The following is a 72,089-nucleotide window of genomic DNA, read 5'->3' as shown; positions in this document are numbered from 1 at the left end:
TATCTCTGGCTGAGAAAAAAGCCATCTATATCTCTCTATAATTATATTAACTTTATTATTTGTTTACTGAACCTCTTTCCGAGTTTACTGGGCCCAGAGTAGATGGGACCTCTCTCTTTTTCGTGCTTTATGGTACGGGTGGCCAACCACTTTCAGATGAGGAATAGATTTGATAGAATAATTTACAAAAGAAACTAATTTTTGATGCATTTCATGTTGCTGGGAACAGACAACCAAATAAACAATGAATGCGTTTATGAATAATGAAGGGGGAATGCGATTCCTAGAGTGAAAAGTTTAGCGACTGTATTGCCATTTTACTTATGCACCGTTATGTTGACCATCCTGAATATCAAAACTGCTTTTTTCTCCAGCATTATCAAACTCCTAAGCAAGGGCTAAGCCAGCGGTAGAGATGGGCGATCCGCTCATGAACCGTGTGGAAGAGCGGATCTTTTCAAAGAGGGATTGAGCGACGGTTCTTGAAAAAATGACGGTGGTTCTTACACTTCGATTGCACACAAGAAACTCCCAACAGCAGGCTTTTGCAAACGTAGTGAAAGAACCGTGAAGGCTCATGGGCGGAATACGTATCTTTCTCCCTCATAATGGCTGCTCCTATTGGGTATTCAGCATGTCACGTCAGGGCCGTAACGACGGGGGTGCAGGCTGGTCTGATGCCCCGGGCGCCGAACCAGACCAGAGGGGGCGTAGATTTCACCAATCAACCGCTCCTTTCAGCATTACATGGGGGCGCCAAAATGCGCTCTTCCCCGACTGACCAAACATCTAGTTGCGGCCCTGGGTCAGGTGACCGATCGAAAGAGCGGAATACGCTCTTTCGCCATATTTGTTCCTTCTATTGGCTGTTCGGCGTGTCACGTGAACCATCGGAAGTTCACATGAGCCGTTTCCAGTTAAAAGGCCTGTAGTTGGTCGGAATGAACCCCGGGATGAGCCGTGAGCGGCATACTTTCTCAGGTGCAGAGGAGGAGTGAAATAGAGAAATGAAATGAAAATGAGATGTTGAAATTTTTTTTCCAAGAGTAGGTAAGAGTTTAAATTGGTAGGCAGGAATATTTTACAGATAGGGCCGCAACTGGAGGTGGGGGGAGAAGTAAGCTGGTCAGGTGCCCGGGTGCTGGACTGGCAGGGGAGCCGAATTCCCCCTTTAACTGCTCCTTCTACATTACACGGGGACACCGAAACGCGCGTTTTTGCTTACCGGCAGAAAAAGTATCTAGTTGTGGCCCTGGATTTTTTTTGGGGGGGGGGGAAGAAGGATTCTCTTGAGACGTCCTGATTTTTACCTCGGCTTTGTTGCCCTTCCTAGAGAGCTGATAGAAATTATTTTCCTTAATTTTTCTATTTTTGTTATGTATAATTTTTTTTCACTCTTTCACCTCGGATTTGGTGCCTTCTCTTGAGAGAAAAGAAACCCTTTTCCCTAATTTATTTTTCCTTTTTATCTCGGATTTGACGTCCTCTAAGACAGGCACCCCATGTTGCCGTACTGCCCATAATTTTCAATTGAAATTTATTTTTTTTGTTTCGATTGTGATTTTCTAATTTAAATTTCATGTGTAATTCAATTTGAATAATGATCCACATACATTTTTAGTCACTATTTCGCATATAACTTTTATTGAAATTTCTGTCATAATGTTAAAATTTCAATTTTACGCACGATTCCCTTTAAATTTCTCTCATAATTTTTGAATTGCAGTTTTTCACATAGTTTCAACATCCTACGTAATTTTATTTGTTGTTATTGACACTCTTCTCGCATAATTTGGATTCAGTTTCAAAGCAATTTCATCGGTGACTCCCCAAATACCTCGCTGTGATCAATCCAAAACCAAATAAAATAGTGGCCTAATTGATAATCCTATCAAATATTATTTTGTTAACATCTCTATAAATTCTAAATTAGTACTCTATATATTCTAGAAACCTTGCTCTATATTTATTTTTGGGATGTGTGTAGAATATTTTTTTTCATTCATATAATAATAAGAAACCGTTAAGAGTTAAGACCCCTAATCATGTCTACGGAAGTTCCATAAATTTCCCCACATTCATTACTCTTCAAGGTGATTACACATAATGCCACGAGGATTGTTTTCGACTTATGTAAGAGAAACTTCAATCAGTTCCTCTTAGAAAATTGAATTATAGGTATAAATTCACCGGAGTCATACGCACTGAAATACGTTAATTATATATAAAATTTTACTTTTAAAAATCATCAACCGTTTATTAAGCACTGCATAAATCAAAGTATTATTCCTTAATTTATTTTTCGTACGAAGTTCTGTTTCTTTAAGCAAAAAAAATCTCAAATGTGAGCATCTAGATACCGCAAACAGAGAAATGTGTTTAAATCAGTTTAGTCAATTTTTGTCAACAGATGGCAATAGCAACATTTGAATTCAAATAATGACTACGTTGAGCGCCATCTGTTTGCCAGATCTATTACACAAACACATGAAGGTTCACTTCGTTCTCAATTGGAACTCCAAACTGTCTTAGAATTGTTTATTTACGGGTAGTATCCGCAATCGTTGACAAACGAGTAGGCACTGCCAAAAATTGGGCTACATGTTCTCATGTTCCCTAGTTCTCAGTTCAGTTCAGTTCAATCGTTGACTAGTGATTATAAAATTGAAAAAAGTACCAGAGACGAAGATATTAAAGATGCCCTGGAGGATCTGGGGTTTGAAGTGCTAAAGCTGTTCCAAATGCATAGCAGAAGATGAAGGGAAGGTATAATTACCACTTTGGCTCGTGGACCTAGGACCCATGAATTTCGTTAGTACCTTAAACTACCACTACTACGACTATTGTATAATACGGATTAGTACTATATTTAGAAGGAACAAGCCGTATTAAATATGAAATAATTATTGTATACAGCCAGGATAGAATTGCTAATTATTGCCCAAGAAAAATATATAAGGTATACAAAATGTGTTCGCAAAAATTAGGAAAAAATGAAATTTAAAAAAAAACTCAGATTTTATCTTATCTTACTCGCATCATAATCAAGCACTATGGCATTAGAAAATAATGATTACCAGGATTGAAAAAAAAAACAGACCCCCAATGTACAGAATATAGATTTTCAATATTTAATCCCTATTTGGCCAAGATTATCCTCTTTGTTCCCCCCCCCCCATGTCCTCACCCCTTTTTGAATCTATGCCCATTTAATAAATTATCAATGGGTATACAGCCATGTTGATTGCTTTAAAAACTCCTTTGAGTTCCAAAGATGGAAAAGATGCGGCGAAAGCCGGCGCTTCGAAACACAGTTCACGGTAACGGTACCTAGGACCCCTAAGAGTAAAGAGATCCTAGAGTTAGAATTTCACTCTAGAATTAGAATGGTTAAATTATTTGAGAGTGAGGGTTGAACCGTAAGAGAAAGGGGGAGGATCCCTCAGTGTTATAGGTGCTAGTCATGGTTCCATGCGTCCGAATTTAGTTTTAGGGACCCTAGATGTGTCAAACGTGCGGGCCCACACAGAGGGGCCCGTGAAAACGCTGGTTTAAAGGTCCACCAAGTATTCCCAGCACAGGGGTCCTGCGGGAATATGTGGGAGCCATGCCTGTCGGTCCATGCACATGACTTGGTCCCGATTGGTCAAATGGTTGACTTGACCCAAAATAGTAACCGATTTTTATAACAGAAAAAGATTTTCGTAACACAAACACGTAACCGACTTCCGTAACATAAAATCTCGTCAGTAATTTCCGTTGCATAGAAACGGGTCCCGTTATAGATTGTGATTTTATATTATAGAGTAGATACATTGTGTATTTAGAACCATTCTCAAATCTCTCCCCCACTTCAACATGCCAACTTCTTCTTGTTGCCGCAAAAGTCTTTTTCACACACTTCATTTGAAATCCCAGGCTGGGGTCTCGGACACTTAAGTGCCACTGGGCGCACGTGCAATTTTTTTCCTTAAGGCCGGTTTACACGCACCGTTTTATCGTACGTTCTGGGGGGGGGGGGGGACCAAACCGGTCTGAAAATCGTGTCATTTTTGGGGGGTGTCTACACGCAACGGTTTTTCAACCGTTTTATCTTGCGATCCAGCTTGTGACTGTTGATGGATGTCCACAATGGAAGACGCGCTCTTCCTATTTACTCTTTACCAATTATATCAGTTGCAGAAGAGCAGGAAGAAAAATAAAAGAAATCGCAGGTCAGAGACATAATTTACTATATTAAAGAATCGATGGACGGAACATAATATAAAATCAAAATACAAAAAAAAAAAAGAAACGAACTATTCACAAAAAACGAAAGTTACGTATATATGAATTGACATTATCATCATGCCCCTTCCCCCCCAGACTTCCAAGTCTATCTCCGTCTATGCGCAGGGCAAGAAAAATACGTACAACTGAGGTCGGTAAAAGGCAAAAAGTGCCCTGAAATATGTCTTCTGATACGTGGATTTTATAGACTCCTTTGAATGGACGCAGACCATTTCAACTTTTGGGAGTCGCCGAGAGATGTGCAAAAAGTTTGACCGTTTTCTTCGTAATTGTTTACTTAATCCGAGGTGGCCTCGGTCCGATCCTCCTCGAATTATCGAGAGACTGCCGTAACTCTCTACTTGAGTTAAAATACCACTTTCAGAAGGTCTCGATAAGCAAAATGGATTATGGCGTGCAAAACATTTCGTACTACCCTCAGCCCGAAATTCCGTATCTACATAAAAAAAAGTTTAAGGTGCCAATACTGATCAAAAAATGTTTTTGACCAGTTCAGCAATTGCAGATCACGAAGTTATAATTAAAAAAAGTACTTTATTTATACAGCCAAACACGGTTAAAATGATATCGAAGATTCTGCGAAATTGTTTTGGTACAAACGATTCGTCCTTAGTAGAGCCCGGAAGTTCAGGCAAAATGCCACATAAATGTTTTTTTTTTACTTATTTTTAAACTTTTCCGGTAAAAATGCATTTTTTGAAATGATCGTGCCATAAATGCCTATTTTATCAGTTTTAAGTTTATCAGTGAATTTCAGAGGCATAATCTGTAAAACTTGAATATTACGGGCATTGAAAACTTCAAAAAAAAATCGCTCTTTTTAAAATTTCACAAATCTCAGTATTACTTATCGTCAGAAAGCCGCCTTCCCCAGCCCCATTTAGACGCAACTAAGTGATCTGAGAGATTGGTGTTGGCATGTATTAATTTTGCTTTGACCGGATGATATTAGCCGTTATTTTGTTTCAGGTGAACGCAGTCCGTGTTAGAAAAGCGGAGGAAAGTTAGAAATTTGTTTCTCCTCACAGGCTTCATATAATATGTCTCGCTCAGGCATTCGACTGCGTTGTATGCGTATAGTGGACCGATGAATGTCCGAAGAGGTCTTGAATTTGACAACATGGCTTATGGAAGGCGGAATAGGAGCAAACAGGGCTCTGGGGCCCATGTTGTTTAGCTTTATTTTTTGCACCATAAATGCACTGCAAACAACCATGGTTATTTATTATACATGCACATTTAAAATCGATTAAATTGACTAGAGTTCCCCCTCATGGGTGTGTGTCAGATGCGGTCATGCAGGGCCCCACGCTTGAAGTAGTCTTGTATACGTAGTAATACAAAAAAATGTATATTTTTTTCTTTTTACAAAAATAGAAAACGATAGCCATGTTTCAACTATAGAAATGACAATGATTATTCAAAATGATACGACAAATAAACGAGAATCATTCGCAACTCGAGATAGCTCCACAGATCATTATCCCTACCGACCCCGCGTCTGGTAATCGTGGCCCTGGAATTGTCCTAATCCTGACGGTCTAGTAACATTTTATTTTTGACTTGAAATCCATTTAACTTAAATAATAATGCAGTTATTATACATTGTAATTAAAATAATAGACGGATTAAGTACAATCAATTTTTCAGCTATTTTTTGGGCCCTTAATACCTTAATTTTTAGTTATTTGTAGTTTTTTTTTTCATTAAAATTATGTCTTTTTCTTTTGTGCCTATTTTATTCATTTTTAGTGCCTTTTTGCCTGCCTATTTCGACCATCTTTAGTGCCTAAACTTCCGGGCTCTAGTCATTACAAGCGAGGCTGACGTACTTATTTTTTGGATCAAAAATGTAATCAGATGAAATCAAGTATAATGTAAATAAAGTGTTCATTGACCATAATTGATCTAGAACAGTACGGGGAATTGGGATCATAAATACGAGGCATCACCAATTTTTGCTAAAAATATAACCGATTGTAGGTAGAATTATCGAAAATTGGGAAAAATGGAGAATTTTCTTAAAAAGACATGCCATAAAAACAAAAGAAAGAGTGACAAAAAAATGAATCATTGTAACCGAGGGCGTTGAATTTCTTCGACGTTGTAAGCAACGTTCATGAAAATTCTTCTGTATGGGAATTAGTCATTCCGCCAAGAGTTGTTGTTATAGAAAAATTGTCATTAAAACCGCGTTCGTTATAAATAGGTCTGACTGGGAAAAATAAATTCATGAAATTAAAATAAAATACAGTGGATCCCGCTTATAACGTTTTTCAAAAAACCGCCATGAGGAAACGTTGTAAGCAGGAAATCTCAATTAGAATTACCTAGACCCCCAAAATTAGTTGCATCAAGCGGGAAAACGCTATAAATGGGAACGTTATAACCGGGATCGACTGTACACAAAAATTCATTCCATAAAAAAAGGTGCGAGCAGGGAAAAAACTGACGACAAAACGGAAACTCGTTTATACGCACCCTTTTATCGTAGGATTTCACGGAAAACTATTGCTCGGCCACTAGATTTTTTCCGTCTACACGACACCATCTATATCGCAGACACTCCCCCTTTTCCCCAAAACGGTGCGTGTAAACCCGCCTCAAGTTTGATAAATTTCCCCCCATTCATCAAAGAACTGAAGCAGGAACTCCCGCTTAATGATTCTTTACAACTTACGAAGGAACTTCATGTAGTTCCTTTTCTTAAATTGCAATTTTGGGTACATCCAACGTCGATTATTAAAATTTAATATTACGATAAATATATATAAAACTTTACTTTAAGAAATCATCAACCGTTTATTGAGCATTGGATAAATCAAAGTATAATTCTTCAATATATTTTTTGTACAAAATTCTGTTTTTTTAAGTGAAAAAATTTTCAAATGTAAGCATCTAGATACCAAAAACTGATAGGAATGTGTTAAAAATCAGTTTAGTTAACTTTTGTCAACAGATGACAACAGCAACATTTAAACTCAAATAATAAGTTAGCGCCATCTGTTTGTGAGATTTATCACACAAACATGAAGGTTTATTTACGGGTATTCCGCAATCGTTGACTTTATTAATCGTTGACTGTATCTATCCACTTTTGACATTTATTCGCATCTATTCGATTTGCATCTTCTCATTATTGAATTTTGTATATACACATATATTTCCCAATTGAACTTGCATATTGAACTTTGACTGCATATGATGTACATATGAAAAAGGTGTAAAAAAAAAGAGCCAGAAGACTCTTTTTGAACTTTGGATTGTTTTGCTTACATAAAATTCGTTTCTGCTCCAAATGCATAGCAGAAGGGCTAGTGAGGAGGGGAAGGTAAAGACATTAATACCACTTTGGCTCGTGGAGTTACCTAGTATCCCTAAGAGTAAAGACATCCTAGAGTTAGAATTTCACTCTGAAATTGGAATAGTTAAATTATTTGAGAGTGAGGGTGTTGAACCGTAGAGAAAGCGGGAGGATCCATCAGTGCTATAGGGTCCAGCTATGGTTCCATGTGTCCCAATTTTGTTGTAGGGACCCTAGATGTGTCAAACGTGCGGGCCCATACAGTTCTATGGAATGTGGGACCCAAAAGGGTATAGACCGGCTTAAACCTGCAAATTGTGGTGGCCCCACACAGCTAATTTTGAAGAATGTCCTAGTGCCTCGAGCAGGCCCAGCATTTCAGGGAATCGGGGACCGTTGTGCAACTCCCCACCCCCGCGCTTTTGAAAACACACTAAAAATGGTATATATATATACAAATATATATACATACATTGAGAACATGTTCTTTGCACCCCCCCCCCCCCTGTGGAAAAGTGTTGAAATGACGGCCCTGGCCGTCACTTCTGTAAAGAGTTTTAGGGGGCGCCAATTAGGTAACGGGGAAGTAGCGAGAATGCCCGCTGAGGGGTCCGTGGTTTGAAACAAATGAATTTGTTACGAATGACAACATTGATAATATAGTATTTGAAATATTCAAAACTTTAATTTGACAACTGTATTTTACTCTGATATTGTTTCAGAAAGAGGTATAAATGGTGAGGTGCGAAATACGGGATGGTCGACAGACGAGGAACCTCCCTGTAAGGATAAAGTGAGAAATTGATAGGGAGGTCTCGGAAAAGATTGCCGAGTTAAATGATGATGAGATATCGGCACCAATAAAAGAGGTGTTCCTGTTATGATAGACAGCCTCATTGATATGCAAAAAGTTAAAACAAATGCTGAGAAGATAAAGATTTGAAAAAGATACGGAGAAATTTTTAATGACAGCCCAGGGGATTTTTATAAAGTCCCTGAAGGCTGGATAAATTTAATTTTTTCTTTGAATCAATTTCAATTTTTAATTTAATTCTTTTAATTCCCTTTTTAACTGTTTAATTGCTAAATTATTTTTTCTATACTGAACAAAGGCTTTTTGCCATTTTTATTGTTGGTTCTGGTGAGAGCTTTTGTGAGGAGGGATCGAATTTTTGGAGATTGCAGAGTAAGAGAAAAAACAGTTTTCAAGTGGATGATTTCTTGTCTTGATGTTAGGTTTTATAATTTAAGTTTTTTAATTAAGAAAGCTCATTGCGATATCCTAGCGCTGATGCTGGGTGCAGATGAGACTTATGATTCGATGAAAGGCATGTGCTATCATGCGTAAGGACGGAGTTGGCCTATTGTATTATACTATGAGAATATTGTCCCTTGTGATTGAGATTTTCCGTTGTACGTGTATTGAGTTTTTCTCTTTCCAAATTTGTCAATTTTTTCTTCTTTCTTCTACACGCACATGCACTACATAGACTACACATCCAGGCATAGCCTTGAATTTTTTTTTTCTTCATAGGCCAATAAGGGCGCATGTTTTAAATTTTAAATGCATGTTTTTTAAGTTTTAAATGCAATATTCGTTAAGATATTTTAATTCAAAAATCGAAGAAATGTTATGGAAGAACACCAAAAACTAATGGACAACGTTCCTTCCCCTCATTTATGCAATACTTTCTCAACTCTGCTCCGATTTTGAATTCGAATATCTCAGCGAATGTTGAAATAAGAAACGTGGAATTCCTTTGCTGGCCTCAGGAGAGACAGTGCAATGACGTTTTAACTGGAAGTTAGAAGACAAGGGAACCGTATGAAAATTTAGAGTTTTTATTTTGCTACATACTTTATTTTCACTCTGAATACCGGTACAGGGTAATTTTTGTCTATTTTAAATTGAAACTATACCCCTGCGATGAACGGTTCATGCGATAATGGTTGAATTAGTACTTGCAGGACACTACCCTATATATATGTATAATCATTTTATGAGGAATTTCTAACGAGTTTGTGCATTCTGGAAAGTAAAGTATTGTGTGAGCTATGCGTGGCTTTTGACGTATCAATGATGTCAAGTTTTGCGTGTTGGAAAAGTGTAGTTATATGTGTGCTATATTGGCCGCTATCGATGGATTTGGTATATAAGATGGGAATGTGGTGTCGCGTTTCTTATTCTGGAAATCCGCGTCGTTTCTGATTGGTTAAAATCCCGAATTTAAACTTCTTTATTTTTCAAATTTCAAACAATTAATGGAAAACATTTCTTGGTGTTTCCTATTCCGTCCATCACTGGCGATCGGACCAGTCCGAATGGAGAAACACTCCGTTCATTTGCATAAGCGTGTCGCCGATTTGCGAGAGCCGGCTGACCGAGGAAGAAGATTTCACCGCAATCCCATGCGTGTAGAATTAGTATTTGAACTATAGTGTGAGCGATAAACAGCCCCCCCCCATCATGACAAGGGCAGTGCCATAAAATACAACTCGAAACTGTGAACATTACGATTAATTCTGATAAAAGCACACAGATACTAATTTTCGTGACACAGAAAAGTAACCGACTTCCGTAACAAAATCGTCACTAATTTCCGTTTCATAGAAACGTGTCCCGTTATAGTTTGTGATTTTATATTATAGAGTAAATGCATTGTGTATTTAGACCATTCTCAAATCTCTCCCCCACTTCAACATGCCAGCTTTTGCTTGTTGCCCCAAAAGTCTTTTCCACACACTTTTGAAATTCCAGACTGGGGTCTCCGGCGCCCTATGTGCCACTGAGCGCACGTGCAATTTCTCTCCCAAGTCATTGGGTTGAGCTATCCATGGCCGTAGAGAGGGGGGGCTGATCTCCTCGAAATGTGAGAAAATAACCGAAAAAAGATGGCCAAATCTATTGTTCTATCACTTTGTTTCCCCCACCCCCCTCCTTTCGAAATGAAAGTGATCCACCTCCGAACGAAATTTCTTGCTACGGCATTATATCTGGTGGAAAGCCATCAAATAAACAATGATCGATTATGAACTGAATTCGATGCCCATCGTAAAGCTGGTGAAAGAGTAAGCGTTCCCACAATGCATTGAAAGTGAGCGCAAAGAAAACTGTAGCGCCATCTGTAGTGTGAGTGGCGAAACAAGCGCGAGGTCCTCGGCTTTGCCACGCCCATGTCTATTTTGATTGACACCCCACTTTCAAGGCTAGCTCCTCCACACACACACACACACACACACACTATGGTATATATCATGTCTTAAAAGCAGCTTTGGTCTTGACTTTTTACCAGCCGAAATTCAGACCCTCCAAGATTCCTAGGTCCCCCCCCCCCCGCCGCTACGGCTTTGTATCAAATTGCAACATTTATTTGATAAATATGATGAAACGCTTTAAAAGTACGTCAGAAATGTATGCCTGTTTAATATGATTCGAACCTAAGCAGGTGGACCACGCTAATTATTATTAATCATTTATAAATTTTGCCAAATTAATTGAAATGCAATTTCATTTCAACGGGTTGTGTTTGATTACTAGAGCCCGGATGTTCAAAAATGCCTTAAATACGTTTTTTGCTTATTTTCAAGCTTTCCTATAAAAATGCCTTTTTGGGTTTTTTTTCAGCCAACGAGGTGCGGGAGTCGAACAAATATGTTTGCTTTCACCTCGATCTGCTTATTTTTGCTATCTGCTGATTGGTCCGTTCTTCTTTTTTTCCCCTTCCCTCCTCTGCTTAGGAGTCATCATCATCACACCATTACATTTCGTAACCCCCTCCGGCCATTTTCTATATCCTCTTCTTCTACTATGAGCGCACGTCTCCTTCCTCCACCCCTGTGCATTTTTTCTTCCTAGTCGCAACTCTCGTACGACTTAACCTATTCGTTCCACTATAACGGCAGCCAAAGTGATCTGGGTGATAGGGAACTTGGGGTTGCATGAGTTAACTTTACTTTGACCGGATGGTGTTACAAATGGCCCCACATCCTGCAGCAGGGTCCCCAGGCTGGGATATGCAGGCCCCAAAGTAGTAAATTTATTGCGTGAAAAAACAAAAAAAGTGGTAAGAAAATCGTCTCGGGTTCCCGGCTGGAGCCCTGTCAGTCCCACTCTTGTAGGTGCAATGGGTGTTAGACGTGGTGTTTCAAATGAACGCAGCCCTATGCTACAAACGCAGAGGGAAATTAGAAATGTTTGCTTCTCCGCATGCTTCACATTATATGTTCCACTCAGGCATTGGACTTCATTGAGCTATCCAAGAGGTCATCAGTTGACGTCATGACTCACCCAAGGCGAAGTAAGAGAAGACAGAGCTCTGGGGCCCATGTTGTTTTGATTTTGTTTTTGCACCATACATGCACTGCAAACAACCATGGCTATTTATTTTACATATTTTTTGATATTCGATTAAATTGACAAGAGTCGCCCTCAGAGGAGTGCGATAGATGTGTCACATAGGGCTCCCCGTACTTGGAGGAGTCCCTCATATGAGGGAATATAAAAAGAAATTTAAATTTTTTACAACAATAGAACAAGAAACCTACGTTTCTACTGTAGAAACGATAGTAATTATTCCAAATAATACAACAAGCAAACGAGAATTATTCGCAACTCGGAGAAGCCCCACAAATCATTTTCTCTTCGGGCTCCGCGTCTGTTAATGCTGACCCTGGAATTGACGTGAGAGACATCAAATACTTTATTATGCAAGGCCATACCTAGGATTTTTGCCGCTCCCACAGCTTAAAAAATTTATTATTTTATAACGGTGTTCTTTGTTCTACCTAAAATTGCCACCCCGTTAAATTTTTCCGCCAGGGGCAGTTTCCCCTCCTGCCCCCCCCCCCCCAGTTACGACCCTGTATTATGGGCCTGCAATCAATTTTACTCGGATAATAATACAGTTATTATAAACTCTAATTAAAACAATAGACGGATTGGGTACAACCAATTTTTAAGCTAGTTTTTGGACCCTTAATACCCAAGTTGTTTTCCCTTCTTTCCATAAATAGTAAATGCCTTTTTTAGTGCCGCGTTGATCTCAACTATCAACGCGTTCCTGAAATAATGAAAAAATAAGTGTAATTAATTTTTTCAAAACAACTCTTTCCCCTATAAGATTTTATGTTCGTAACTCGAAAAGTTGAGGAGCGACTTGGAGGGGGGCCGCGAAATTCCTAAGCCCGGCCCTGGATGCTCCACCACACACTCGCCATTTCAAGTAACGAGATTGAAAAAACACACACAACAAATAGAACTTTTCAATACTTATAATCTCCTCTCCTAATAACTTCAAGGAAGATATTTCGCCCTCTAGAAACTGATAGAAGAGCGACCGCTTATGTAAGCAGCTCACCCCCGACTTCGAAAACATCGTCAATTATAAGATTAATTAATTACTAAAATTTAAAAACTATATAAAATTTTATTTAAAAAAAATATCAACATTTTTTTGACATTCAAAAAATCATATTTTAATTTTTTTAATAAATTTTCCAGTAATTTTTTTGTAATTTGGGTGAAAAACTTTAAATGCAAGCATTTAAAAAAGCGAAAGCGTGGGGAAAAAAATAAGTTGAGAAAAGACTTTTGTTAAATTTTGTCAATAGATGGCAGTAACACCTAAACTGAACAGATGGATACAATGAGTGCTGTCTGTTTGTGCAATTTTATTAAGCAAACATAAAGGTTGACTTCGTTTTGAATTAGAACATAAATTCTGTCCAAAATTGTTAATTTACGGGTATTCCCACAATCGTTGACTTCAGGAATATATGCATATTGGAATGACTGACGTTCAGTAATTCCCGTGAATTACCAAACATTGTCACAAGAAATCCAATCACCCTACACATTTTTCAAAAAAAGTCATCAATTTTAGAAATTGCTCGAAAATGTTTTTTACTTTTTTTTGGGATAGAGAAACAACTTCAGTGCAGTATATGATAGTCACACCCCATACCCTTTTGGTATGTTTTGACGTCTCGCGCTACAATGAACATATAATATGTGATCTTACATCAACTGAAATACTCAAATAATTAAAATAAGTTTTTCAAAAAATATTTTACTTACTGTGATAAAAACCGGAGATTCATGTCTACGTTCTTTCAATTAAATTTTATTAAAATTTTATTTTATTAGATTTCACAAATAATCAATTCTTCAATTATAAGCGGTATAACAAATGGGGTTTTCTTCGTTTTAAATGGATTCTGTAGGAGCGGCTTGTCATACAGGTGCAAAAGCACGCTCCCTCGTAGAGGATTTCTAAAGCCGGGTTTTCCTAGGAGCAGGTTTTCTGCGCCTCCTGCAACGTGAATCGCCTAGCGCGACACGCCGTCGACTCACCAATAAGAAAAGCAGTATGACTGTTCTCCTACAGAACGGCTCACGACAGCGTTTTACGTAGGGCGTGATTGGTCGACAGCTTCTGGTTGAGTCAAATGCGTCGTACGCCACGCGTTTGCCGATGTTCTCTTCATTTCTGTGTGTTTTCTTTCCCTTCAAACCAGAGCATGCAGACTGCAGAGTAGCAGATGCCAAGACCATGTACAGTCGAATCCCGTTTCAACGAATACCGTTATGGCGAACATCTCGTTTTAACAAACACTTCTCCCAATCCCCAGATAAGTTTACAGAGGAACAACGCAAAAACTTGCAATTCCTCTATAACGAAATTTCATTATAACGAAGTGATTTCTCCGGTCTCTTGGAGTTCATTATAACGGGATTCGACTGTACTATAATATATAGCCGCCATGATCTGATGCGCCACGCTTGGAAAACACAAACGCGTAGCGTGATTATGTAACACGTTTCTACCGGCGCGAAATTGTCTGATTCAGTTCACGCGACGCAAAAAACCTATTCCTACGAAAACCCGGCTTAAGTATGAATTTGATATTCTAAGTTGTCTGAATGCTAATTACTTAATAACTTAAAACTAATATATATTCCGTGTATTTTATAACTGTTTGATTGGGAAAATATTCTGAAGCGAAATATGGTTTCCATTTCAAAGGAGAATTATTTAGAACTTCTCGCAAGAGATCCACCTAAACGACGAACTATGGCGGAATTGCAAATCTTCTAACCTCACTCACTCTGCCTCACTCTTTGATAATGGTTATGAAATTAATATAAAAATACTTATAAAATTATAATTCCGACATCTATTTTTCTGATAACGTAATCTTTACGTATTCCCAAGTGATTGAAAATTAAGAGTAAAAAATATATTACGTTCAGAAAATTTTTGATTGGTAGGTTATCATGCTCTGGAGAATGTTTCGGTACTAGCTGATCATTGATGGGCTAGTTTTGTGGCGATATGTTTCGAAATTAGGTATAACGTTCATAATTTTGATTCTTATAATTAATTCATTCGTTATTGAAAATTTGATATACCGATCTATCGTACAAATTATGTCTTGTTATGACAGCAATGAATTTTAAAGTTCGAATAGTAATGCGTTTTTAGTTGGACATCATATTCATGTGATATTGGATGGTTTTTGTTTTAATGTTAAATCGTGAAGTTTTAAATGAAATCGCGATAATCTTATAATACGAAACATCCCCTTTACTTTGTATTTTGAACATCCCTTGACCTTGGACATCTTTTGTGATATTATCATGGAAAAGTACAGCACATTGTCCTCTGAGCACCTGCTGTGAGTTGAATACTTCGTGAAGTTATGAATACAGAGTTTACTGAATCCAATGAATAGGGTGCTTCTTTTTAAACAGCATCACTGTTACCCTTCATACATTCAGATAATTTTTCAGATAATAAGTTTTTTCCACAAACCCTCAATCCCTTTTTAAAGTTTTTTCTAGTGTGTCGAAGTCAAATTTATGCAATCAAATTAAAATCAGATGTTCTTAACCTTTTTAGCCGTGACTTAAGAAACATCAATATCAACTTTGTATTTTAGATCTATTTCCAATTCTAAAAATATATTTATTGAATAAATTTCTAAATAATCAAATGTTTTGGTTTCGAAATTTCTGTAGCCAGTGGTAGGCGTCTTAACGGGTGAGTGAACGGGAATTGAACCATTGCCCCAAATCAAAAAGGGGCCCCAAATTATTGGAAGGCTTTCATTTATTCTAAAATTATTTATTACTTCAATTCTGGATTTTTATTAATTTTGGAATAACTTCTTTCATCAATTCTCGAATCAATTATGGATTTATGTTCTATTGTGAATTTCAAATTTTGAAACTAATCTTTCTTAAAATATTTATTTTCTATTAAAAAAGCAATTATTTTCTTTAAAAGGGGAGAAAAACTTATAGGTTAAGAGCCTATATTAACTATAGCCCATTAAACTATTTTAAATTTTTCCAAACCCTGAGAATAAATGAAAGCTTGTAAAATTATCAAAACAATGTTAACAATCTGACACGAATGTCAGTAGATAAAGGAACCAAATCGAAGTTCGAAAATTATTACAATAACATAATAAATACTTGATTATGTAACTTATCATTGCTTCAAGAAAAAAACAATTCGTTGGAAAAAGGAAGAGAAATCGTCAGACTCTGAAAAAAAATTTCAAGTAATATTACCGATGGAAAAATTATTTATTTTCGAACATTAAGGAAGACAACAAATTTCCAGTACGCACACTTGAAGGCGGCGCACTAATCCATACGCTAAAAGAATACTTTACTATACTATGTTAGAGACCAGACCAGACCAGAATTGAACGTTTCCGTCGCTGCCCAGCCTTTGCAGGCTGTCTGGCGACTTACAGATCACCAGGGGTGGTATGAGAAGGAAAAAGACAAATTTGTGCATGTGTGTAAGGTATGTAGTGTATGTGTGTGTGTAGAGAATGAATGAGCCAGGAGAGTATTGTTTACAAATCTTCGCGAAATGAATGCTCATCGAGATAAAACACAACACAATCGAAGAACAAGGGGGAAATGTCCCAAGGGAAGCAGCTGATGATATGCTACCCAAAAACCCCAACATTATAAATATTTACATAATCGAGAGACACTAACCAGAGATGTCTGAGGTACTGTTGAACCGTCATCAGTCATATAACCATAATCAAGAACGTCAAAGAAAAAGTTATAACGAAGACATGACACATACCATCTCTGTATTGTAATAACATCAGTTTCAACACGACACGAACCCAATGCACCATTTTATGCAAGCGCAAATTATGAATAAATGAGAAAAATTATTAATTGCGAAAAAAACAACAACATATAAATGCCTCTGAATTGCGATCACAGCATCCGCAATATCAAACAAAACTGATATTAGATTGATAAATTGTTTTGAAAAAAAAAAAAAATCAAAATCATGAAAATGTTCTGAAAATTACATCAATTCGTCACCCAATCCACGCTCAGCAACAAGTCCATTGGCCTAGAGTGTACTGTGGGTATTCTAGGGTCATAATAGACAATTTCTCTAAGATGCGGGTGTTCAGAAGATCGTAGCCTGTCAAAATGAGCATTGGCAAGCTCCTTGATATAGTCCAAGATTAGTGGTAAGTCAAGATCTTTACGGATGTTTTTTCCTCTCACATATCAGGGGGCTCTGGTAAACTGACGAAGAATGATGTTCTGCTGTGTCTGTAAACGTTTCATATTTGCAAGACTGGCATGAGCCCACACTGGGGCAGCATATGTCAGAATAGGACGAATAATAGTTTTAAAAAGAATTACTTTATTCCTCAACGTTAGCCTGGCCTGTGGGAATGTGATTCTGGATAGCATCCCAACTGCTTGTGAGGCCTTATTTCTTACGTACATCACCTGAGGAGAAAATGAGAGCGACTTATCTAGTATACAACCTAGATACTTGACTTGGAGTTTTCTTGTCAACACCGTATTGCCGATGTATATGGGAGTTCTTGGAAACTTGTACCGTCTTGTGAAGAGAATATATTGACATTTTTGATGATTCAACTTTATATCGTTGTCTTGGCACCAGTCCTCAACGTCTTCAGTTGATTCTTGTAAATTTTCAATACATTTTTTCCCTTTTTTGTGATTGGTCAACAGGATGGCATCGTCAGCAAATAGACCAAGCATTCCGCGCTGAGGAGCTAGGAAGTCATTGATGTATAGCGCAAAGAGCAGTGGTCCCAAACAAGAACCCTGCGGGACAGACGTTCTTATTGGTCTAACAGTTGCCATTTTTGACTTGGAATCTTCGATTGGAAAGGTAACTGTTTAAAAATATGATGAAATAGTCAGGCAAACCCACTTTACTATACTATGTTAGAGATGATAAAAAACATTATATATATTTAATTTTACTTCAAAAACAATTAACTATTTATTGAACATTCGATAAATGAAAGTAAATTCTTCAATAAGTTATTTCTGTACAACATTTAGTTTGAGTAAAGAGAACAACTTCCAATGCAAGTATCTAAACATCAAAAACAGAGAAATCAGTCTTGTTAATTTTAGTCAACAGATGACGACAGCATCTAAATTTGAAAGGTAAATATGATTAGGGTCATCTATTGGTGAGGTTTTCTCATATAAATTAGAGGGTCGGCATAGTTTTGAATCGGAACATAAAGTTGTACTGAATTGTTTATTCAGGGGTATTTCCGCAATCGTTGACTTTAGGAACATATACATATTGGAATGATTGACGTTGGTTCACGCTGCGTAAAAAACCTATTCCTAGGAAAACTCGGCTTAAGCATGAATTTGATATTCTAAGTTGTCAGAATACTAATTTAATAACTTAAATCTGATATATATTCCGTGGATTATATAACTGTTTGATTGAGAAAATATTCTGAACCGAAATATGGTTTTCATTTCAGGAGAATTATTTGGAACTTCTCGCAAGAGATCCACCTAAACGATAAACTATGGCGAAATTGCAAATCTTCTAACCCAGTGGTTCTCAACCTTTTTTTGTCCATGGCCCCCTTTCAACCATTTCTCATTCCTATGGCTCCCTCTTGCGAACATTAATAATTTTCTACCCCCCCCCCTCCCGCCGGCCGTTTTTCCACATTAGAAGATAGTTATTCAATAATTGTCTGAAGTATATAAATATGTTTGAATTTAATTTGATTAATTTTTAATTTATGAAAATAACGAAAGAGCAAAATGAACGTAATAAAATACAGTAAAAAAATATATATATATATAATAAATTATTTTCAAATATTTTACCATTATTATCAAATTATTAATGTTATTATTAAATTATCAATTATTATTTATCAATAAAATCAAATTATCAAAAAAAAAAAAAAAAAAAAAATTATTATCAAATCAGTACAATGTCATCAAGTTAATGTACTGGATGAAATTTGTATTATTTCAAATTAGTTTATTTTTGTGTAAATCATTATGGTTTCGTTGAGAAAATGTCAGTTGTAGCTTCCAAAATACGCATTCTTGTAGTGATAAAAATCGCCAAATGTGGTAGCAAGAAATTTTATTAATTTTATTCTCTTCATGCGGATAAAAGTAGTATATAATGAGGGAGTAGCCACACAGAAAAGAATCACAATTGAAAAGTTCAACCTTTCATATCGTTTTCAATAATGTATCAAGGATATAGGTCCATGTTGTTGCCATACTATGAACTTAAAAAAATGAACTAAAATACGTGTGAAAAATTTTAAAATATTTGTTTGAAACATTCATTCCAGAGAAAGTCACAGGGCCGGATTAACCATTAAGCAAAATAAGCACGTGCTTAGGGTATCAGTACTAAAGGGGCACCACCAAAAAGATATCATACGGTATTTTATTTTTAATGCACGGATTTTTTTTCAACATCCATCATCCGATAGAAGATCCTAAAATTGTAAGAACACTTGATTGTATAGTTGAAGATCATTATCGCAAGAATGGCACGAAAGATGAGAATCTAATAATATTGCGAACTAGACTTCACATTGTTGCCAAGTTTTTCGATTAGCTTTTCACAATTTTCATAAAGCCCGCCCGGGACTGTCTTAACATTATCATACGCCCGCATACAAAGCGACTTTTCTGAGAGAGGAACTACTACCTTGCTAAAAATTCCTACCTACCTATTTGCATATTTACTCTTGAAAACCGGAACCAGATCTAATTGTCACTTCGTTGCCAGAAGTGACCAGATGGGCCCCATGCAGAAAACCAAGTTCTACAGAATAAGGACATGATTTTTGTGGGTCATTAGTGGATGAACTGTGTAGTTTGATCCATAGAAGTAAAAGAAATGCTACCAGGTGTAAATTACAAACTTGAGAATGTATCTAAAAGAAAAAGTACCCAATATAACGATGATTCGTCAGAAATAAGATACCTATTGGCAGGGCCGCAACTGCGTAACTGGATACTTGGTTAGCGAGGGCAACTACTCATTTAGGCACCCCCCCCGTAATGCTGAAGGATAGGTTGAATGGTTGAATTTGCGCCCCCTTTTGTAATGCGCCCGGGGCACCAGACTCGCCTGCTTCCCCCCCCCCCCTAGTTGCAGCCCTGCTTATTGGTAATATTATGGCCATTATAAGATTCAATGGTTTCTCCTTGGAGTGTTGGTACAGCCTTTATCCATCAACCGTTCGTCGTAGCGGTATGGTTATAATTTTAAAAATTCTCAAAATATGACCAAAAATCATCCTGTACGAGTTTTGAGGATGAAAATACAGTGTACGCAAAATAAAAAATGTAAATTTTTGTACGATCCCCCCCCCTCTAATTTCCAATGAGACAGTTGTTGCTCTTTCTCTTCCGAGTCCAACAAACAAATCACATGTTTTTAACTGCATTATTCCCTGAGATATTTAAATTCAAAATCGGACACAGGTCCGGGCTCAGGAGAATTTCGCGGCCCAATGCAAAAAAAAAAAAAATTTCCGGTCCCTCTAAAAACATTTTATGTTGTTGTTCCCGACTTACAAACTTTTCGAGTTGCGAACATAAATCTTGGAGGGGAATTTTTTTTCAGAGAGAACGCATTTTATTACTCTAATTTTGTTTCATTATTTCAGGAAGGCGTTGATAGTCTGGATCGTAATCAAACACGACCCATTGAGAGAGAATGACATTTAAATTAATTTTACAAAATTCATAGATTATTAATAATAATTAGCGCGTGGTCCACCTGCTGACATAGTGGCTCCAATCATATCGAACAGTCATAATATTTTGTCATACTTTTAAAGCGCTTCATCATCATCTCTTTATCAAATATACGTTGCAATTCGATAACTTTGATCATTTTTCGAATATTTATTGCTGTTTTTGTTTAATTAATGTAAATTAATAGAAGTAAAGGAATCAATTACTGGAATTCCATGACTTCCACAAGAGTAGGGCTGACAGGCAGGATCGTCGTAATAGCATCATAGCCCCCCCCCCCCGAGCCAAGGGATTTTTTGGAGGCCCTACCTGGAAAATTCTCGAAAAATTCAACTACGTTTCGTTTTTCTGAGGCATCTCTTCTCTTGAGGCACTTCCTTCGGGCACGGTCCGGGGGGGGGGGGGAATCATGCGTTAAGACGCCACTGCCTAAGGTTCGCACCAGGCGTCCCCCTTTTTCAGTTTTGAACCTGGTAACCCTATCCGAACAGCACATAATCCGTGTTTTCACTTATTTGTTCGATCATCCATATTTTCCGAATGTTTTTGTACAAAGGAATAATTATTTTTTCTACATAAAATCGATTGTTGCAAATGCACGAATTTTGTTACCGAAATTTCCGTCTCATAAAAAAATTTCATGCCAAAAAATGACGAAGAATCTCTCTTTCATCATCTCATGAGTTGCCTGAAATTAAATGGCAGCATCAACAGTATATAAATCGAGCCTTTGGAGAGAGTAGGTGGTCTCCGCCTTGGCAGTGCTGAGAACTGTGTCCCCCAATATCTTCCGTCGGAACATCACGTGACTCGGTGAAAACAAACACGACCCCCCCCCTGTTATTTTCTTATGGCATAAATAGGAGTTTAAAACAATAAATGAAAAAATAATTTCACAGCATGGACGAGATAATTCCAAAATTAATGAAAGTTATAATTTCAGCATTAAAGAAAGATAATTTCAGCATTAATGGAAGAAAATATTCTAGAATTAATGTAAGAGAGAATTACAGCATTGATAAAAGTGATAATTCCAAAATTAGTGAAAGAATTAATGAAAGAGATAATAATAAAATTAATGAAAGAGATAATAATAAAATTAATGAAAAGGTAATAATAAAATTAATGAAAGAGATAATAATAAAATTAATGAAAAGGTAATAATAAAATTAATGAAAGAGATAATAATAAAATTAATGAAAAGGTAATAATAAAATTAATGAAAGAGATAATAATAAAATTAATGAAAGAATATTAAAAAAATAATGAAGGAAAATTGAAGAAATTATGAAAGAAATGATTTCGGTATTAAATGAAAATAATTTTTCACCTCTCTTTAGATGAGTTGTTCTCTCTATCCTTTTTTTAAATCTTTAAAACCCAATATTTAGAGACCGAACTGTACATTTCTATGGAAAAGTTGCCAGGCGAGAAGTTTGTTTTGACTGAGTCACGCGATTTCCTTGCATTTGATGTCGCTGCAGTCGCGGTGGCTGGATTCTCCCTCCAGTAATAAGTCCCACCAGTAATGTCGTCTGCTTCTCCCCAGGTTATTTGTTTTGGACTTCTCCTTGTGTCCTTAAAAAATAACCGAACTGGAAGTTTAAACTTCCAGTTCTGTTTGTGAGCTTAGCTTGTAGGGAACCGAACAAACCGTCTGTCGTCTGCTCATTAAGAGGTTCTTCGTTTTGGACGTCTCCTTATGCTCAAGTAAAATAACCGAACTTTCAGTTTGAATTCCCAGTTCAGTTCACGAGTTTTGTTTACAAGGAACTGAGCGGAATAAAGAATATAGTTTTTTCACTTTGAACTTCATTATCACCATATGAGTCACTTTTAAATTTGACATTAGATGGCAGCACATTACTATAACGTGGAGAGTGGAAAAATTCACTTTTTACGACCTTACCTTTGTTTTGGATGTCTATTTGGGTCTTGAAAAAATTACCGAACTGGAATTTTGATCTTTCAGGTCAGTTTATAAGCTTTGTTTATAAGGAGCAAAGCTGAATGAAGAATTTAGTTTTTTATACCTGAGCTTCGTCATCACCTCATAAGGCACTTCTAATTTTGAAAGTAGGTAGCAGCACCAACAATATTTTTGAAAATGAATTTCTTAAAGCATTCTAGAGCATTAAATTATTTTTAATTCCCTTTTAAAATTGTTAGTGCCATTGTGAATTCGCGGCAAATGCTGCTAAAAGGCAAGGAAAAAAAAACTGCTTTAGCGGACGGCGTAACATTTCGAGTCACCCGGTATATACGGATTTTGTCATTGCGTAACGCAGTGACAAAACTGTTCATGTGAACATAATAATGATTCATTATCAGGATTTCAAGCCCGTCGGAAAATATAAATAAGGGGCCATTCAAGTATTACATAAGCAGATTTTCAGCCATTTTTGAACCCCCCGCCCCCCCGCGCGTTGCTAGCAAAAGTCAGCAAAACACTGACCCCCACCTTCCCCGTCAGCAAAATTTCGTTAGCAGCTTAGAATATTTCATGTCTTCAAAAAGGGGTCGTTGATGACGTAAACAACCTTCAAACCCCCCCCCCCCATCATCAAAAGTCAGCAAATCCGAAACCCCCTCCCTCCCCTCGATGCTGACGTAATACCTGAATGACCCCTTATCAGATTTTCAAATAAGAAAATTATCAGTTTGTTGACTTCAATATCGATACGGTGAAAATCTGATATATTTCGTTGGATGTGACAAGCTACCTTCAAGTGGCTTTTTGGTTCATAATGTGGCCGCTCTCTCGCAGGCGAACGAAGCAACGTGCGAGTTGGCTTAAACACAACACAATATTTCACATAATAGTCCGTACTATATTTAATATACAAGGCGCATAGGTAACGGGACATACGGCATTTTAATGGCGAACCGTTGGTCCTAGAGGCATACTTCCAGTTGGAAAAAGTACCCGAATAATGTGTAGTACTCAGATATTTGATTCATGTTGCCAGGGGTTACATAGTTATTAAAATAAAAATGTTAACTTTTTATGTGGACACCCTGTGCCCCAAAACCCAATTGGAAAGTTGTTTCCCGGTCTCCAACAAAAACATTCATCGTTTCTAAGTGCAATATTCACTGAGATATTCGGAGAAAGTTGGAAAAAAAAAATCATTAAATGCGAGGAAACCATTTCACCCGCATTTAATGCTGTTTTTTCCCCCCAAATTTCCTCAATTTTTCGAATTCGCATATCTCGGTGAATATTGCAGTTAGAAACGTGAAATTATTTTAGTTGTCATCGGAAAAGACAGAGCAACAACTTCTTAATTGGGTTCTTTGGCACACGGGGATGGTATAAAAAGTTGTTGTTTTTTTATTTTATAACTATACAACCCCCTTACAACATGAATGACATATCTGAGTTGGGCACGTGATTTGGATACTTTTTCTAGTTGGGTATGTCTTTAAGACTAACGGCTCGCAAGTTGTGCCATACGCCCTGTTACCCATGCAGTCTGTATATACACGTAAAAAAATAGTTTGAGACGAAATACAGTCGACTCCCGTTTTAACGAATACCGTTATAACGGAAAAAATATCGTTTTAACGAAAACTTTTCTAATCCCCCCGGATAAGTTTACATAGGAACAATATAAAAATCTGATAATGGGGTTGACTGTATTCCCACCAAAAAAATCTGATATTTTTGCAATTTTTGATGTGAAAGCAGTCCTTTTTATAATGATTATGTCATTTTACTTTTATAAAATTTAAGAAGGAAACAAAAGAAAGAAAGGGTGGGGAGAAAAAAAGAAAAATGGCCAAGAGGGGCTCGGTTGTGCGTAAATGCCTTGAAATTCCACTTGTGCGCAAGGGGGATTCGGGCCTCACTCTCAGTTTTATGACAAAATTTCACATTTATGAGACGTTTGACTACGGTTACGATTAACCTCTATATATATATAGCTTTCAATATTAAAATATTTCATTTATACGAAGCACAATTTCAATTATTTGGCATTTTCATTTTGATTCGAACTCTCCAAATCTTTGGCATTTAGACATCATTTTCAACTATCAAATCCACGAGGTTTTGCAGATTGTGAAAAATGCGTCGCTGAATTGGTTTTGCATGCGTATTATCAACACTAAAAACCACAAATTTTAGGTTGACAGATACAAAGATACGCATTGAGCCGGTTGTGGACATTTCAAAATGAAGACTTGCGTGAGAATTTATTGCACTTTTCTGAGAAATCAGCAGATGCAGTGAGTCTCAAATAAACGGATTTAAATTGCTTTAAATGTGGTCATACGCCATTTTAGAATTTTTTTTTTCTAATGCCCACAACATTGTTCTTGCAGGATAGGAAAATTGCATTGAAATTATTTGGGATGTTGCTGGCCAGCAGCAGGCTTACGTAGTAGGGCAATTAATAGGAAGCATTACAGTATAGATTAAAAAAACTTTAAAGATGTGGGTGTCAATCTTAGTCCTACCAAGTCCCAATACATTATCTGCTTGGATTGCATATAGACACCAATCAGCAAACCAAATGACGTTAAGATCTTCTTAAATATGTTTAAAATCACGTTTTTCCTGTTAAATTGAAATGAATGGCATATGAACACTTGCGAGAGAGAGATTTTGAAACAACAGCAAATTTATGCAATTGCTGTTTCTTAAGTTATACAGCAATGTAGTTTTAAAACATTTAATTTCGCGGGTATTTTTCCTCGTGTATGATTTGGTCTCTTGGAGTTCGTTATAACTGAATTCGACTTCATTTCTTTTCAGTGGAGGCAATGGGTGTTGGCACACCCCTCCCCAAAAATTCATTAAAAAATACACCAGAGCAATCGTTCTTTATTCGATTTTTATAAATATATTCCCCATCGGACCACTCAGGTTTAGAGGTGTCGCGAGTTCGTTACCCGGTTCGTCCTTGTCAGAAAACTTTCCTGACACAGGGGTACAACAAAAAACGGCGACTGGACTGCAGCAAAAAATTGCTACCGCACGGAGTTCCCCATCGAGGGGTTAGCGCACCAACCTCTCGATGAGTATAAGAAACAAGCCTGCCGTTCGGAATCGGCAATAAATTGTAGGTCCCGGGGTCTAATTAGCCCTCGCGTGCAGAAAATGACCGTGGTGCGACAAAAATGATCAATGATCAGACCACTCAGTGCCGGTTGAAGATAGCTTTGAGCTAAACTAGATGGCTATCCGTCTGTAATTGCATGAAAACGATGGGGTTTTTTTTACACACAAGCTTTCATTTCTCACCCATCTACTTCTTGGATTGCATTTACTACCAGCACTCAAAAAAATGTCAATGAATGGCCAACAAATCTTTGTCTGCTTTCTTTATGGCAGCCCTCTTTGAATGAAAAGTCTTCGAACACACACAACTTTGTCTTTACAGTTACTCCATTTTGCTTTAAACCTCTTCTATAGTTTGTGTTAGGCCCTACTGTAACCCCCAAGACGTAAACCCACCGAGATTACATGAAACGCTTTTTTTATTTCCTTCCTCATGTTAATGTTACTTGAATAGCGGAAAAATTGCCAAAAATATTTTCTATGCATTTTTTGTTTGAAATTAAACTTTTTTAGTCAGAGTGACTAAAAAAATTTAATTCCACAAACTTCTTCGCCCCCGTATCAGTAGCCGTGGCTCCCCTTTTGCCAGATTTGCATCTGTGACCCCCGTGGAATATCCTAGGGCCCCCCTGAGGTCATATGGCCCCCGGTTGAGAACCACTGTTCTAACCTCACTCACTCTGCCTCACACTTTGATAATGGTTATGAAATTATTCACAATGTTAACATAGACGTTCATAATGGCCATCATGTAACGTAAGTCGGGGAAAAAATGGCGGTCATATTATCAACCGATCGTGGAGAAGGACCCGCCTTCTTCTTCTTCATTGCTGATGCTGGGAGCCGCACAACTTCAACAAATGCAGCCAAAACCGTACATGGACTACCGGACCTGACTCAGGCCAAGCTCACAACTGCTGAAGCTGCCACCAGATAGCGACTTATGAAAGTATGATAAGTAGATACGTAGATTGAAACCGCTCACAATCCGGACTGATGCAAAGCACCTTACTTCCGTTACCTCAGAAGAGGCAGAGTTGTGTCGGGAAAGTTAGCAAAGATTTATAGTGGTGGCTCCCCTTGCTTCGTGCTCACAAGTATCGAATCACTCGCGTCGTTCTCCCCATGAAGACAAGCCATCAAATCGATGCAACTTACAAGGCATTAGACTGAAATGTATAGCTGAACCCAATGATTAGGGAGAAAAATTGCAAGTGCGCCCAGGGGCACATAAGGGCCAGAAACCGCAGCCTGGGATTTCAAAAGTAAGTGCGGAAAAGACTTGTGGGCAAGTAAGAAGAGGAAGAAGTTGGCATGTTGAAGTGGGAGAGATTTGAGAATGGTCTAAATCATCGTTTCCCAACCTTTTTTGTCCCATCGCCCTCTTCTGCAGAAATTTTTTCTCCCACCACCCCCAATGCAATCTAACCCATAGGATCTTATGTTATGCCCGTAACTTCTACCGCCCCCTGGAACACTCTATCGCTCCCCGGGGGGCGTCAACACCCACGTTGGGAATCACTGGTCTCAATACACAATGTATGGGTAACTTACCCCGGCCCGGCGAATATGATTCGCCATACGGGGGTTCCCCGGAGGGAGCATTTATTTGCTCAGTTAAAAAAAACATATAAAAAACATATACAGTCAAATCCCGTTTTAACGAATAGGTTATAGCGAAAATCTCGTTTTAACGAACTTTTTTATAATCCCACAGAAACAATGCAAAAAAGCTGGAATTCCTTTATCGAAATTTCATCGTAACGAAGTGATTTCTATAGTCTCGTAGAGTTCGTTATAACGGGATTCGACTGTATATAAACATCCTACCCCAGGGAGCGCCATTAACATCTCCTCGCGAGAAGCAATTTGGTGCCTCTCGGGCTTACAATAAGAAATTTACATTAAAGAAAGAGATTAGCATATAATTATATCAGCATATTGTCAGCATATTATTACATTAGCATATTGTTACATTAGCATATTGTCAGCATACTATTACATTAGTATATTGTCAGCATATTATTACATTAGCATATTGTCAGCATATTGTTAGCATATTGTTACATTAGCATGTTGTCAGCATATTGTTACATTAGCATATTGTCAGCATGTTGTTACATTAGCATATTGTCAGCATGTTGTTACATTAGCATATTGTCAGCATGTTGTTACATTAGCATATTGTTACATTAACATTTTGTCAGCATATTGTTACATTAGCATATTGTCAGCATATTATTACATTAGCATATTGTCAGCATATTATTACATTACCATATTGTCAGCATATTGTTAGATTAGCATATTGTCAGCATATTGTTACATTAGCATGTTGTCGGCATATTGTTACATTAGCATATTGTCAGCATATTATTACATTAGCATATTGTCAGCATATTGTTACATTAGCATATTGTCAGCATATTGTTACATTAGCATATTGTCAGCATATTGTTACATTAGCATATTGTCAGCATATTGTTACATTAGCATATTGTCAGCATATTTTACATTAGCATATTGTCAGCATATTTTACATTAGCATATTGTCAGCATACTTTACATTAGCATATTGTTAGCATATTATTACATTAGCATATTGTTAGCATATTATTACATTAGCATATTGTCAGCACACTACTACCAATGAACCATGTGTGTAGCTATGAACTATGCTTTATAAGAGATCCAGTCTCTTTGTTTTTAATTAGTTCTAGAATAGTGATGCTTCCATTCCTAAAATTGATATCCTCTCTGTTTTTCTTCCAAGCTCGCATTTATATATAAGGTGTTTAACATCACTTATTGCTTTTTCGCAAAAGATGCATTTGGGAAATATTTTATGAAATCTTTTTTGGTATACACCAAATGCGACATGATGTGTCAGAATTTGATTGAAGTAGAAATCACCCTGCTGGATGTTCAGTGACACTTTGGAAATATTCCATGTGTAAATCTTCCATTTGATGAACAGTCCCAATGTTGCTGCCAGTTTTCCATTATGGATTTCTTTATCATGTTTTTCAATTGTAGCGATGAGATTTCAACTATTGCATCGATTTCAGTCTTCTCCGTTGCCTCCTTAGCTTTTATCCGCATACTCATTTCTTAGGTTCCGATTATGGTCCTTTACCCAATGGAAGACTATTTTGTTCTTTTCAGCTAAAATTTTCATGTTGTGTATATTATTAATGTTTGTTATTGATTTTCCTTAATGTCTGTAGGCTGATTGGCTGTCACTATAGACGTGGGCACGTTTCAATTTATTATTGTGAATGTGGTCTATAGCGTCCTTTACTGCTGCCATTTCGGCTTTATACACTGTACTGCTATCGTTCAGTCGAGTCATGTCTTCATAGACTATATAATTGTCATTATAGTGAACTACTGCATAACCGACTTTATCAGCTATTTTTGAGCCATCGGTGTATAGTGAATGGACGGCTTTATCAGTTTCATTTTTGCTTCATTCTATTCTTAGTTTCTGCCAAGGAGGTATATGACAATTTTCATTATCATCAATACACAATGTATTTCAATGCACAATGTATTTCAATGCACAATGTATTTCAATGCACAATGTATTTCAATGCACAATGTATTTCAATGCACAATGTATTTCAATACACAATCTATACTAAATATATATACAGCGCCTCCACTGTGACGGGAAATGAAGAAACAAAGCCTCCGTTCATAGTGCTGGACAGTTTTGTTTCCCTTTTCTTTTACGGAATATGCAATATACACACACACAGCCTCCACTGCGAGGGGAATAATCAAACACAGCGTCCGTTGATAGTGCTGGGCATTCCATTTGAATTACTCACATATATTATTTACATTACATAAATTTCCTTTTTCATATAATTGGTGATGCACATGAACATTGATAAACATTGCTATGAATGCAATAGATACTGGGAACAAATGTCATTATGAGCTCATACAAATATTCAAGGTTAAAAAATTATTATCATACTATGAAAGTGTATATACAAAAACATTTGTTTATTCTTCCGATTGTTTACGACAGTGTCGCTGAGTGTGTCGCCTTTATGATAGGGTGTGTGAGGATACTAATTCTTTACAATAAAAAATAGCACACACACACACACACACAAGCGCGCGCGCGTCCTTGATTCCCAATTATAAATTATACCGTGTTTATTACTTGAATATTGAAAGTACTGAATTTTTTATTTTATATTGAATCTGCATCTGTTTCAGATTCTACTTTCGAATCACTAGTGGAATATTCGCTGCTTCCAGTTATTGTCAAAATTGTTTCTTTATTATCACAAAAATGAGAAACTTTGCCTCGTTTTAATTTAAAACATGCCAGAATTTCCTCGTCAATGATGGAAGAAACACGCCACCTATTTCGTCAGCTTGGACAGACTTTATTAACCTCAGTCGTGACAAAACTTTCAACACTTTGCAACAGATGGCTCCCCAATTCGCATCCAAAGACCACTCAGACGCAGCAAATACAAAGGCGAACTCTTCGGACGACCGGACGTAAACATCATCCCTCCACGACTCATTCGTGTGAATTCTGACCACTAGGTCCTGATGACGACTCTCCATTGAAGAGCCGAAACGCGTCGACCATTCAACCAATTGAATTTATTTGTCTTAAAAACGTGACAATTTTTGTATAAATGTTTCTTTATTATTCATCAGATAGCTCAAGACTTGTAGTTTTCTTGTTGCAGATCTTTGTAAAATAATTTTCCGTTTCCATAAGATCTCTCGTCCATTTGGACGTGACTGATGGTATCCCTTTGTGTACTCTCACTATCCCCGTTTACTTGTGCAAGATTGTGGGTAGCTTTGGTGATTTGCAAGGCAACTTTTTTTCCTCATGGGGGGAAAAAAAAGGTGGGACGGAGATCCATCAAAAGAGCCCCATATTTGTTGCGGAATAATGGTGGGTGACTTCGACCTCCTCCCCATAATCGTTTGTGCCGCGAAAATTGCTGTTAGCTCCTTCGTTGGCCATCTTGGGCCAACCATCCGTTCAACCCACGTGACCGGTGACGATTTCCGAAAAGAAAGGGAGCAGGCGGATCTCGTGCCCCGGGCGCTAGATCCGAGGGGGCGCAAATTTCATTCTGGAACCTCTCCTTCAACATTACAAGAGGGCGTCAAAATGCGAGCTTGCCCCGGGTGACCAAGCATCTAGGTGCGGCCCTGGCATCTACACGTGCTGGTCTGGCTGATTTTGAACCTCTGCATGTATTCACCGAATGGACCGTGTTCTGTGAGGAGCATTACTATTTCTCTCGGCATGACTTCTTTCATTTTACCTACTTTTGGTATTACGTCGAAGACTTTTCTTCCAGTTGTGCATATTTGCCAATGGTGTTGCCATTTCTCTGACGCTTCTTGAGAGAGCAGATTTTCAATGTAGGATGCCGGTAATTTCATTAGGTGGTTTTCATGTGGATGTTTTGTAGCGAATTTATCCGCCATTTCATTTCCCTCAATGCCTACATGAGCTTTCACCCAACGTATTGTAATCTTCTTGTTCTCCATCAGTATTTTTCTAATGTCATGCACTAGGCTATGGGGGGATTCCACGTCCCGTACTGCTTGTATACAGGACATGCTGTCTGTCTATATACGCTGCTACTCTGATGTGACATGGGGCCACATCATGCCAGAATAGTACGTAGCAGCAGTCTTTAGATTTATGTAAAACATGCAAATTTCCACAATAAATGGTTTATCCCTTTATTAAGAGTTTGAAAACCCTCTTAATAACTTTTATGGAGATAGTGACTCATATCAAAAAAATATTTTGTTACTTCAAACAGGATTTTAGATTGGGAAAGTTTCTACTGTATAACAAACTTTATATCATATGTACAAAACATTTGGAACAACTTTAGTACTTCAAACCCCAGATTCCCCAGGGCATTTTTAATATCTTCGCCCTCGGTCCTCTTCTCCAATTTTTTAATCACCAAAGTCAACGATTGCGGAAATACCTGTAAATAAACAATTCTGGACAGTTGAAAACGAAGTGAACCTTCATTATTAGGTGATAAATCTCACAAACAGATGGCGATCAACATAGTCATCGTTTAAATTCAAATGTTGCTATTGTCATCTGTTGACAAAAATTGACTAAACTAATTTTTGAACACATTTCTCACAGTTTTTGGTGTCTAGACGCTCACATTTGAAATTTTCTTTGCTTAAACAAAAAAAATATTTTTACAAAAAAATCTATTGACGAATTTTACTTTGATTTATCCAATGCTCAATGAACGGTTGATAGTTTCTAAAAGTAAAATTTGATATATAATTATCGTACATTTATTTTTCAATTGACATGTTTAGGACTCGAAAGTTTATTTAATAAGGAGGAGCTGTGTGAAGTTCCTTCGAGATTTGCAAAGAATTCGTAAGGCGGGGGGTTCTCAGCCTTACTGTTAGGAATGTAGGGAAATTTATCAGACTCTTACCAAGATGATTAGTGTTTATACGTTATCACATTTACAGCAACATATACTGTAATGCTTTGTCTTAACGGTGTATGAATGAAATAAATTGAAATTCTACAACCCAAAAATCAATAGTGTACCAATTTATAAAGATGTTAACAAAAAACTATTTGATAGGAGTACCAATTAGGCGACTATTTTATTTTGAATGGAGTTGATCACAGCACATTTGGGGGGGGGTGGGGGTGTCACCGATGAAATTACTTTGAAACTGAATCCAAGTTGTACGAGGGAAGTTCCAATAGCAACAAAAAATATTACGTCGGATGTTGTTGAAACTATGTGCGGAACTGCGATTGAAAAATTCTGAGAGAAAATTTGGAGAATCATGCGTAAAATTGAAATTTCAATAAAAGTTATATGCGAAATAATGACTAAAAAAATGTATGTGGATCACTGTTCACATGAAATTTTAATTAGAAAATCACAACCGAAACAAAAAAAAAAAATTTCAATTGAAAATTATGAATGAACGCGTTGCTCTGGGGCCGTACGGCCACATGGGGTGCCGGTCTTAGTGGACGGTAAATCCGAGATAGAAGGGAAAAATAAATCTCATAGACCAAAAGAAAATTAGGGAAAAAGGTTTCCTCTCCTCTCAAGAGAAGGAGCCAAATCCGAGGTGGGGAAGAGTGAAAAAATAATTATATACATATCAAAAATAGAAAAATTGGGGAAAATGATTTCTGTCAGCTCTAGGAGGGGCAACAAATCCGAGGTAAAAAGGAGCAGAACCGTCGTAAGAGCATCCTGCTAGCCCCCTCCCTAATCCAGGGCCGCAACTAGATACTCTTCCTGCCGGGGCAAGCACGCGTTTCTGTGCCTATGTGTAATGTAGGAGTAGTTAAAGGGGGAATTCGGCTCCCCCCCCCTAGTCCAGCGCCCGTGCATCTGACCCGCTTACTCCCCCCCTTCCCCCCCTCCAGTTGCGACCCTATCTGCAAAAAATTCTTGCCTACCAATTTAAACTCTTACCTACACTTGGAAATTTCAACATCTCATTTTCATTTCATTTCTTTATTTCACTCCTCCTCTGCACCTGAGAAAGTATTCCGTTCATGAGCCGCTCACGGCTCATCACGGGGTTCATTCCGACCAATTACAGGCTTTTAACTAGAAACGGCTCACGTGAACTTCCGATGGTTCACGTGACACGCCGAACAGCCTATAGAAGAGACAAATATGGGCGAAAGAGCGGAATACGCTCTTTTGACGGGTCACGTGACCCAGGGCCGCTACTACATGTTTGGTCAGCCGGGGCAAGAGCGCATTTTGGGACCCCCATGTAATGCTGAAGGAGCGATTGATTGGTAAAATCTACGCCACCTCTGGTTCGGCGCCAGGGGCACCAGTTCCGCCTGCAACCCCGTAGTTGCGGCCCTGACGTGCATTGCTGAATAGCCGATAGGAACAGCCATTATTTATTTATTTTCTAAAATACAAAGCTACAGGTTTAAACCCAATTACAGCTTGCAGTAAAAATAAAAATTAGCACAGAATAGAAAAAACGACATGATAAAGTACACAAAAGACAAATAAAAAGTATCAACAATTCTATACAAAGATATATACTACGCAATCACAGCAATCTGTTGCGTATATTTCTTGCCCTGCGCCAACGTTTTTTTGTTGGGTAATTTTCGTTTTTTGGATAGTTCGGTTTTTTTTCTTTTTGTATTTTGATTTCATATTACGTTCCCTCCACTTCATCGATTCTGTAATAGTAAACTATGTCTGGCCTGCGATAATACGCACGAGATTTTCTCGCGGAATTCATCGAGCTGCATAGGAGTTTTCCTTGCTTGTGGCAATAAGTAGTCCTTCTTATAACGTAGTGAATGACAATTTTTTTTTTGCAAGTGTCCACCACTGAAATGGACGGTAGCAGTTTTTGAAAATGAAATAAAATAAAATTGATTTTTATAAGCGTAAATATAATTCTTATAACCGATGCAAGTTTTTGCAAGTTTCCACCACTGAAATGGACGGTAGCAGTTTTTGAAAATGAAATAAAATAAAATTGATTTTTATAAGCGTAAATATAATTCTTATAACCGATGATTTTCCTATGTACTTCCACTTTACGATCAAGGGCGTAATTTTGCGTCCAAACGCCAGTGGAATAAATTCTGTTTTCTTTCCTCTCTCCTCACCACCGGGAAACTTTGTTGCAACCCTAAAAAAAGTAGTTTGTTCATCTCCGTGATGAGGACGTAAAAAGCTTCTATTCCAAGGTTAAACAGGGTTTACCATGTACATATGTGCATAAAAGTGAAAAGAAAAAGGTAGGTGAGGGTGAAAATAGAAATATACTTCATACCTTCGAGACAGTCATAGTAATATACTGTTTTCCTTTAATTTTTTTTTCCTACTTTTTCCCCTTCCTTTTTCTAACATGCCATTACGTAACAAGGTTATCAAAACTTGTACCGTATCGCCGATTCGTCAAGCAGAGATCATCCGAATTTCTTACCAATCATTTGTGAGCGAAGCGTTTAAAACATTGTTTAGTTTTCGTATTGCTGATTTGATTCATATAAAAGGTTGATTCTTATAACCAGTGATTCTTATAAGCGGTGGCTACTGTATACAGTTTTCTAACCTCCTTGATTTTATATATAATTCAAGTTGGCTTCGTAGAAATTCGAGAAAAAACGGGCCATTTTTACAAAAAAAAAAAGTCAGGATTGCAAAAAGTAAATTAAAATACAAGAATGCCTCTCGAAATACGGGTGTTTGGCTAAGCCGTAATTAGTAGGCTGACCGTAATTGCTCAAGAAAAATACGTGAAATTGAGCTTCGAAATATTGGAAAATACAGGGCATTGCCAATTATCGCCAAAAATTATAAATGATCCCAAAAGTAAGTAAAGTCGCTAACTAATACTAAAATCACAGAAAAGTCGCCAATACCGGGAAATGAAGCTCCACTTCAAATTGCAGTGAATTAAAAAAAAAGTGTGAGATGAATATTCTTGTTTGTAGTCGTAATTATCGTAACGTAATTTCTGAGTTTTAGAGATACTTTTAATAGTTGTTTTTAAAAATAAAGAATCAGGTTGGCTTTGTTCAAAATACATGAAAAACCAGGACTGTCCCGGGAAATACGGGTCGTATGGTCACCTTGATAATTGTTAACCTTGCGTACAGTTGGCAGCTGTTTTGGCGAAGATTGGCAAAGTCACATGCATTCCCATACTTCTGTCAGATATATATGGTCAGATTATTGATAAATAATGTTCGAAAACATATATATAAATATTTACCAAATATTTCTTTTTAACTTAGTTGATAATAATCATTATTTTACAATATTAAATGCTAAAAATTAATTTATAAATATTTTCTAGTTGTAAACATATTTTTCTTCACACTTTGTGGGCAATAAAAAATACATAAACAAAAGATTAAAAAAAAAAAGTCTTGATAATAATCGTCCGCTGATGTGGTCGTCGTCCTATTTTGAAGCAGAAGATATCAATCATATTTTTCTCAGAGATGTATCATATCCTTTTCCCGTCGATGTCGTAATCACCAGACTTCCTTCCTCTGGTTACTATTGTTGTGGTCATTATTATTTAGATAATTTTCGTGCCGTTAGTAATAATGGCGGTGAATTAATTTGGTTGCTAACAAAACCAGTTATCGTGCGTCGTAACGATGGGATGGGCGTCTCAAGCAGCAGCGGACAACTTGTATATGCGGAGAATTGAACGTCGATAAATAGTTAGAGCCGATGGTATGGCTTATTATCTCATCCTCGAGCAAACAGTGAGTAAATATTCATAATCGTTATAATCTATCCTGTTAAGCAGCGTTGTAATTGAAAAATAACAGTCACTGGTCCCGCGGACGGACCCAGTGAATACGAGAACCCACTGTGGTCCGCAGATATCATGACTGGTCTGCTAAATGAAATCTGTTCTGAATAATAATAACCAATTTTCCTAAATATATTATCACTTAAAAGAATTATATGCTACTAATGGAGTGCAAAGGGACGTAAAAACAATTATAACTGCAGTCAAACCTTATAAAACCACCACTATATGGATTATGTGGCTTATATTAGTTTCAGCAATAATATTCGCCATTCAAATGGCTGAGACAATAGAAAAACAACTGCGGATTGGCAACTCTCTCATATAGGAAACCAATGTATCGCTGCAGGGAGGGGGCGACGTTTTTTGCTGATGGTGCCATGGATCACCAATTTTTTTTTTCCTTGGTGGCCTGATTTTATAATCAGTGGTTGGTCCTGGACCAGCCAACCACCGATGATTTCAAATGCTGGCTATGGCTGTCATAATTGCAGCTGTGGTGATCGAGTTGTGAGAGTGACGGACTTACATCACGAGGACCTAAGTTTGAATCCTCACCGCCACACAGTGGTGGTTGGCAGAAGTTGGCTTTGTGTGGTTCTCAGCTTCAAGTTATGAATGCGAGCCAATCATGCTGTTAAAAACAAAGTCTCGTCACAGAGAGCAACAGCCCTACAATGTTACAAATTCCATTCATTATACCTCACTCATGATTTGAAATATAGATGGCAGCGCAAAAACAAATCACAGAATCATATATACACTCAGACTGATACACATGCTGGCACTTCAGGTACAGCTGAATCGGTAGTAAATTTCCCCCAGCGATGCACGAAAGTTGTGCACTAATAGACCTGAGAAAGAAACCAAAACACACGGTACAACTAAATTGTGAGCAATAATTCAGTCTCCCTTAATTATCAAACTTTTTCCAAGAAATGGTAGTGTTTTCTAACAACTCACAATTTCCATCATAAAAGAAATGCTAAACAAGCTTTTACTAAATTTTGAATAGTAAATCCAAGCCTGACAACCAGAACTAGTTCAAATATATAATAAGCGTTTATTCTTTTCCCAAGAAATGAAAGAGTTTAATTAACAAAAGGGGAATGACTTAACTTTTCTACCATCCAAAGGACAAAACTTGCACTTGGCCAAAAATTCTTTTCATTTTGCGGTTTTGTATCTAAAAATAGATTAAATATGCTTTTCGATTCCGCGTTTGACAGTGTCCGTTTTAAAAAGGTTTCCTATTATTAAAAAGCATTAATTATTCACTAAACCAATGATTCTCAATATGGACGTTAACGTCCCGTGGGGGTGGTAGAAGCTACGGGTTATAACAGGAGGCTATGGGTTAATTTCTGAAGAAGGGAGCGATGGCATGAAAAGGTTGGGAACCTATGCACTAGACTACATATTTGTTCAGTTTAAGACCGGGTTCCGTTTCAAACAGTGTCCGTCTTAGGTTTCAATGTACATCCATGAGTTTTAAGGAAAGGTAGAGCAAGCCCTCTTAGAAGCCCGGGGGGGGGGGGGGGGCACGCACCTTGAGTGCTCAAGTGTCTATGTTCAACATGGTGTAGGTAAGATGGACTTTTACTGATGTAGGTACATACACAATATGCATTATATACATTGCGATAATCAGATTTATGACTTGAAAATAAAAGCAATTTTGAAGTAAAGAGTGACAAACGTATCATTTTGTCATTGAGGACAGCTAAATAATATTTTGCAGGAACTGCGAGAATGCTCGTAACCCGTAAAACAGGACATAAGATCTGTGCATGTAAAAATATGTATTATGGCACGCACATCAAACATCTTTAATATCGTAAGTCTCCTCAGCCTCAAATTCCTTGTCCGAAATATCATTTTGCATAGGTGCTGGAACTTGGAGGGCTGAGGAAATTTGAGCCCCCCCCCCCAATAAATTTTAATGGGGGGGGGGGGCTGAGCTTCAAAAATTGATGAATATACAGTGAAAGGTACCATTCTGTCTCCTGTGTACTGGTGTGAGTCCCATGTATATGGACTAATGGATTTCCACCCCCCCTCCCCAATGTTTTCTTCATGTCTGCACTTCTGTTATTTAGTACTGATGAAATATCATCATTGTTGAAACAAAGGTCTATCTTCTAAGAGCCATTTCTACATACTGTGAATGAACCCGTTTTCTGTGAATTCTTTCAAAGCAGGTAATGGCTTCAAGAGTTATCTAAGTCTCACTAAAACCAAAACTGAGCTTGCCAGATGAACGATTGGGGAGGGGGAGGAAATTCAACTCCGATACATTATTCCATCCTATACGTAGGATTGTAACATGGGGTTAACATTAGCCAAGGTCACTATTACGTCACTAAAAGAGGAGGCGGGACTAAACAGGCAAGGGACACAAAATACTCTAGTGTGCAATAGGTCTATATGTTATGGTAAATCTGATAAAAAGGTTATTATGCATATATGCATTATGGCGATTATGTATAATCGCCAATCGCCTCTGTAAGTTTGATAAATTTTTCACCTTTACCTGTGATTATGCATAATGCTCAAGTATCGTTGGTCAATTTGATAAATATTTGAAAAAGTTTCATTTTTACGGGTGAAAATACATAATACCCAAGTGTGCCTGGCTAATTTGATTTAAATACTTGAAATTTATCGCTTTTACCAGTGATTATACATAATCACCTTCAGGGAAAGATTGGCTTCAGGGATTGTGACACCCCCTTAAATCAGGGTAGGTCATACATACTAGAAGCATCTGGGAATTTTTTCATATTTATCAAATTCATGAATTACACTAGGATATTATACATAATCACCGGTAAAAGTATTTAAACTATTTATCAAATTAACCTGGTACGCTGGGGTATTATGTGTAATCATCCATAAAAATTATGATTCTTTTAGTATTTAATGATTCTTTTAGTATTTAATGATTCTTTTAGTATTTAATGATTCTTTTAGTATTTACCAACAATGCTTAGGTATTATGCATAATGACAGATAAAACGGAAAAACTTACAGAGACGATTGTCGATTACATATAATAACCTATTTATCACATTCACAGTAGCATATACTTTATGCTAAAACATTATAAGCCCCTTGCCTATTTAGCCCCACCTTGTCTTTTAGCGACGTAACAGCGATCTTGGGCCAATGAGTTTAACACCATGTTAAAATCCTATGGATAGAATGGAATAATGCGGCCAGGATTACACTGTAAAATTTTGATAAAAGATCTTGTATAAAACTTGAAAAAAACACAACCTATGTAACTGATATGCTTATTGGTTGTTTTTCTTTTATGAAGTTTTTTCAAATTTTATGAAAGACTTTTGATAACACTTTTATAGTGTAATCCCCCCCCCCCCCGGTCTATGTAAGAAATGGTGGGTTGATCGGGAATACACATACTTCTGCTGTGTTTTTTTCAGCTAGTCGAGTTACATGATATAACAAAACTATATATTTTCTTTTCTTATGTTTGTCATTAGTGAATAAATGTTGTGTTGTGTGTGCGTGTGCCATCAGCGAAAGATAAGAAATATGCCTAAAAACAAAAGCATACAACACTACTTTCAAACAAGAAATCACATTTTAAATGCATTATGTGATATGAATCATATAACATTGGTATTGAGAGTTGCATTAAAAAATCTTTTTTTTGTAGACATCGTAGAAAATGCCGCCTCCACCCCCGCCACCTCCCCCATCGCAGCCTGCGTTGCCTGTGAATTCTGGACCGAAAGATTCTTCAGCATCGAGTACTGGCAGAAATGCACTGCTGTCTCAGATTCGCAAAGGTGCGAAATTGAAGAAAGCAGTCACCAATGATAGAAGTGCTCCATTGGTTGATGGTAATCAAATTTCAAAAAAAAATTTTTTTTGCTTTAGTTCTAATATTTCTTTGTATTTTATTTTCACGTATTGTGAGTTCTGTGCAGAGTAGAAAATTGAGTTATTTATTAATGCAGGACTTGACTAATCAGGGGAATTGGCTTCCAGCCAAATTTCTTTGGAGTAAAGCAAGGTTTCTAACCAAGAAATTTTTTTCCTGAATAATTTTTTTCCTTCAACTTTTTTAAAGCTTTAATGGACCCCCTTCAATGAAATGAAGAAATAGTTAATGTAATTAGACAATTTTGTGTTATCTTTGGACTCAATTTTGCAATCTCGTACAGAACATTTTATACGAAGGTTTCCAACTTGCAGCGAAGATGAATTTAAGAAAGAGAGAAAATTCAACTGCCCTTGCGGGGAAAGTGAACCCACGTCCTCTCACTTGTCAAGTGAGTGCCGTAGACTACAGTACTAAACAGACTACTTTCTCTTTTTTCTAAATTCATCTTCACATCAGCCAGCTGTGTATCAGCTGGTTGATGTGATCAGCCATCACATCACCATGGCGACTTGTCACCGGGGATTTGTCAAACTATGTCCAATATGTGCATTACATGTCTAAAAAATGACTTCACGTGAAATAAATATTTCTATCACTATTATCAGTGTGCAAAATAAGGTATAGAAAATTCATTTGATGGCTTCTCGTGATCTAGGTTTGAACCCTGTTGGCAGCACAGTGGTGGTTTGCTGAAGTTGGTTTTCTGCAGTTTTCCAACTTCTCTCCCATTTGCCAGTCTACCATTCGATAGTCTGTAGAGAGCAGGCAGTCCTTCGAAATGATACCTACATGACATGAAAATTCAAGCATTTACCATCTTTACTTCAAGATATTGAAGACTGATGATAGCAGCATTGGCAAGAACACGAAACAAGCTCAACTATCACAACATAAACATTTTAGGGCCATGTGTATACATCAGGGTCAAACAAATTGCAGTCACCATGGCAACTGGGAAATTTTCCAATTTTCCAGTTGCCTAAAATTTTCTAAACGTGGCTGCTAAATTGGAGTCTGATTCATTACATACTGTAATGAAATCAGAAAATTTTGTATTGACCTCAGACTCCTATTGATTTCATGTATCTTCGCCGTGCAAACAATCATCATCCATCTCTATCCTAAATAATGTTTTCCTTTACTTTTTCCATATTAAAAGATGATTGTTTGCTCGGCGAAGATACATGAAATCAATAGGCTTTCTGGATATTATGCCATGGTGAACAGGGAAAAAGTATTGTTTCTCTCCACTGAGAATATACATCCTACCATCAATCATTACATTATCATTGTAGCATTTTGCTAAAGCTTTTCCCCCAATTTTCGCTTTTTTGCGAAAGGAATTTTTTATCCAGCTTAAACCCTGGAGTGCGACATAGTGAATGAGTGCAGAAAAAAATATGTGTGTTTCTCTATGAATAAAATAAGAATTAAGTCTACCAATGTAATTGTTATAGTTTAAATATTTATAAGCTAAAAAATGACAATCACGACATCTGTTAATGAGGGAACCGGTCCAGAGAAAAAAGTAAAATGAATATAAGAAGCATTGGTGTGCATATTTCAAGATCTTCCCAGACTTTCTGTAATACAGTGGTACTTCGGTTAACAAGTGGTTTGATTAGCGAGCAATTCGCATAACGAGCAAAAATTGTGAATAAATTTTGACTTGTTTAAGGAACGATGATTTGCGTTATGAGCAAAAATTTTGTGTTTTGTTTGTTTATTTTCATGTTATCACATTTGAGCTGATAGTTTTTGCTTTCGCCTACACACGAGTTATGGAATTGTGGGTAATATTTTCCTCTACAGTCTCCGGTAAGTATGGGTCACTCGGAATATTCACACACATGCAAGGGCGAATATTTATGATATGGAATTAGATGTAGCATTGTATGTATGTATAACTGTAGAACGGATTATCCGAGTTTCCATTATTTCCAATGGGGAAGTTTGATTCGAATAATGAGCTATTCATATAACGTGCACATTGGTGGAACTTCTACCTCGGGCTCAATACTGTCTTATTTCCTTTGTAATTTCATCCTGCAGTGTATAATAGTTAAGATTTTTCCTCGTGGATAGATGTATTCAGTCAGCCCATCATGTGGTTTCCTGAATCATGTGGGGGATGGAAGTCTGTTGTTTTTCAGCACAACCGCAAGACAAAATTTTCTTTTAGTTTTTTCATTCATTTCAAAGTAGTGTGAAAAGACAATCACATGGTTTTTTTTGTGCGTATTGATTTTATCTCTTTTCAGGAAAATCCAAGCAAAGCTCTGACCATGTTAGTGAAGATGGAAATCCAAGTCCAAGACCAGGAGCAAGGAGTTTCAGTGGCAGTCAGAATATGCTTGCTGGTTTGTTTGCTCAAGGAATGCCTAAACTTAAACCTACGAATAGTTCTTTTTTGCAAGGTGTGTTAGAAATGCTTTTTTTTTTTTTTATTGAATCCCATTCATTTAACTTTGTTTTCACAATTTTTAAACTAAATTTATGTATGCACGTAAGCTTATGTATAGTTGAACATTCTATTTCATCATCTATAAATTAACAAATTAGCAGACAAAATTATCTGCAGTTTTCGATGAAATATTTCCAAATTATCTTGAATAAGAGTGGGAAAAACAGTGTGGCAAAATACTTGTTACTTGTGCAGGAGCGGTGTGTAAATTTATGAAAATAAGTAATTTTTTTACTTAAAATTTTTTATCTAGCTTACTCAACCATCACTCGCGCTTAAATTGTAGATATCATTTACATGGATTTGTCCATTCACACCTATCTATGATTTTTGTAGTCCCAGGTTGAGTTTTCTGCTTTCAAACAGTGGGAAGCGACCTTATCCTGAGGTGTGGAGGAAGAGTCTTCAACCCATGAAAAAATTTTAAAATACATGAGTAATTTTGAAAAATTAGTTCTGAATCATAGTCAACTTAAGCAAGATTTAGCCATTTGGTGTCGAGTTAGGGAGTTTTTCCCATTGAATTTAGCGGTGCGTGCCAACAACAGGAATGATAAATATAGAGTTATCAAGGTTCTACTGTATCTTGTCAGTGGGAGTGTTAATAATTTTTGTATTTTTTCATACTTCACGTTTATGCTTATGTCAGCTTATGCTAGCAATATATAATTTGTATTCAGTAAAATTTTTTGCATTTTAGCTCAATATTTTTATTTCTATTTACAGGTGGGGCATACAAAAGTCAGTTGGATCCGAGAGAAACAATAAAACAGCGATCGATGAGTAAAAGCTGTAATGATTTAGGTTCTAATGGTCCTGTTCAAAATCTGCCATCACCCGTTACATTGAAGGGGAAACAATGGCCTAAAGTAGATGGAAACTCAAAAGCCAGCAGTACTCAGAGTTTGAATTCTGATGAAGTAATTTCCAAGAAAGATTTTTCAAATACTCAATCAGGCAGCAAGCACTCGGGTTGTCCACAGCCACCCCCATCAACCATGAAACCAAATTTTGAGACTTCAGATAAAACATATCCAGTTAGAAGCTTCCTTCACAATGATGAGATAGGTGGATCAGAGCCAAATTTAAATATCAACATCAAGCAAAAGTCAAGGCCTTTGCCCCAAACACCTTTGCGCATGGTTAATGGTAATGGGGCCGCTGTAAAGCCTGCAGTTAATTGCAAAAGCTTTGAAGATAGTGATGTTCCGAGCAGTACGCCGACAAATAATAAATCAGAAAGTGTTGCTGAACGTTCTCTGAAATATAGTACACTTAAGAACACGAGTATGCCTAATAACTTAAATGGCAGAGTCTTTGCAAACACAGATTCACCATCACCAGTTGCACCAGTTCGAAGGTATAACAAAACTTCACGTCCTGTGAAGCCCTCAGTTGCTCCTCCACCTGCGCCTGTGAGGTCACAGACATCAGGTTCTTCATCTTATGTTCGTCAGTCTGGAACTCTTCGAGCTCCGCCACCACCCCCTCCTATCGTATCTCCTCCCCCAGTTCCTTGCCCTATGCCACCACCTCCTCCCCCAGTTGTGTCTCCACCCCCTGTTCCTCGTCCTCCACCGCCACCTCAGCGAAATCAAAAGTACACTATAACGCTGAACAGAACTAAAAAGGCTTCAAAAGATTGGGCTGATAAACAAGATAGCATTGGTAATTCATGTATAAAAATTTTAATTCCTTAATACATATTTATATACAGTGAATTGTTTTTACATTTCAATGCTTTCTTTAACATTCTATTCACCATGTATTTATTGCATATTTTTCATGCCTATCAATTTATTAACTTCACTCTTAAAGAGTTATAAATGTAGTCTATATAGAGAGTTTTTTTATGTTACCTAGGTAATGCAAAAAATATGCACTGAACGTTTATCATCTTTACAGTGGTTCTATTGCAGTTCTAAATTTAATTTCCTACAGAAAATAATTTCTTATGAATATTATAGTTGTCTGTTATAAGATTTACGTAGATTAAGTTTGGGGGGGGGGGGATGCAAAAGAATTCAAAGGAAATATATTAAAAAAATTTTCCTCTGTATCAAAATTAAATATTAAAAATAATTATAAATAATGTTACGAAGGGTAGAAATATGAAAAGGCATGTGAGTGCATGTAACGCACACATGGCATGCGATTGTTCTAATAGGAGGAGATTATATGGACTTGGACAGAATTCAAAGAGAAAAGACGTGTGTTTGGAGGCTGCTATAGGTTTAGCAGGAATTCTAGTTGATATAAATAAAAACATTCCTTTGTTCTAAAATCCTTCTACTTGTGTTTTCACGCATCGTCAAGTCCCCGGCGAAGAAGAACCTGGGAGAGATTGAAACAATATCTGTACCGAAATCAGGACTCTCACTTGTCCTACTTCTTTTAACCAAATCCTGTCAACAAAATTTGTTTGATCTTAATTGAGGAGAGAGAATTGTGTGTCTATCTATTGCCAAATAATACAAATGTAGTAGATTGCAATTAATGATTCTGCCAAAGCAAAAATTGTATTATTTTTCAGGTTATTTGGGAGGGTGTATGTAGACCATTTGGTTTATTAATTTCATTTTACTTAGTTTAAGGGTTCAGAAAATGGAGTAATCATTAAAAACTTCCGTCTGTGTGGATGGAAAAAATAATTTTGTATTTACTACTTCATGGTCTTGGGCGGTAACCAATATTCATCATTTGAAATTATGGTGTACATTTTTTGTATAAATAAAACAACAGTTTACATAACAAACCAGTTGGGTACGTAGACCTATTCTAGGTTTGTAGCATTTAATTGTCTTCTGTAGTTTTAGGGTATGCAGAAGCATAAACAATATTTATAATGCTCAGCAAAGAGTTAGAAATGAAAGCACTTACTACAATGGCATATTGAACAGTAAAATGTAAAGAAAACCCTTTAAAAAAACAATGGGCAATGCAGTAAAACCATCTGGTTCACCTTGACTTATTTACATTTGACCTTGTAATTTACACATTTTGCATTGTGCTTTTGAAAGTGATCTCGAAAAAGTGTCATTCTTAAAAAACTTACACTGGTCTTTATAATTTGCTGTGCAATGTCGAAGAGAGTTGACAGACTGGACTGTGAAACACCCCAGAAAAAAAAGAATGTGCTATATATTGTGAGGGAATAAAAAGTGTGTGTGTTAGTACACTGGTTTAATCAAAAATTGTTTTTGTTACAAAGTCCTTTGTCATTTTGCTTTGACTCGAGTCAACCTTATAGGATACTGAAATAGTGCTATAATTTTTTTAATTAAAAATTTTTTTTGAGGGATTTGTTTTTTATATTATGCTATGATTATGTTGTCTGAGGGTTATCCCTCCCCTGTTTTACTTTCAGTCCTATTTTTTCTAATTTTGTGAGTGGGAGCCCTGAAAAATAGAAGTGAGAGCTATAAAAAAAGCAAGATTCATATAACTGTTTGAAATAAAAACACAAAGTTTATTTTTAACAGGATATCACAAATGCCATTTTTCAAAAGTAGTCTTTTTTTGTTATTTGAGAAAATTTCAAATTCAGTTATGCGTACATATTGCCTTTAATTAGTCCTTCAGCATATAAATGACATTCTCAACAGTATATAATTACAGTCAACACTCGATTTTACCAGCATGCTCTTTTCTACAAACCTGTTCTCTGTCCTAGACAGCATGCCATAGAGCTAATGTTAAAATCCACTCTATTTTAGGAACTATAATTTCTGTTTATTTTCTAGTTTACGCGGCGAACTTGGTATTTCTAATAGCTGCTTTCAGAGTTTTTCCTAACCAAAAATAAACTTCAAAACCTCTCAATTCTTACTTTTTTCTACTTGCCTTAACACTACGACTGGAATTTCAAACTATATAGGATAACTGTAGTGGTCATTTTTATTGCTAAAGGAAAAAAAAGAATCAACAAAAATTATTTTTCTTTACCAAAACTTCTTAAAACTGCCTACTCAATCGCTTTGACTTATTTTTGCAATAAACCCTTGTTCATGGAGCCTACTAATTTTTTTTAATTTTAGAAAAAAAGTCTTGTTATGACAAAGACTAGTCCTGTGTTTTGTTACTTTAAAAAGAAGTTTGATGATGATTTTTTCAGCTCTTGTAATTAATTTGTGGCTTCATTTTCACTTGGTAGTTCAGTGACAAGTTTTGAAGTATAATACACATGAAAAATTTATGAAGAGATTGCATGTGCAGAATTAAAAAACAGGGAATAGCCGTCAAATCCTGAGTCATGTAAAATACATGTATTTAATGTATCAATTCCATTTGTATTCCATGCATCAATTTCCATTTTGTGTGTGCATTGTACTGAATGCCTAGATTTTTTTCTGCCTACCAACTGTAAAATTATATTTTTGCTTAGTTGAAAGCATGATATGTGGTAAAATAATAGTTCTCCACATCATCAAGCAGGGGCCCTAAACTGGGATCTTTGTTGGGGCCCAGTGTCCCCAACAAAGATCCCAGTAAAAAAATATCCCAGTAAACTAAGTAAAATGAAATTAATAAACTAAATGGTCTACATACACCCTCCCAAATAACCTGAAAAATAATACAATTTTTGCTTTGGCAGAATCATTAATTGCAATCTACTACATTTGTATTATTTGGCAATATATAGACACACAATTCTCTCTCCTCAATTAAGATCAAACAAATTTTGTTGACAGGATTTGGTTAAAAGAAGTAGGACAAGTGAGAGCCCTGATTTTGGTACAGATATTGTTTCAATCTCTCCCAGGTTCTTCTTCGCCGGGGACTTGACGATGCGTGAAAACACAAGTAGGAGGATTTTAGAACAAAGGAATGTTTTTATTTATATCAACTAGAATTCCTGCTAAACCTATAGCAGCCTCCAAACACACGTCTTTTCTCTTTGAATTCTGTCCAAGTCCATATAATCTCCTTCTATTAGAACAATCGCATGCCATGTGTGCCTTACATGCACTCACATGCCTTTTCTTATTTCTACCCTTCGTAACATTATTTATAATTATTTTTAATATTTAATTTTGATACAGAGGAAAATTTATTTAATATATTTCCTTTGAATTCTTTTGCACCCCCCCCCAAACTTAATCTACGTAAATCTTATAACAGACAACTATAATATTCATAAGAAATTATTTTCTGTAGGCCCCTATAGTAAATTAATAGTGTGAGGAAGCAAATTATAAGAATCATCTTGAGCCCAAGCTGGAGCAGGAAAATTTTTGTGTCCACGCTTGAAGTAGTCCTGCATGTATGGTGATATAAAAAAAAGTAAAATTTTGTTTTTACAAAAATAGAACAAGGTAGGTATGTTTCAGTTATAGAAATGAATGAATTCCAATGATAAATATTATTTGATAAATGAGAATTATTTGCAACTTAGAAGAGATTCATTTTCTCTACAGGCTCTGCATCTGGTAATGATGGCCCTGGAATTACTCTAATTCTGAGGGGTCTACTAGCATTTTATTTTGGGCTTGAAATCAATTTAACTTTGATGTAGTTATTGCAAACTTTAATTAAAATAGACGGATTAAGTGCAACCATTTTTTCAGCTAGTTTTGAACTTTTAATACCTTAGTTTATGGTTATTTTTTCTTCCTTCCGTGAATTATAAATGCCTTTTTTAGTGCCTATTTTAGCCATTTTTAGTGCTTTTTTGCCTGCCTATTTCGAACATTTTCAGTGCCTGAACTTCCTGGCTCTAGTCATGGAAAATGAAAATTATTTTCGTCAAGTCAATTTGTACCAGCAAATGCACTGCAGTAGAAGCACAAAGGTCCATAAAAATGCTGAATAAATTGAATAAGGTACAACGATGATCATTTTCAAAGGTGTGCCTTTGAAGGGTACAAAATGTGTACTGAAGAAAAGCAAACACCAAGATTTGTTCCCTCAATATCTATGTTCGCATAAGAAGACTGTCTATTTCAGTGTATTTTGCAATCAGTGAAATATCATTAAAGTTACTGCTACCATCGCTCCAAGTAGAATTTAATTTTACCACTAAACTAAGAAACCTAGAACATTTTTATATTTTAAGAGTTTTAACAAGATGATAGTTCATGAAATTTCAACAACCTCAGATTAAACTGTTTGGGTGTAATCACCTGTCAAAGTAGCTTTGCAGTCAAAATGACCACTTTTGTTGTGCTAGAGTTAAGAGAAATTGGGGGTTAGAGAGTTCAACATTTTGCCATCGCCAATATGCTGATGTTTTGGAGATACCTACCACATCTTCATAGATAAGATCTTATCAATATCCAGTGTTGAAACATGCCAGGAAGGGTTCTCCATGCCCTATTAGGGTGAGCCAATTAAAACTTGAGTGTCATGGAGGAGGATTGGATTGTTGGTTGGGAATGAATATGAAGTGAAGATGCTTTGACAACATAATTCACTCTTTGTACATTATGAATCTTGCAGCAAAATTGAAACATTATCTTCATTAAATTTGATGGACTCATATTTGCCAAAATGTTGGGAGGAAGCGGACAAATATAAATGATTTGAGAAAAGCCTGTTCTACAGGACCAAAAATGCTTGGGGTGGGTGGGATGTGACAGACATCATACAAGGGTTGTTGCAGGTTTTTATAAATTGATTTTTCAGCACAATGAATAATAGCTCTTTAGCAAAATATATACCAGATGAAAATATCTATTTTAAAAATGCATGATTTTTGATTTTAAGATACATGGTTTTTTATTTTAAAATTTTTTAATTGAAACAAAATTCCTGTAGCATATTAAGTAGTTTTGTTAAATATAGGTATAAATTTTTGTGTTGCATAAAATTTGCATGTTAGTTCATTACATTTTTTGCTCTTTTGTTCTAGACTCTTCCCAAAATTTTGAAGCCCGTTTCCAGTTCAAAGACATTTTGGAATGTCCAAAGCCTGACACTTTCTGCAGTAAGGCTAAAACATATCCCAGTGAAAGTAAGTAATTACATTGGGTTTAGTGAAATGACAAATTTTTGTAAACATACCATGGCATGCAAAAGCAGTTTTGTGTGGATTTGTAATTCTGTGGTGTTTGGTCAGAACATGATAACTTCAAAATCTCATTTTTGAGATATAAGCATTTTCATTGTCATTAAAAAACCAAAAATAAAACATGCACACAAATACAAATGAAAATATCATACATCAGCATGTTGTTTAGCCATATGCATGCATTTGCGTATTTATCTCACTTCTAATTAGTTATAATTAGCAAGACTTACTTTTAGATCGAAAAGCCATTTTTTGGAGATATCATGTTCTGACCAAACACCACAGAATTCATTACAAGTATGGGAGATTACCCAAAAGTAACCAGAATCGCCTTACAGTAAGCGAAGCATCAGTAGTATGTGGTTCTCCCACTAGGTGAGCATAAACATAGTCATTTCTCCTGAGCCAATGTGCCAAGTGGCGTTGCTTGGGAAGGTTGTATTTGGCATCTGTGAATTTTTTTTTCATAGTGACTGTTTAGCTTTTTTTTTATTTTTGGTTATGGCAAACGTACCTGAACAGTGCAGAGCTGTGAAGTTTTGCTTCTTGCTCGGAAAAAAAAGCAGTAGAAACTGTTGAGATGTTAGAAACAGTTTACAGTGATGCTGCTATGGATAAAACTTCAGTGTACGGATGATTCCCAGTTTCAAAGAAGGTGAAATGTCAACTTTTTTTTTTCTTTTTTTCCAACCGAGCACAACTCAGGTCTATCGCCATAGGCAATTTACTACCTAGCGAGTTGTGCCGGAATTGTAACGGTGTGTACCTAACAGTCTGAGTGCGTATCTAGTGTTGTGTATGATTTTTCAGTGCTGCCATCTATATCTCAGAAGTGAAGTGAGTGATGTGTAGTGACTGATATTTGTACTGTTAGTAGGACTGCTGCTCTCTGTGGCGAGACTTTTTAACGGGGAGATCGGCTCGCATTTGCGCCTCGAAGTTGGGAACCACAGAAAACCGTGAAATGTCAACTGATGATGAAGCTAGATTAAGCCATCTATTAAGGTTTTGCAACAGTGTACACAGAAAAGACGAGATTGGGGAGGGACCGTCGACTGGCTTTTTGCATCATGACAATGCTCTGTTTCAAACTTCCTTCACTGTGCCCAATTGTTGATAAGAAACAATATGATCCCAGTGTCCCACTTGTTCTCCCCAGCATGACTCAACCCACATGGGTAAGGGACTTGTATCCCGGAAGGGACAGAACCCAGGTCTTGTCTGACAGTGTCCCACTTGGCCTCTTCAATTTTTTCTGCTACATGTTACTGCTTTATTTGTATGGATGAAGAGGGACCTGTGAAATGAAAGTGTTTCGCCAACATGGATAAGATGAAAACAAAAACGCCACTCTCTGGCATCACAACAAATGAATTAAAAATTTTTTTTTGGACAATGGAAGAAAAGACTAAGTATATTAGCTCTAATGAATAATGAAGAAGGCTTTCAAGGGAATTGAAAAATTTAGTAAAAGAAATTCCGTTACTCTTGTCCCCCCCTTCGTATGTGTGTATAACATATATTTAGTATAGCGTTAGATAGCAAGTAGGCTTCTTTTCAGTTGTGTTTTTATTAAATTACATTTATTTATGTCTTCCCCCCCCCCAAGTAAGAGCAGTTGCTGTTGAATATCTCATTCATTAGCTTGAATGCAACCCTGCTCTTTGTTATCTCTAACAACATTGATTTATTTTACTTTATTCTAAATTTACTCAGTGATTGCAGATATACTAGTATACAATTATTGTGGCTCGAAGCAAATTCTGTTACAATTTAATTTTTGTTTGGTAGCTTTTATTGTTCAAAGTATTTCCAACAGTTTTTCATTTGCATGATTAGAGTTTCAGATTTCTTGTAAAATATAGAAATTGAAAGAAAAATTCCTTTTTTATTAATTGTAGTGTAGAAGCATTCCTGCCTGTAGCTTATTAAATTCCAGCCTAAACTGGAGTGATGGCTTAAATTGGCAATAATTGATAGAGACTGGATTGTGTGTACTGTTAAAAAAATGAAGTAGGCAAACACTGGTATATAGAAATATCAATACCTAATCAAATTTTTAATGTCAGTTTGCATTTCTGCATTAGTACACTGCTGGCCACCGTAAATGCAACACCCTGAAGGAAGCATGCAAATAATATGAAATTTACAACATGCAATAGCGGAGGTGAGATATGCAAATGATTAGAATTTCAGCGCAGACACACATCATGTGCGCCTGTGGCGCCACTTCAAAGTGTTATTGAAGGCTTGGAGATTTCGACGATTTGAAGTATGGCAATTGTGTTTTTCTTGTGGTTTTTTGAAAAAAACGATCAACTATGCCTCGTAGAAAACAGCGATCATCTTTTGATCAAGTATCCGAGTTCGACAGAGGAAGGATAGTGGCCTACCGAGATTGTGGATTATCTTTCAGGGAAATCGGTAGTCGTGTTGGACGAAACCAAACAACTGTAATACGGATATGTGATCGTTGGATGCAGGAGGGTACGACGGACCGACGTGTTCGATCGCATCCACCTCAGTGCACCACTTCACGTGATGACAGGCGTATTGTGCGTATGGCAGTGACGGATCGCTCAGCCACATCACGAACCATAGCACAACACATTCAGTCTGTACCGCATCATCCAGTGTCTGCGCGTACCATTCGACGCCGTTTACACAGAGTGGTCTGTCCGCAAGACGTCCATTGCTTCGTCTACCCTTGACGCAGAACCACAGACGTCTCCGCCGCCAATGGTGCGATGAAAGAAGGATGTGGACGGCACAATGGAATGAAATTGTCTTTACTGACGAGTCACGCTTCTGTCTGCAACACCATGATGGTCGGATTCGAGTCTGGAGACACCGTAGAGAGAGGATGCTGAACAGCTGCGTTATGCACCGCCACACTGGTCCTGCACCGGGTATTATGGTATGGGGCGGTATTGGATATCACTCTCGCACTCCTCTAGTACGCATTGCCGGTACTTTAAAAAGCCAGCGCTACATCTCCGAGGTGTTGGAGCCAGTTGTCCTTCCTTACCTTCAGGGCTTGCCCACAGCCATATTTCAACAGGATAATGCGCGACCACACGTGGCACGCATTTTCCAAAGGTTCTTCGTCAATCGCCAGATTGAATTGCTTCCCTGGCCAGCTCGCTCTCCGGATCTTTCGCCAATAGAAAACATGTGGTCCATGGTTGCTCAACGATTGACCCAGATTACATCCCCAGCTGCCACACCAGATCAACTTTGGCAATGCGTGGAAGCTGCTTGGTCTGCTGTACCCCAAGAACACATCCAAAGTCTCTTTGAATCAATGCCGAGGCGTGTGGCAGCGGTGATCTCCAACAATGGCGGCTACTCTGGCTACTGATTTTGGCAGGAACCACACTTCACAGAAGTCTATAAATTTAATCATTTGATGCTTGGTCAACATGTTATCTACAAAATAAATATTGTTGCGATATCTCTTGTCTTTCTTGGTGTTGTAATTTGGGTGGCCAGCAGTGTAGGTATCATCTTTCTAATGTATGTTGTGTTGAAGGGGATAGAAAAATTGTCCTCACCATAGCATTTTTTCCATGAAATTCCTGGAGTTGACAAATTGGAATTCCCAATAAGAAATAAATACAAATACAATGCCACAACAGGCAAAATGCCCAATGAGGTGACTATATATATATGATAAAATATTATACAATGCCCATAAAATGTATTTATGGTTGTCTTATTCCAAGTATGTGTAGAGCTTCTCGATTTAACCTAACATGTTTATCGTATTTCTTTTTAAATGTGTCACAATTGTGTTAGAATTTACTACCTCCGAGGATAAGCTATTCCATTTATTAACAATCCTATTAGAGAAAAATTCCCTGCGACACTGGTATCCCCTTGTAAAAGCAGTCGATTGACGCTGTACTAATAATTCATGGTCCATCCTAACCATCCTGTTGAAAATTTTGAACACTTTGATCATATCTCCCTGACAACTGCATTCATCCAATGTAAATATATTGTAAAAATGAAGTCTCTTTTCATAACTCAAGCCCAGTGTGCCAATAAGGACACACGTAGCTCTTCTCTGCACCCCTTCAACCAAGTCTACGTCCCTGTATAGGTTGGTCTCCAAAACCTTACAGCATACTCCAGTCCAGAGCGAATTAAGCCTCAGAAAAGCATGTAGTGCTGCCCGCACGATGGCGCTGGCGTATCTTCCCAGCTTGTATAATTATTAGTGTATTTTCTGCTAGTGGCATCACAATGAAAATCGGGAGTCAAAGGCGTCTGGCTCGGTTTGTTTATGGTTGATGTTGTCCTACTCACCGACGCGCGTGTCTGTGTCTCGCCATGCACGGGCCACATTTTTCTCTACCAGCATTTACGTTTATATTGTGTAAATATTATCCGTTGTAAATAAAGTGTAAATATATAAACGAAACCATTTCATAGATCAACTAAAAGCAGAAGAATGACTTTAGGACATAGTTTCCCAAACTTTTTATTCCCCATCGCTTCCTTCATCAGAAAATTTTTTCTCTTATTGCCCCCAACTCAAGTGAACCCATAGGATCCTATGTTGAATTTGTAGCTTCTATCGCCCCCTCGACCATTCCATCGCCCACAAGGAGGGGTGATATTGCCCACTTTGGGAAACACTGCTTTAGGAAAACGCGAAGAGACCTTTTTGAAAATGAAACCAAGCATTCTATTCAATTTTTTTTACCACTGCTGAACAATGTTCAGATTTTCAGAAAACCTAAACTGCTCTGCAATGAGAATTCCCAAATTGGTGACCCCTAGTTGCAGCGGGGATAGTGACTAGTTACACCATTCTCAACTCAGAGAAACGTGGGTTGTTCAAACCAAAATGAGCAACCATGCACTTGTCAACACTAAACGTCATGCTCCATTCATTTGTTCGTGCTCCAATCCTGTTCAAGTTGTCTGGAGCAACTCCCTATCGCTTTGCTTCCGGGCTACTCCCATTAGCTTCACGTCATCTGCAAATTTGCTAGCAATCCCATCAATACCCTGCCTGATTGAGTTTATTGATGAAATGTGAAAAAAAGTATAGGGCCAAGGACACTTCCTTGGGGAACTCCACTTGTGACGCCTGTCCAATCAAAGTATTCCCTGTTCACCATAACTTGTTGTGACCTATCTCTTAACCACGATTCTATCCAATGCAGTAAGTTGCCCCCAATCCTAATCTCTAACAAAGAATGAATACTATATTCCAATGAGAGATTTTTCTTTTTCAATTTTTGTCAAAAATGCTCGCTGAGAAGCATAAATTTTGAACAAAACAAGCCGGATACAAAATGAAAATTATTGCTTTTTTGAATCATTTTCACTCGCAGTGGAGGCTACATCTTTTATGGATAGGTGTAGCTGTTCTTTAGTTTCATTTCATTCAATTTTCAGATGTAGGATATACTGAGTGAACTCGACCTAATCTGCTAAAGGAAAAGAGGATGATAGATGATTCCAAGTGGAACATGAAACACCATAGCAACCCTGTACTATCACAAACCATTTTCAAGTTATGGTGCATAATGGATTATGGAAGGGAATGTGCTGAGTCTGAAGAAAACTGTGAAGTTTCTGAAAGACCTAAATGCAAACTAGGCACATATTTGGAAAGGGCAGAAAAAGTCTTATAAGTTGACATCATTTGTATTGGGATATCTTGATTTACTTGCAAGCTATGAGAGCTGGAAATTGAAAAAGTGCAAAATGGAATTGTCTCCAAAATCTGTAGTCGCAGATTCTGCAAACACCCTTCTAGTTGCAATTGGTCATATTTACCAAAAACTTTCCATTTTCCACTTTTTACCATTCCACCAGCTTTCAAAATAGCCTACAACAAACCATGTCATATTGTAGTTCAGGAGAAATTTAATCTTTTGTTTGCAATACATAACTGAAATCTGCATTCGTAGATATTTGGCGACAATTCAGAATTGATCTTTATTAATGTCTACTTGTGAAATATGATATATTGAGACTAAAAGTCTGAATTTTTCCTGAACTTGACACATGCAATTTGTTGTGAGCTTTTTTCAAAAGCTAGTGAAATTGGAAAAATTTTTGGTAAATGTGGCAATTCAAAATTTCACTTCATTTTTTTAGTGCTTGTATCTTGCTGTTAAATCAAGATATCCTGATAGAAATGGTGTCACCTTATAAGATATTTTCTGCTCTTTTCAAATATGTGCTTAGTTTTGATGTAGGCCTTTCAGAAACTTCACAAATTTTTGGTTTTTTGACACGTCACATTTCCCTTCTGTAATCCATCATTCACCATAACTTGGAAACCATTAGAGATAGAATAGGGCTGCTAAGGTGCCCCAAAGCAGAATGTGCCGAAATTTGCGACGTACGTCGCAGATCAACCAGTGCTGTTGCAGAACAATCTGGAAGAATTTTAAGAATAATGTAGAAAAATGCTATTATGTATATGCAAATTTTTACCGCAGAACATTTTCAGTCAGCTGAAAGCTCGTTGCAGAACATCGCAAAACATTCTGCTTTGGTGCTAAGGTGTTTCATATTCCACTTTGGCTCACCCCCTTTCATTTGACAGATTAGGCGCAGTTTACCCTGAAGGTTCTGTTAAGCTTAATTGGAACTAAATATTCACACGATTGAAAACTTCACTCTGAAGTCTCTGGTTCTTTTTGGCAAAATATTTTAGCTTGTGATACTGGTTATTGTTATTGAAAAAAAAAATTACTATAATGCAACAATGTGTTTTGAATGAATCAATATTTTTAAGTAAATTTTCATGTTTTTTTTTTATAGTTGCAAAGATGCAATCCCGTAAGAAAATGTGCCAACCTCCCCCAAATGCTCCACCTCCTCCTCCTGTCAATCATTCCAGAGCTTGAAATGTGTGTTGTAGGCTTATATATGTATGCTTTCTACATTCCTTATTTTTTTATTTTTTTTATTCTTTAGAAATTTCTAAGCTTAACCATTTTCGGTGTAAAAATTTCCATTTTCGTTCCATTCTTTTCACTGGATTTATGTTATATGTATTCATGGTAATGATATCCATTCACGTCGTCAAAATTTATAATCAGTATTAAATTATTGTGTGTGGTGTATTGAAAGTGCCTGGTGTATATTACTTTGTTTTTCTACATTATGTGACAATTTGTGCCATTTGTCTGATTGCAATCAGAAAGTTTTTTTAATATTTGTTTGTACTTTGCAACTTTCTGATAATTTTTTTCCTCCCAATATTTCTCTAAAATCAGTTTTATACTGTATAAATTCATGTAACTGATGTTACTTTAGTGTCAGCCGTAGTGTTAGATCCTTAAATGAATTTCTTTAGTGCTCTTTGTTAGGATGAGTATCTATTGCTCTTCAAGTTGGTTAAATATTAGAAACAAGAGTTTTATTTAAGGTGTATTTAAATCAACCTGTCAACTTTTAAACATTTTAATGAATAAAAACATTCACAAAATTATGTTCGAAAAAGCGTGATAATGTATGAAGATGTATTTAATTTTATTCCTCTTGGAGACAAACAGCTTTTCCTTGTAAAGTCCATTTTGGCACTAATATCCAGAAAATATTTGTCTTTGATATTGTAACAATTAACCTACTGGTTTTGAAAGTAAAAATTTACATTATAGCTAATGGATTTTTGATCAGTGATGAAATACTTTTTTATTGAACAAATATATTGGAAAAGATTGTATTTTACTAAAATAAATGGAAGCAAAATTGCTGCTTTTTTATTGCAGAAAAGTCAAGTCAGAAAAGTGAAGCTAAAAATGCTGTATGAGAAGTATGTGCCATGAGTTGTGCTTCATGCGGGAAAACAAAATTTTTTATATAGATGTGAAAAATTAGTGAATGATAAGACACTCTCGTTGATTGTTATTCAATTGACCCTATTAAATATTCCTGGAACTAGATCCAAATACCTTTTGTTAAGAATGAAAATTTTATGAAATGAAAAGTGTTAAAAAAATTGTTAAAGAATTGTTGTACTTTTGCTCACATGATGAAATCTTGGCAAAATTTTCTATAGTCTATTTTAATATGTGTTTTTTTAAATGTAAGTATAATATATATATATATATATATATGTATATAACAGTTATATCATGAGAAATTTTATGGTGAACATGAGGTTTTTATTTTTGTATAAAATATTGTAGGAATTAAATTTTTTATCACTGGATTTGTAGATATATTGACTGAGTAATTCTGTTAGTCTAAATTATGCAGTAGATTGGATAAGACAGACACTGAACACATTTTCCCTGTTTAAGAAGGCTCATTTCCAGAGTCTGATTTTATTTCCAATTCAGAAATAATTCCTGTTTGTGAAGCTTCTAGCTAAATATATTTTTACTTTATGGTCTTAATGACAATATTTTATGCAACATCCACTGTATATATTTATATATATAGTGTCTTGAAACTGAAAAGAATGCTGATGGAGAATTTTCTAGAAGTAGAGGTTTTTTTTACGTAAGAAAAGAAAATATCAAAAATGGCAAAAACTTAAATTGATAAAAACTAAAAATGCCATATATTATATTTTTATAACATACTAATGAAATTATTGGTTAAGTTGAATATATGTTTCAATCACCCTATATGCAAATACACTAAAATATGTTTGAATTTTGTGTGTGAAATATGCTCACTTTCTGGTCCTGCGCTTGCCCCCCCCCCCCCCCCCCAGCAGTTACAACCCTGCTAGCAAAAACTGCAAATATTTTGGGCTCTATCTTCCCAGTTTGCTCCAGTAAGTGGTGCAGCGTTTTTACATCATGTTTGGAATTTTTCACTGTCACTTTTTTTCGAATTCCACTGGAGCATCTTCAACTGTATTTTCACACCCTAGTTGCTATACGCTCAAGAATTTTGGTATCAGTTAAGGGGCTAGTTTATAGTGAACTATCCATTTCCACAAAATCAGAAAATGAAATTTTGAGAGTGCAGTGATCATTAGTAAAATGTTCTAAAATTTCATCTATATTGTTCTGGGAATCATTGAAATTCAAGTGAACCATTAGATCTGATCTTTCATCACCAAGATGACTAGTTCGGAATCCAGCGTTCTTGAAGCAATTTTGGCTGACTTTTTGCCATGCTGAACAAGCCATCCACACTGTATCCTCCCCATCAATCATAGAATGCGCCTATGATTGACAAGATCCATCAACAGAATGGGTTAGAATAATCTTTGCTCATATCAGTTTCTTTCACCTCTGGGAAAAAGGCAGATTTACGTTGAAAAAAAAAATAATTTCAGAGTTTTCTTTTTACTATCATTGTGGCTTGGCCTTTGAGATAGTTTTTCGAACATTACTTTGAGACAGAAGTGAAAATTCATTGTTTAGTTCAGTAAATGCAAGGATTTGTTTTTCATTTTTCGTGTTATAGAGTTTTTCAAGAAATAGTTTTGACTCTATACAGTTTTTTTTTGGATATATGTTTTTTTAAATTCACTCCACTATTCTCTTGATTGTGGATAAGTATGTGCCCAAGGTGTTTACCCTTCACATAGAGCATGTTGGGTTTTTAAAAATTAAATTTTAATTATTTTAATTCTGACTGATGTGAAGTTTCATATTCAGTTCGGTACGTTTTGCTGTAATTTAGGAAAATAAATAAATGTTGATAGACAACCAATAAGAATTCTGGTACATTTGTATTATATTGTATGTTTGGGTAAATTAAATACTTTTGTGTGTAACAAACACAGCCTTCAAGTGCAAAGGATCAAACTCACTGATTTGTGGCATTGTATTTATCATAGTCAGTGTTTTTGATGACTACTTAGTTTTCACATAATTATCGAAGACTTAATATTGAGATCAAAAGTACAATTGTTAAATCAATTTGTGTAACAAGTATGACTCTAATAATTGATTATTTTTATGCATATGTAAATGTAATGTCTTTAGTGTTTGCTAGTACAGAAAAAGGAAAAGTTACATGGTATACATGGCCCGGTGAAAGCATGTTAGTTTGCTTTCAGTCGAAGGCATATACAATAGTTTGTTTGAACTAGAATTAACATCACTGTAATTTGCTATAATTAGATGAAGCTTGTGGTGTAACAATGCATTTTCTTATTATGAATATACCTGAGGGAATTTCCATCGAGAATCTGGGAACCTTCATCAGTCTATACTGTGTGTTGTTTTATGGAGTTTTTCCTACGGATCAAGAGTGATCTGAAAGTAACAATAGTAGGATGCAAAAAAAAGGTTCTTTCCTGTATGCAGATATACACATATGTGTGTGCACATAGTATCGTAAAGTTTATATTGGAAACAACGAAACAGACATTTTTATCCTAGATAACTTTCATGGTGATGATACCTATGGAACTCGATATAGCCTAGCTATATAAAAATTATTTTTATACGAAATTGTCATCTTGCAATTTTTTTGTTAGTGACTTGAAATGTTCATTATTTATGAGTTGGGCTAAAATTTTTTTATATTTACTAAATTATGTAAATTTTTATTTCATGAAATATATAATTTTGAATTTCACATCTAAAAACAAATGTTAATCTAAACTTTATTGAAGGTGCCTAGTCAATTTTATTTTGATGTGTGACTGTTTTTTTTTCTTTGCTTTTTTTGTATGGTGTTATCAGATATGGTATACTCCATTGCATATTCCATTATATACCGTGTATATATTTCTTAAATGTGTTTGCGTGATTATAAACATACTTGAGTTAAGTTGAGTGTAGTCTTTTAATATGATATTTCATTGATTTAATGAAATAAGAACAAGTCATCTATCTACATGATCATTCCTTTTTATTTATCAAATTTGGTGTGGTGTGTGTGATTTTATTTTTGTTGAAGCGTCAGATAAAAATATCAATATTCAATAGGTATGAGATTATAAAAAATATATGTTTCGTTGAAATGAATTTTTGATCATCAAACAATTACACAGTTCTTTTGAGTAGATGACTAAAATATTTTGTGTCAAGATAATAATCGCAAATGCATTTTCCCAAAACATTTTTCTTTCAAATTTAAATTTAAGAAAATTTACTGAGCCAAAGCCAGAGATCGCAAACCCATTTGGGTGATCAAGTCAGTCAACTGGATGAGTGTTAGCCACTGGCTCTATTCAGTAACATCCTGTGCATGTGTGGGCCACATTCCATGAACCAAAACATACACTGGAGAATAAACAATAAACATTTTTACTGCATAGTGTTTATGCAAACAGTTATAGGTATTGCTTAAAGTGTAAATGTATATATTTTTTCTAATTTTGAAAATATAACAAGTTCTGAAATTAAAAGAATAACACTAAAACACTAAGTGAGCCAGATACAAAGCTCAAGTGGGTTTCCTTTTTGCGACTCCTCTTAAGAGCTATATAGTCATGTGTATTTTAATCGAAGAATGCTAATGCAGACTGTGAAAATGTTCTATTGCTTTTTTTTTTTTTGGTTGAAAAATCTGACTGAGAAGAAAGGTTTTTAGAAGTTATAATGATTTTTATATCCTGAATTGTTACTTGAATTATGCATAATTTATATACAGTTGAACCCTATTAAGACACAGTAGAAGAAACGCGAAAAACATTTCATACTATCTAACAAAATAGTGATTTGATTATGAAAAGAGGCTTTGGAAACAGAGTATGTAATAAAATGGTTGTCATAAATAGCTGTTAAATGTTCTCAAATCGATAAACACACGTGCTGTAGTAAGTAGATATACCAGACATTCATATATAATTAATCAAGATTGAAAAAAATTACAAACTTGTGTGGAGCATTGCTAAATTGAAGGGCTTGCATCATGAAAGATTTTGCTCTATTTTTGGCACTTTTGATGTAAATCCACTTTCTTGTTTATAAAATATATATACTTTCTTCGTTTGGAGCTAGTCAAAGGTAACTCCAGCAGTTAGATCCTGAGTTTCTTTATAGATAGAGATCATAGCCACACAGATGGTATATATGTTTGGTACTTGGATGACAAAAAATTGGAAGTGAGGCTCTTCCTTTGCCCAATGGAAGAAAAATGCAGCTATTCCCTTCTTGCTGCAAGCCCTTCAGTTATGAACTTATGACTTCAGAAAGGGCAAAGGCGGTATCACCCATAATTGAGTTGTCCGTTACCCAAGAGTTGCTTCAGCAGAGAAATTTCAAAAGCATAATCTTGATTTTCTTATTTGAGGATAATGTTCATTTTGTCTTAACCAAGAGTTCATTGTTTACATGTTTATAATAAAGATATTAATATCATTGTTACACACAGGACAAACATTTAATTCCTATCAAGCAAGTATAATAAGATTCGTTTTAATGAGGTTCAACTGTATATTTTATGTAGTCAAAAAAAAAAAAATTATAGTTCTCTAAATATTTTATACATTTATATCTTTGTGTATTTAAATAAATGTATAATTCAGTATAATATGTGAATTGAATGATTCCAGTCGTTATTCTCAGGAACTTTCATTCCAAGAAAATTCCGCTATGAATGTTGATGTGAATGTTTGGGTGCCTATGAATAGATAAAGCTAGTGTACCATACCCACTGCTCAACAATATCTTGGTTTTTAATCCTTGTCAAATAATGCTGATGTTTCTTTGTGTGTACAGACATATAATACAAATACATATATTCCCTTTATATTCATCTTACATATCACAGATTTCTGTATGACTTTTTAGGCTTGTGTAATCATATTACAAACATTTATACTCTTAGTAATCAAGGCGTGTTTTATATATTATATTCTGGTTATATAGAATGAAAGATATAAGTATGTATTGGAAATTTTTTAAATAAAAAAGATTTAGGTTTCTATTTAAAATTTCTAGTATTTTGCATGGAAATTCTTTGTGAAAGGTATCATGCGTCAGTGTGCTGTTAGACAGAATGTGTGAAAATGTGTGCTTATTTGAGTTCACTGAACAAATTTTTTCCCCCTTGATTTTATAGAGTTCTTCGTTTTTCTGTGAATGCATTACAGGTCACCACTAAAAACATTGTACCAATCCACTCATTTTTAGCTGAAATAGGGAGATAATAGTATACAAGGGGGATTTCCATAATTCCCTTGCTGCATACTTCCAATTAGAAAAAATATTAAAATTAGGTATATTAATAAGATAAGTCATCCTTGTTGTAAAGGGTTGCATAGTTATTGAATTATAAAAATTATCTTTTATAATTTTTTCTATAAAGACATCTTATCCTCAAAAACCCAATTAGTTGTTGTCCTACTTCTTCTGAGGCTAACAAAAAAAACTCCACATATCTAACAGTAAGTGCAATATTAACTGAGATATTTGAATTCCAAAATTGGAGAAAAAATGGTTCTTTTCCTCATTTATGTTCTTTCCCAACTTTTCTCCGATTTTTTTATTCAAATTTCTCAGTGAATATTGCGCATAGAAACATGGAATTTATTTATTTTTTTTACCTCAGGAGAGAGAGAACAACAACTTTATAATTGGTTTTTTTTGGACACACGGTATCCATATAAAAAGTTTTATATTTTAGTAACTATACAACTCCTTGCAACATGGAATGACGTATCTGAGGTCCACACGGTTTAGATAATTTCTCTCTCTCTCTCAAAAAATCATTTCCACGACAGAATTTAAGCTCAACATGCTTATAGTTTAGGTGAATGGTTTTTTTTTTTTCTCAACCTAAATGAAAAACAAGTACGATCGAAAGAAGAAACTTTTAAAATGCAAATTTCGTATAAATTTCTGCAAGCGAAAGGCAAGTATTTTTTAAAAGAGTTTAGTTTTTTCTCTAGTATTTTTTATTTACTGAAAAATTTTATTTTCCTGAATGTTGTAATTTGTTTTCCATCTCGCACCAACACCATCTACATCAGAAGGCCTCCGCGCAAAGCTTTGACGTCACCGAAGACGTCCATTTCACCTGTATCCATTGCATATAGCAGGCCAACCCATGCGATATCTTTACCTTTTTTTGCAGTACATCCAATGACTATAGGTGAAATGTACTTCTTCAGTGACATCACTAGCTTCTCACGGAGACTCTGTTTTAGATGGTGTTACCCGCACCCCTGCTCGATTAACGATTCATCAGTAAAATGCGGCAAGGGGAATTATGGAATCGCCCTGCATATGAAATTTATTTACAATGCCTTGTGTTCAAAACCGCTTTGAAACTTTTAATGCAGCTTTGCTTGTGTATATGAAGGGCGAATCTCGCTCATTTGAGTCGGAGGCAATTAGACGATGCTCGGCTGGAACAAGTCTTTAACTGCAGATTTTAGTGACAAGGAAAATCAGTGAACGGTTTAGTTTGACTGCAGGGCGGGAAAATTAAAATAGAGGAAGTGTTAATTAGTAGATTCGTCGAGTTATGTCCTATTCAATACATATGTACTTGTGATCACCCGGATCATTAGTGAAGATGTCTGTGGGAGCGAAATCCATTACACCATCTACCGCTTACCGGAACGCATCGTTAAGAGCGGTTGCAGGGACTCTATCAACAACGGAACTTCAGACTAATTACACGAGATTTGCTTTTAAACTGGGCTCCAACGCGTCCAGAGGAGGTAGGATCCTGCTCTTCCAGTCGCGTCGATCCCTCTTGGCGTCCTCTCAGTATAGAGTAACGGTGACGAAATTCTTGGAGACATTTTTGTTGCTTTTTGAGGTCGAGTGATCTTAGCTGGCTTACATTCAGTAAGCTGGGTAAATTCCTCAGAGGAATGTTCACGAGAGGTGCATGCACCAACTATTAAAATAGTGTCTAATGCAGAGGTTCTTAACCCATGGATCGCGACCCAAACTTGGGGGGGGGGGGGAATCGAAAATTCAGAAATACAAAATCATGAAAATTCGGAACGAATGCAAGAAAGAATTGCAGAAAATTTGTAGAATGAATATAAAATAGTTTCAGAATTCATGAAAATTCAGAAGTTATTAAAAAAAATAATTCCAGGTATGGTGGAAATTCTCAGAACTTGTGAAAAAAGTAATTCTAGAATTAGTTAATTATTTATATATAGATAATTAATTATTAATTACCTCTTTCTAGATGAGAATACAGATTTTTTTAGACGACGATAATTCAAAATTTATGAAAGGAATTACTGTTACCCCGTAAATGAATCCCTCCCCGAAAACCCGGGGTCAGCTGCGCCTGTACCTGTCTCACGGCTCTAAGGGCGGCTCTGACTGGTTTCACCAATTTCGGGAAACAGTCCCATCCCATGGGTCGCGGCTGAAAAAGGTTAAGAAAGAACCTCTAGCCTAATGCATTGATTCATTTTTCTTTTTTTATTGAGACATGTCGGATTTAAAGGGACGTTGATATCGACTTTCTCGACAGTTTAGACCGAATTTTCACAACCGGGATTTCAACAAACACTGGTGCCTCCCCACCCAGGGATATTAATATCCAAATTTCTCGTAGTATCATAGGCGGAGGTAGACCTGAAAGCTTTCGCGGGTGGGGGGGGGGTGCGTCCTGATGATGATCCCCCCGGTATCTCCACCCACGATTAGTATCTTAGTTCCCATCTGCATCTACACATTTTTCATTTCCACAGTTAGTTATTTCGTATGATGGAAAGTGTGGTGTGCAAAAACCGCAGAGCAATAATGTGAAATGTGGGAGTTAGTTCTTCTCTTCTACTGACTGATAATAAATCCAGATTTGCGGTTTGGAGTTTCAATTTTTCTCATATTTGTTCGTCATTCATTCCATAATGGACGAAGACTCGTTGGACGAGGGGGAGAAGTTTATTATCATCCAGCGTTGAATTAGATGGGACCGCAGTCCCTCGCTACACATTGAACGTAATCTCAGTTTTATCTCTTGTCGGGATAACTGCGGTGGATCTCTCTCTCTCTCTCGGGTTTTTTGTTACTGTTATAAATAAGGAAGGGAGAGATATACGGTATACACACACACCAAGTATTGTATCGATTTCACATCGCAGTCCTCCATAAAAATTTAAGTACTGCACTAATAGCCTGTGTAATACGTGGATGGAATTTTTTATCTTTGAAATTATTTCATTATTTTTTATTCTTGATCAGTTTTCATTACAAATTGTGCCAAAGATTGAAATAATATTTCCATAAGGATAGGATGGTTATGATATTTTTTTGCAATTCCTGCAATACGTTGATAGAATTCTTGTCTTCTATCAAAAAAAAAAAAAAAAACATTATTTCGTGAGATTTTCAATATTCAGTTCTCTTTCACATGCGCATATGGGTTTTCATCTCGTTTGTTCAACCATCACTGGTCTATACAGGTTTTTTTTTATTATTTTTTTGAACTCCACTGTCGCCACAGTGGTGGTCATCTGAAGTTGGTTTTCTGTGGTTCCCAACTTCAAGGGGGTGCGAATGCGGACCGATATACCCGTTGAAACGTCTCGCCACAGAGAGCAACGGGCCTACAACGATACAATTATTCAAGCATTACACTTCATTCATAGCTTGAAAAATTTATAGCTGATGGAAGCACCACACTTGATTACACAGAAACTAACTTCACGTAACGTTCACAACAGATACAAACACATTTTCCAGCATGACCCAGATATGTTCTTCGACCACTATCTTATACCTCTTCAATGAGGCAGAGCGGTGGGCCGTGATCTAATCAAGAGGTCTACACGGTGGTAATAAATGGAGCTATAATTTTTATGACCAAAAAACCGACAGAATATGTTTCATAAAAAAACATTCATTTATTCCCTAAAAAAACTAAAGATATGCTCCATGAAAAAATGCATTGATGTCCTAAAAAAACCTAAAAATATGCTTTTATAATTCGGCTGACCATATTTCTTCGAGAAAAAAAACCGGAAAATTACAGAAATTCGTCAATCATTGTCAAAAAATGATAACAAAGGTACACAAATAAAATTGAAAATATTTGCTAATATCGCCCAGAAATCATCAACCATTGACTAAAAAAAGTGAACGATGAGTAAAATTTCCAATTATTGCTAAAATTCCGAGAAATGCAGTTAGGAAAGAAAGAGCTTGCGGGGGGGGGGGGGGTATCCTTCTTCACATTGTTATGCTGAAATATGCTAAATAATTGGCCAAAATATTAAAATTTCACTTAATTAAATTCTGAAGATCATGAAAAGTACCCAAAAGTTACTGATAATCATGAAAAAATGCTCTATCGCGTAAAAGTAGTGAAATAGAAATCCTAGCAATAAATATAAAGTTGCGATTTCAAACGCTGTAAAGACCATTGGTCAGAGTGACTTGAAAATTTGCACAAATACTATTGAAGCGAAGAAATTTCGTTTCGCGAAGTTTGTGGGGAGGGGGGGGGGGACCAAATTTACCGAGATAGGAGGCGCTGTACTCATGTATGTATGTATTATAGGAAATTTTCGCAAAATGAAAACAATAGTCAGCTAGGACAAATGACAATTTAATTAACATCGCATAATTTAATAATCCATGAAAACAGTTCAAAAATGAACTCACAAAACAAATATCTACGACTTACTCAAGAAATGTTCAATACGTTGTCCACCGTGTTGCGCCAGTTGAGTTGTAAGTGCAAAACTGCATGTTCCACAGCACAGATCAGAATATACCGTTGGTAATGCTATGGATGTGGTGCGTAATGAGAGCCTTCAACCCTGGCAGGTTCGCGATCTGACCCACTGCACACAACATTCTTGTGAGGCCTCCACAGCATTACCACCCGATATTTGCGGAACACACACACTCCAATTTGTTGTAGAATATGCAGTTTTGGGCTACGAACTCGTAGCTGAACACCGTGGGAAGCATTCATGAATAAATAACACCGCAGTAACACTTTTTTGTTCAATCACATACTTGCAGGCTCTTTAGGTCACTCTTTTGGACAATCACATGCTTCCAGACTCTTTAAGTCACTCTTTTGGACAATCACACGTTTGCAGACTCTAGGTCACTCACTGACCTAGTCCCTCACTTTATAGGCAGAGGTGGACACGAGATTTTACCACCTGTGCGGCTTTACACAAACATTGCTGCCTTCTACCATTCTCCTAATTTTCTCTCTTGACCATTCATTCCTCAAATTGGCCGACCCTCCGAACTTGCAACTTTTGGGCAATTGCTAAGCCCTCCCTGCAAATACGTCTCTGGCTCTATCACTAAATTCAACTTTTATGCTAAACAATTTCGTCACTGCATCCATGAGTGATCTTTCGGTATGCCGTTTAGGGATCACGGTCAGTGCCGTCTTAAGAGCATCATGGGCCCCCGGGCCAAATGATTTTTTTGAGGCCCTACCAGGCAAATTTTCGAAAATCTCAACCAGATCCTATTTTTGTGAGGCCCCCTTTTCTCTTGAGGCTCTGGGCCGTGCCCGGGTGTTCCCATGCCTTAAGACGGCACTGATCACGGTCGTCAAAGGAATAAATAGGAAAATACTGCTGAATACGGAGGAATAAATTTCATCTACCTAATATGCGTGAATTTTTATAGGCTGCCCAATGGCTTGAACCATTTTTCATTGGCTTCAATGAGTCATATTCATAGTTTTATTGGCGTTTAATACAGTCGATTTCTTTCTCATGGGTTGTGGAGTACTCCAACATTGACCAAAGGCATTAAGACACTCGGGAATATCGATGGCATGGTACATTGATTGAGTAATTCTAGGAAATTATAGCATCTCTCCTGCGAGGAAGGGTTTATAATGAAAGCACTTGAAGGGACGGACGTCCATCACAAGATCTCACGCGACGGGTTGATCGCAATTACAGTGATCCCAATCTCTCGAAAAGTCACTCGGGAAATGTTATCTTTTAATTCCTTATAGTTTTGGTGGCAACGAGACCCTTTTCAATCAGCTTGAATCGATTGGACTGGTGTTCTTCAACCGCTGGTCCGGTGCCGGTGCGCGAAACATTCCGATCAATTTCCATACATAGTCGCTTTAAGGTTTATTAAATACTGTGCCATCTCTACGGGTCTGCGAATTATTTCTCCCATTTATTTTTTTCCTGTCCGCTAATTATTTCTCCCATTTATTTTTTCCTATAATTAGTGGACAGGAAAAAAATAAATGGGAGAAATAATTAGCGGACAGGAAAAAAATGAATGAGAGAAATAATTCGTACTAATAAGATCCGTACAGATGGCCGCTAATTATTTGTCCCGTTTATTTTTTTCCCTGTCCGCAAATTATTTCTCTCATTTATTCATTTGTTTCCTATCCATAAATTATTCATCCCGTTTATTTATTTTTTGCCGGACCGCTAAATATTTCTACCATTTATTTAATTTTTGCTGGTCCGCAAATTATTTGTCCAATTTATCTATTTCTATTCGGTCCTCAAATTAATTCTCCCATTAATTGATTTTGTTTGTCCGTCAGAAAATGATTCCTCTCATTTAATCATTATTTGCCGGTCCTCAAATCATTCCTCTCATTTGTTAATTTATTTGCTGGTCAAAAAATTATTTTCCTCATTCTTGCCGGTCCGTAAATTATTTCCCTTATTTATGTATTTATTGAAGGTCCGTAAATTTCTTCTTATATCTATATACTTTTGGCCGGTCCACATATTGTTTCCTTTCATTTGTTTATTTATTGCTGGCCCGCATTTTTTTCTCTTATTTGTTCATTTTTTTTGCCGGTCTGCAAATTATTTCTCCTATTTATGCATTTATTGGAGGTCCGCAAATCATTTCTCCTATTTATTTACTTTTGGCCAGTCCGCAAATTATTTCTCTCATTTACTTATTTATTGCTGGTCCGCAAATTATTTCTCTCATTTACTTATTTATTGCTGGTCCGCAAATTATTTCTCTCATGTATTTATATTTTCGCTGGTCCGTAAATTTACTTCTCCTATTTATCCACTATACATTGATGTCCGCAAAATATTTTTCATATTTATTTACTTTTAGTCGTTACTTCAATTATTATTATTCCTCCCATTTATACATTTATTTTGCGGTAATATTGCAAAATATGTCTCTATTTATTTAGTTTTTGCCGGTCCGCAAATATTTCCAAAAAATGACTTGCACAATTTCGAAAATTGAAAAAAGTGGAATGCAAGAGTGTGTGGTTTGGATGTGAAAGGACATGCGTTTTTTCCCACGTGAAATAAAAACTTCGAAGGTGAACGAGAGATGGCGCTGACATTCATCATTCATAACGGGGAAGTTACCGCGACTACCGTCATTTAATTACTATGTGATGGTGACCATGCGTCCCGTATATTTCCTGGGACAGTCGGGTTTTTTCTGTTTTTCTGGCCGTCCCGAAGTTTTTTGCAAAAATGTCCCGGTTTTTCACGCATTTTCAACGAAGCCAACTTGACTTTTTTATTTTTGAAATCAACGACTAAAATTATCTTCCCAATTCAGAAATTATGTATTACGACTATAAATAAAAATATTCATCTAATAATTTGTCGTGGTTTTTTTTACCGCACTGTAATTTGCAGTAGGGCTATATTTCCCACGATTGGCGAGTTTTGTGCGATTTAGGCAATAGTTGGCAACTTCGTTTACTTCTGGCATTTTGTTTTTGGTGATTATTGGCAATGTCCCGTATTTTTCTCGGGCAAATATGGTCAGTCCATGGGAAAAAAAGAAATTGTCGAATAGATGTTACCCTCGCTAAAAGCCTTCTTGACGATACTCCAATACTGATCGGAATTCAACCTTGGCGGAAATTGTTTTCCCCGTACCTAAATCAATTCAAAAGTCTGCTTTTGCTGACATTTGAATTTTTTGCATTGTTGGTTCTTCAATTCGTGTTCTGAACAAGTTCTAAGCAGTGAAATATCTATAGAAAAAAAAAAGTTTTTCCCATCAGAAAAATGCACTGAATCTGTAAAATTACGCCAAGATAAGGCAGAAAGATGCCAATAATGCGATTTATGCAGCCGCAAGAAAAATAATTGAATGTGAAATTGAAGATTTGTTTGGTCGAATGATGTCTTAATGTATACCTTGTAATCAAATACCTTGGTGTCATTATTTCAGCCGACCTACGTTGGAACAAACACATCGACTACATTTACCAGAAGTGTCTTAACAAACTTTTCTTCCTCCGCCGCAATCTTAAACACTCTACTCGGGATATCAGACTCCTCTGTTACCGAACTTATATATCTCCCGTCCTCTCCTACGCCGCTGAAATCTGGGACCCTTACACCTCCAGTAATATAGACAAACTTGAATCTATTCAAAATAAATCCGCCCGATTTGTTCACGACTGCTGGTCATCTTTCATTTCTGTGTCCGAACTTCAAAATGAACTTCATCTCCTCCCTCTCTCTACTCTTCGTCTCATCTCTCGATTAACATTGCTTTATAAAATTTTCCATGGTCAGTTCAACATGGATATTTCTGGTATCTTAGCCAAACCATCCTACATCTCTAGAAGACTCGACCATTCCCTTAAAATAAAACCTATTTTTGCTTCCACTGACTGCTTTAAATACAGCTTCTTTCCTCATACCATTGGTGAATGGAACAAACTCCCAAGCTCTATTGTTGAATCTCCCTCTATCGCTAGTTTTTTATCCAACATCAAACAATATCTTTGTCATTCTCAATCGCATCCTCTTGTATAGGCCCAAGGGCCAACAATATTGTATAAATAAATAAATAAATGTATGGGATCCACACGTATCCGGAGAGACAAACCAGAGGCCTGTAGTTAGAAATTTTGTTCGGAGGTGGACCGCTTTCATTTCGGAGGTGGGGGGCAAAGTCCTAGAACAATAGATTCGGCAATATTTTTCCCTTTTTTCGGTCATTTTCTCACATTTCGGAGGGGGACGGGACGAGACCCCCTGACGTCCCCCTCCCCCCGCTACGGCACATATTGAGACAAACAATAAAATTTATTGACAATAGTGACCTAATGAGTGAGTGAGCAAATTAGCGAGTCAGTGACCACATATATGAGAGAGTGTATGACTCATTCACTCACCAGAGCCGTAGCGTGGTTCTCGGAGACCCCGGGTAGACTTTTTCTTGGGACCTCGTTGGAAATGCTGCAAAATAAGTGAATATTTTTTGTGAGGCTCCCATTCGGCTTAGGGCAGTGCACCGGTTGCTCCAGTGTAGTTGTCTTAGTCAGTCACTCGCTTACTTGCTCAGTCAGTCAGTCACTCACTTACTCGGTCCTCCAGTCATTAGGTCATTCACTACTCAGCCACTTGCTCGCTTATTCATTCAGTCACTCTTTGCCTTGTTCAATCGGCCACTCACTCGCTTGCTCAGTTGGGCACTCATTCAGTCTGTTGCTCACTCACTCACTTGCTTAGTTGGTCATTCAGTCTGTTGCTCGCTCTCTCACTTGCTCAGTTGGCCATTCAGTCTGTTGCTCGCTCACTCACTTGCTCAGTTGGTCACACATTCAGCCCCTCGGCCTCTTGCTCAGGTCATTCATCCGGCGTCTTGCTCGCTCACTCCCCCATTGTGTCACTCACTTACTCACTCACTCACTGATGTGAAATGGTTGTCGATGAATTATTTGTCGGTAAATTTTCCCAGCGGAGAAATTTCGTCTCGGCTGTGAATTTCCTTAAATCGGTCCCACTTGGACAAAGCCCGATGAACTATGATAAATAGATCCATGCGTTATCCCATCCCAGGGCCTAT

At 36.6% G+C, this 72,089-nt stretch overlaps 1 protein-coding gene across 4 annotated transcripts; it reads left to right on the top strand.

Moving 5' to 3' along the window:
- Window positions 1–35,701: 35,701 nt before the first annotated feature.
- Window positions 35,702–62,282, top strand: LOC149065953 (uncharacterized). 4 transcript variants are annotated; one of them, XM_089253285.1, is made up of 7 exons: window positions 35,702–36,031; window positions 39,764–39,950; window positions 42,256–42,411; window positions 43,185–44,126; window positions 49,309–49,410; window positions 56,260–56,348; window positions 57,213–62,282. In XM_089253285.1, exons 2-6 carry the CDS (start codon window positions 39,776–39,778, stop codon window positions 56,343–56,345), a joined length of 1,461 nt encoding a protein of 486 aa, XP_089109411.1. In that variant the 5' UTR covers window positions 35,702–36,031; window positions 39,764–39,775; the 3' UTR covers window positions 56,346–56,348; window positions 57,213–62,282. The 4 variants fall into 4 exon arrangements, with proteins under 4 accessions (XP_089109411.1, XP_089109409.1, XP_089109412.1 ...); XM_089253283.1 differs by having other exon boundaries at window positions 56,260–56,369; XM_089253286.1 differs by lacking the exon at window positions 56,260–56,348.
- The last annotated feature ends 9,807 nt before the right edge of the window (window positions 62,283–72,089 follow it).

This window comes from Pholcus phalangioides, unplaced genomic scaffold (assembly GCF_987345545.1).
Source record: "Pholcus phalangioides strain wild (caught in Gottingen) unplaced genomic scaffold, Ppha-v1.0 ptg000036l_1, whole genome shotgun sequence".
NCBI classification, from domain to species: Eukaryota; Metazoa; Arthropoda; class Arachnida; order Araneae; family Pholcidae; genus Pholcus; species Pholcus phalangioides.
This window is presented reverse-complemented; position numbering and strand designations above follow the sequence as displayed.

Coding starts and splice junctions, on each gene's coding strand:
- LOC149065953 (XM_089253285.1), top strand. CDS start 39,776: ATGCCGCCTCCACCCCCGCCACCTCCCCCATCGCAGCCTGCGTTGCCT. Junction 39,951..42,255: donor AAGTGCTCCATTGGTTGATG/GTAATCAAATTT, acceptor ATCTCTTTTCAG/GAAAATCCAAGCAAAGCTCT. Junction 42,412..43,184: donor GAATAGTTCTTTTTTGCAAG/GTGTGTTAGAAA, acceptor TTCTATTTACAG/GTGGGGCATACAAAAGTCAG.